This window comes from Pinus tabuliformis, chromosome 4_1 (assembly GCF_031772625.1).
Source record: "Pinus tabuliformis cultivar Carrire ecotype Pingquan chromosome 4_1, CPIR1, whole genome shotgun sequence".
NCBI lineage: Eukaryota > Viridiplantae > Streptophyta > Pinopsida > Pinales > Pinaceae > Pinus > Pinus tabuliformis.
The window spans coordinates 179,539,696-179,611,784 of NC_142303.1; the positions used below are offsets into that span (position 1 = coordinate 179,539,696).

Below are 72,089 nucleotides of genomic sequence, written 5' to 3' on the forward strand. Positions count from 1 at the left end.
TAATACCCATGCCTCAAGTCCAGCTTGGAAAACACTCGGGCTTTCGCAAGCTTGTCAAAGCAATCAGCAGCCAATGGCAAAGGATACCTGTTCCTTACCGTCTGCTTGTTCAGTGCACGGTAATCACAGCACATTCGTAGCTCATTCGAATCCTTCTTCCGCTGGAACAATACCGGAGCTCCATAAGGGGACCTTGAAGGTCTGATGAAACCTGCATCAGTTAACTCCTTTAACTGTCGTTTCAATTCCTCCAACTCAAGCCCTGACAACCGATAAGGTGCTTTAGCCGGGGGTTGCTTTCCTGGCTCAAGCTCAATGCTATGGTCCACTGCACGCCTTGGTGGAAGTTTCTTCAGAAGCTCATCAGGCATCAAATCCGCATATTTGGTCAGCACCTCAGAAATCTCGGCTGGAATAGGCGTCCCCACTCCATCACCTTCGACATCCTTGAACATCACCGCATATGTCTCCATATCTGATTCCTTCATAGCCTTCTCCAAACTCAGTGCCGAAACATGTTGCACCTTGACTTCCCTCCTTTGCCTATGAGTGGGCAAAGTCCAAGTTTGTGACTGTCCAACCAGCACCACCTCATCACAGAAGGGGACAACAATAGCCTTGTTGCCCTTCAAGAAATCCTGTCCGAGTATCATATCAAAGTCATTCATCTCCATCACCGTGAAGTCCAACTGACCCTTCCAGTATTTTATCTGCACAGGTACTTCGTGTACCAAACCTGCCACTTTAGCTCTAGAGTTCACTGCCTTGACTTCCACATTCGATGGGAAGATCATCAGTCCAACCTCTTTTTCCAATCGTGTCGTCATGAAGTTATGAGTGGCCCCCGTGTCCACCAGAGCTTGAATGGTCTTGCCATGAACCATCAAGTCCACGAAACCCAGACTGTTCATCCACGATTTCTCCATAACTTTTCCCTGCATACATGTCTGTTCTTTGCGTTCATCATCAAGCAACGGCTTCACTCCTTGTGAACCTGCTCTGATACCACCTGTCACGCCCCCAATTCTTTTTTCCTTAAATTGGCCGGGTGCGGCACCGCCTAAGTTAATAACTTTATCCATCGTTAATTAACTTTACGAACTACGCCTTCAACAATTCATAATAATCATGAATTAACATTATTAATGTGCGGAATCCATCAATAATACAAGAACAATAATAACCCAATAATATAAGAGAAGTAATCTTTTATTATATATGTGAAAGATTACAATGACCGGGAGCGAATGCTCCACCGGCGTTCATAAACACAAGGTTGGGCGCTACCCGTGCAAGAGCGCACGGCACGCTCACCGCAACCTTCAACCGAATACAATACAAAGTTTACAACCGGGTGGGCGCACCCGTGCACGACCCACACTACACACATAAACCCTTTGCCGACGGGCGGGCGCACCCGTGCACACCCGCTCCCGTTACAACCAAGTCTCATGCCAACAACTGGGGGGCGGGTGGCTACTCGCGCCCTCTGTTCACACCTCCAACCACAAGTGCGTTCCCCCTGCGGTAGACTTGCGCACTCCTTTATTAGCGAAGGAGAGATGCGAAGTTGTTGTCTCCAAATGAGCGCACAATACCATAGTTTATACGCTCCAAACAAGAGCGTCGACCTTCACCCGGTTGACCTCCCAATCGTGCAGCCAGCGCCCCAAACAATAATCAAACGCCCCTCTCTATGAGTCGGCCTGTCTTTGTTTGCCTCGCCCAGCCTACATTATAAATGGAGCGCCAACCTGTCCGCACAATATATAACTGCGCCTCATCGTTGGAGCTCGCATTTTTCTGCCTTAGTCTAATTTCGCGACGGGAGGAGCGCGCGCGGTCGTGCACGCAACCGCAGGGCGTTACAGTTCGTGTCTTTTGTGCACTGGCCTTGGCTCACGACAACGTAGACAAGCGACCCCAGAAAGTAGCAGCTATGACAGCGGAAAGAGCTGCGACTCTCTACAATGAGATGACTTGCTCACACAATGCGGCTTGTATCACTGATCACAGTTCGATCGACTTATGGCAATTTTGGCGGGGTTATGGCCCTTTCCCTCATACACCTAAAAAAAACAAACCCTAACTTTTCAGGCAGACTACAGTTGCATATTTTTGGGGATTTTAGCCAAGTTGTATGGGTTCATTTTGGAAAAGAATATTAGTACTTGGCTTGAAATCCATGTTAAAAGAGCCAAAGGGAAAACATGTTTTAGAAAGAATCACCCAACTATTGACTACCTTATGACTCTTAGGACCATTGTCGTGGAATGTGGCAACAATAAAACTGATCTTTTTTGTTGTTTTGTTTACTTTAAAAAAGATTTTGACATAGTTCTTTGGGAAAAGTTATGGCAAAGATTTGATGAGATAATGGTTCCTCTCGAGCTAAAGGTTGCTGTTAATAAGTTATATGAGAACATTATTGTCAAGTTTAAGACCACCGAAGGTTGGTCTCGAGAGATTAACTGCAACATTAGTGTTAAGAAAGGATGTTCCCTATCCCCTTGTTATGCTACCAACTCACAAAATAGAAAAAGAAATAGATCAACGACTTCAAAATAAGCCTCTTTGAGGGGAAAACCTCCTTTACATTAGACAAATGAACAATTCTTGTATGATACAAATAACAAGACCTCCTTTCTATATAGGAGTCTAAAGGGTCACAATATAATAATAGCCTACATAACAATAATATTGTAAGGCACAACAAGATAGTGGGCTTCTATGGGGCACAAAAATAACAATATGGGGACTACATGGGTACAACAATACAATAAGGGGATTGCACTAATAACAATAAGGGGCTACACTAGTAGTATATGGACCTAACACCCCTACCCTTTTTGGAATTTACATTGAGAAGCTTGAAGAGTGTTTAGAAGATGTTGGTTGTGATGAATCCAAGCTTGATGGTATATTCACTACCCTTCTCCTTTATGTCGACGATATCATTCTTCTTGCCAGACACCCTGATGACCTTACCAAGAAACTTACATCCCTCCATGATTATTTCTCCAAGGCAGGTATGATTGTTAATATTGACAAGACTAAAGTCATGATAAGTAAATCCAAAAAATTCAACTATGATAATTTCATTTGTGATAACAATTACTTAGAGAAGGTTTCTTCATACTAATGTTTAGGTATTTACATTCACCATTAGCTCAACTGGAAGGATTGAGAAAAGGATCATAAGAGGTTGGAAAGCTTACTATGAGCTTGAAAACAATTTTAAGTCCACTTATCTTTGGATTTGGAGTAAAAAACAATTCCTCTTCAAGACTCTTTTCATCCGTGTTATTTTATATAGATGTGAGGTAAGGGGTTGCAGTATATCTAGAGAGTCATGGAGAAAGATTGAAATGATCCAAAATCAATTTATAAAGTACAAACTCAACATTAAAGGTAATAATACTCCCAACCCTATTCTCTTGATTGAAGCTAGACTTTCCCCCATTGAAAGCATGACTATGTTTAGGTATCTGATATATAAGAAGAAGTTGTCTAGCACAGAAGCCAGGAGGCTCCCCAAAAATTGCTTCTAACTTTAGTCAAAACCCCCATCTTCGGCTCAAGCGACGCTGGCATAAGGATCCCAAGTCCTACCTTGACCATTGGAGGATAAAGGAGGAGATCATCTTGGAGAATAAGGATAATATAAAAAATACCATTACTTCCAAATTTAAGGATAAGTTGTGGAGTGATAAGGAGTTAGAGGAGAAAATGAAGCTAAGGTATTACAAGGAGGTGATCAACCCCACTCTCGTGAACCATAATTACCTTTCTGTCTTGACTAGTGCTATGAAGAAAATGAACATTGCAAAGATAAGAACTAATTCCCATGAGCTTCAAAGTGAAACCGAGTGTTGGTCTATTCTTAAAACATCTTGGGTCGAAAGAACGTGTCTCCTCTGTGATACTAAGAGAGTCGAAGATGAAAAACATTTTCTTTTGGATTGCCCGACCCTTACTAACATCTATTCCTCTTTTCAAAACATTTTCCACACTACTAACCTTTTTGACTTGTTTAGTCAGCAAAACTATACTGACCCTAGAACGCATCTCTCCCTTCTTTTTGATCACAAAAATAAAATATTAACTATTCTGAATTTATTGCTCATTTCCTAAGGTCTAGTAAACTATATTAATCTTAATGGACGTTAATCATCATCCATAAATTTAAAATATTTATTTTTATTTCAAATAAATTTTAAGTATAAAAATAAATTTTAAATTTTAAAAAATATATACACTTAAAATTGTTTTAAAAAAATCATACGATCATAAACGCGGCGACATTAACAATATTTTTCCTATTAATTAAGCTTCTTGTTTCTAACTCATTGAGGCTACAGAGCTTGGCATCCCTCCAAAACAAGATTGAAATTTCAAAATAAGGAAAGATTGGAATTTCAAAATAAACCCGCCGATCACAACTTTCACATCTCCCTAACTGGTTTTATGAGTTTGAAGGGAAATTTATTCATTCCTCCTAACTCGTTTTAAAAGTTTGAAGGAAAATTTTTATGGTATGGCAAATTCTTTAACTGTGTCTAATGGGCAAAACAACCGGTGATTCCATCATGTTGACTCAGACTCCCTTGACTCCCATTTATCATCCCCATTCATATTCCTAACACACGTTATGCATGTGTAATGAATGACGTAGCTCAGTTAGTAGGTCCAAAGCTGCGTTATGCGACCAATTCTATTGGATCATGCCCCCCGAGGAGTTTCTGGATTATACAACCAAACAAAAGTGATTTTCAACTTTTTAGGATGTTTTTTTTAATAGATAATTAAACATAACATACCCCACAATAGGGGAAGTAAACGTCGAATTAAATACAAATTATATATATAGTAAGAGATTTATATTTATATGTTTATATATTGTAAAATATTTATATTTATAGTTTTATATTATACTATATTGTGTTTGTAATATTTTTATTTGCATTTGACGTCTGTAAAATTAACACTATTAAATGTTTAATGAATGTTAGTTAAGATTTGGTCCGGTGTAACTATTATAAAATAACTATATTTTTTGTTTTTTATTTTCTTAGAGATGATGGATGGGCTTTTTTTCGAGTTATGTTTTTCAAGGACTCATATATCATGTTATTGTCTTAAGTAGTTGTTGATGTTGTGATCAACACTTTTCAACTTTTTTCCTACACATGAATTTTGGAGCTTATTGAAGATTTTACAATTCGTTGCCCTATGATTACTCTATGGTCAACTGATTTTTTCTAAAGGTTTCAAGTCTTGTTCCTAGTTTTGAACTGTAAAGTCACTTGCACACACATGCACAGTGCTTATTGAACTCATGAGCACACTTTATTTTATGCAAGCTTGAATAGGCAAAGCACCACTCATCCAGACAATGCTTTTGCAATGTTCAACTCATATTGATAGTCAATGAACATCTTTCATTTATGGTCCCCCTCACTTTGGTTGCGATTGTACTTCTATTTTGATCAGTTTTCTTAATTGTCGCTTGTGTGCACAATTGCTTTCATAAGTGTCGCTTTTATGTTTGCAACTATCTATTTTTCTTGCTTTCACTTTAATAAGTTTTTTTCTCATGTTATCTTCGCTCTAGCATGTGTCGCTTTCAAGGTCGTTCACATTTTGCAAGTGTCGTCTTCATGCTTTCCTCCTGTCGCAGATGTCGATGTAACACCCTCCTCCCACATCAACCCAAGCAACCGGCCAGTCAGAGTAAACATGTGACGAGAGGCCACTATGATATGATTCGACCTCCTAAGTCATGTTAAGGAAGTGGAACCGACGGAAACACACCATACAAACATTCAACATTAGCTAGACGACCCTCAGGAACCAATCCAATACTTTAGACAACTTGCCCTTGGGTTTCGCTTAACTTTTGGACAACTTAAGCCTCAGTCGCTATCATGATATAGGAATGACAGCGTTCAGAAACCCAAAATCGCTCTCACAAGCTTGCCTGCTAGCGAACATAGACCAAATTTGTTAGTGCTATGCCAGCGACCCTAATATTTGAGCCACTTTTTCAGGCCCAGAGCCCAGGTCACTCCCTATAACTGAACCATCTCTTCAGATTAGTAAAATAACACGGAAATGATAGTATGATCCAAATTTAAAAAGGAACACAACAAATTACAAATATAACCATAAATACAAAGATGCAACAGAAATAATACTTCATTTTATTAATATCAAATACTGAAATATGCTTACAAACAGAATGGAAATAAGACTAGCTCAAGTGATGGTAGCTTATCCCTGGGAAGAGATGTGGGGGCCACATGCCTCTGAACTGTGTTATAATGAGGCTCCAAGGCCTATTTATTATTGAGAAACAATGGAAAACCTTAAACATCCAGAAACCTAACCCTAGGAGATGAAGCACCAAAATTATGGGCCCTGTTTGGGTAAATTGGTACATCAACTTCCCGGGGTCGTATCTTTGGCATACAATCTCCGTTTGGCCATCATAATACCTTTTTTCGAAGATCTCGACGAGTAGGCCGAAAAGAAACAAATCACCTTTTTTGGGAATTTTCCAATATCTGCGTTTTCCATTCAAAAAAAAAAAAAAAATCGTCGTCTAAGGCCTATCATAGATATGTTCTGGAAGATCTGAACTATGGTTTGTACCTATCATTTCCTCGTCACCAGACTTCCAATAAAGAAATTGAAAGAGGTATTTCCTATAATAATTCGAAGGATCTATCCCCTCTCATAATTATGCTGATTATGACCAAAGAATGATATAGTATCTGATTTCTCTTAGTTAGCATATTTCGTCGAATGAGCGAAAATGAAAAGGTTATTACCCAGAGAACCTTTTGGGGATTTGATAAAATCATCGGGGTCTAATTGAAATCTGAGGTTTGGATTGATTCATCTATTGAGATCTCGACAAGATAATTCCTATAAATCGTCTATATTAGTTCTTTTCTAGGGAACTGATATCACACAAATAGGGTAAAAGATCGTTCAAAGGGCCTATAGTGATTTATCATAGGGATGAGCCGACTTGAAATTTTGGCACTTTTTGAAATTTTGGCACTATGGAGTCTTCTAATAGAAATGCTGGATTGTTTCGAATGATCTTCATTTCTCCAGCCGATCAGGCAACGAACCCTCAAGTATCTCTTTTCCCAAATTTATTTATTCGTGTCCAAAAGCATTTGCGTGTTCTTGTTCAAGCCGTATGAAGGGAAATTCTCATGTTCGGTTTTCAGAGGGGGAATTTCAGTTTACCTATCTCAATAAAGTATACGATCGGTTCAAAGAGCGTCTCGAGATTCAGGCGATTGCGGATGATATCACCAGTAAATATGTTCCTCCTCATGTCAATATATTTTATCGTCTAGGGGGGATCACACTTACTTGTTTTTTAGTACAAGTAGCTACTGGTTTTGCTATGACTTTTTACTATCGTCCGACCGTTACAGAAGCTTTTGCCTCTGTTCAATACCTAATGACCGAAGTTAACTTTGGTTGGTTAATCCGATCAATTCATCGATGGTCGGCAAGTATGATGGTTCTAATGATGATCCTGCACGTATTCCGTGTTTATCTCACAGGTGGATTCAAAAAACCCTGTGAATTAACTTGGGTCACAGGTGTAATTTTGGCTGTGTTGACCGTATCTTTCGGTGTAACTGGTTATTCTTTGCCCTGGGATCAAATTGGTTATTGGGCAGTGAAAATTGTGACTGGTGTGCTTGAGGCTATTCCTGTAATAGGATCTCCTCTGGTAGAAGGCCTCAAAATGGCTCCAAAAGTTGAGGACCCGAAAAATTGCCAAAAAGAGTAAACTGTGCTACAATTAACGAAACTAAAAAACTGAAAGAGACAATGTTGGGGTCCAAGTGGAATAGGAGTGTGGCCACCAATATCCACCTGGATCAGTCCTCCCCCCTTAGGAAGCAATGGTCCCCATTGCATTGAGTACCTCCATGAGATGGGGAAACTTCTGTTGAACTTGGGGAAACTTCTATTGGACTTGGTCCCTAGTGAGCCATTTGCCTTAGTGCACGAGTTGGCCAACTTTGACAACCCGATACAGTTGGATATTTTGTTGGCGAGTGTTATTGACCTGTGTGTCCATAATTCGATCAGTTGTGGCCAGTTCCATGATGTTTGGGTTTAACTTTGTTGGTGTGAATTGTTCTATAATGTCTGATGTGTCCAGTAATGGTGGGAAGTATGGTCGAAGGCAGTCCACATTGAACACTGGGTGCAGGCCAAGGAATGAGGGAATGCTGAGCTCAAAAGCATTGTCTCCCACTACCTTGGTAATGATGTAAGGACCATATCAAAGTGGTCTGAGCTTCTGATGGGCTCCGGTAAGGCGTTCCTTCTGCAAATGCAACCAGACTTTGTCGCCCACCTGAAACTTGTGTGGCACCCAATGTTGATCCTGTCGTTGCTTGTACTTGGCATTTGACTTCTCAAGGATGTTGTGAACTCAGTAAATCTGGTTTCTTTATCAACCTCAGACAGTACATGTGTGGATTCAGTCTATGTAGTCGCATGAGGCATGGAAACATCAATTGGACACAATCGTTGAAATCCTAGACCTACTTGAAAGGGATTGTGACCAGTCGAGCTATGGAGAGCTCTATTATAATTGTACTTCACATATGGAAGACTCTCATCCCAGGTTAGAGGATGCTTGGAGTTGTACATGTGGAGTATGTGCACTATCATCCTATTGATGACCTCTATCTAGGGGTGGAAGGCAGTCGTTTTGATGATCTTGGTGTCCAATAGTGTCCAGAGGCTTGACCAGAATGTGCTCAGGAACCTACTATCTCGATCCGATATAATGGTTTGCGGGATCCCAAAAGGTTGATGGGGCTCCCATCTCATGGGTTGTTGAAACTAACTTTTCATTCATTGTCCAGTCCTTTTCTATTGATGTGTATATAGCAGAGATCTTGGTAGTACTCAGTAATCCTCTGCTATTTGCATATCTTGATGAAGAAAATATTTGACATTCTTACTCCCTCTTAGGGGGACCACAAGCCTAAGCTTGTCTTTTCAAAGTGTATATCTAGCAGCCTGCTCATCATGAGGTCCATGCTCTTTGTCAGGGAAAATTTTAAGAACCCCCCCTAAATTTATATGTATAATAAATGGGCGAATCTCCATGGTATATAGGAAAAATGGAAGGCGATTTTATCAATAATATAATATGTATATATAATTTTTTGGCGAATCTCTCACCAGGCATGGCCAATATTTTACTCAATTATAAAATCTTGTAAGATCTTGGTGAATCTTTCACTAAATAATAAAAATTTGTAAGGTCCTAGTGAATCTTAGCATTGTGAACTCTTAGAGAATTTTTTGAAAAAGTATAAAACCATATATGACAAGAGCCACATGGTGGCAATATCACTGTTTTTTTCACATTTCCACGAAATGGAACTTGTTTATACAATTATAAAAAAGCCAACCAAGTCCCTTATAATATGCAGGTAAGCTTATAAGAGAGTTTGATACATCTACTATGCTTGTCTTCATTCAAGTGTCATAGCTGCTATACTTAACACTGTGAATCACAACTCTCTCAGAACTCAACTCTATAGTGTAATTAAAACCTTTGGAAATTGAATCTGACAACTCTATAAAAAGGATTAGTGAAATAGAAGCTTTTGTGAATGAGCCCACTAATTATCACTGCTAAACAATCAATCCATACTATGAAGTCTTCCATCTTGATCACAATTGTGCTCACGATCAAGGGAGTGCGACCACCTAGCCTGACATAATGGCCATCATAGCTTCCAATAATCAACAACCACCTTGCAAGGACATCCTAGCTCATGTCTCATGAATTTTATTCATCAATCTTAACTAATATAAATCTTATAAAGATAATATTAGAATCCTCTCTAGATTCACTATTAATACAAGGGTAAAGGAAATTTTCTAACTCAAGGCACTAGCCAATACCAACTTTGGTATTTATGACCCCTTTGTGGGGATGCACCTACCCTGCCCCGTTGGGTTTCTGCCTTGTAACATAGTTCAAGGATCACAAGGCTTTCCAATCTTACTACTCCATTAGACACACTTTATATGCTATACATAGTGAATGGAAAAGAAGCATTATAGAACACACAATTTCACAGAAGGAAGAAAAATCTTAGCCAGTTCAATATCAAAATCTTAACCGCTGATTAATAAAGAATAACAAGTAGTGTAATGAATTGTTCCGAGTTATTTATTTACAAGCTGTAAAGAATGTAGTGGAATGGAAAATATTACTTAGGCAACCCTTCAATATTTTCTACTAATATGTTTGTGCATGTACATATGAAATTAAGAGCATTGTTGAATACAAAGTTTCCTTTTCTCTTGCCTCCATTTTGACAAAACAGTGTGAAATCAGTGTCACTTTGAATCTCCTTTCCTGTGTGGATGTTTTGACAAATCAATGTGAAATCAAAGTCACTTTGAATTTCCTTTCCTGCGAGGGATCACATCCACAGTTGATTAGTAAAATATAATCTACTATATATTATGTTCAAGAAACTGACTGCAATCTACAGTGGAAACGAGACCTCAATTCTTATTTTGAATTTGAATATCTCAGGACAACATAAGAGATAAAAATGCATATGGCCTTAGTAGCTAGAAAGAAATCACTCCATCATTACAAGACCACCTAGATTTCGGCACTTAATCTAAATAATGGCACTAGTTGTAGTGCTTATTTGCATTAACACCATGGAAAAGCAACAACAATGTTTCAAAGTACACTTACTAGAAAAGTTGTAACGTTCTGAGAATATTTAATGATAGCATCTGAACCTCATAGCTATGGTGGGGAAACTAAGGAACCCAGATATTGGAAGATATCTCGTACCAAATCTGAGAAAAAAATAAAAAAGGGAAAAAATCAAAATCTATAAATGAAGCAATGAATTGTTTACAAATCAAATACAATTCCTTTAACTAACAGTTAAATTGTGGTGATATATTTAAATATTTAATAAGAGGTTAACTTCAAACCATGGAATATTACCTTTGTCATTACTGTCATCCCTCAGTGACTAAGATTACATATCAATACTTATGGAAAGATTGTAAGAAATTCTGTGAAATAGTAAAGCGTAACCTCTATTTTCAAGCAACAAAATCAAGACATTGTTACATCAAGAGCCATAATTGATACATAATCAATGAATCAAGTCCTTGTATGGCACAAGCTTGTTTCACAACCTCTATTTTCTCAATAACAAAATCAAGACATTGTATGTGGTTATTGCCAAAAGGAAACTGCATTCTAATTTGGAAGAGGATCTTATCAAAAGACATGGATTTTTTCAAAGCTACAAAGCCTAATGGGTTACTGAAAAATAAGTTGGAATATGGGATCATGATACTTAAATTGAAAAAATATGCTTTCCTTTTAAAAACATTATAGTTATACAATGTTTTTTGAAAGCATTAGAATTTGAAATTGGGCCTTTCTATCAAGACAAATTTTCATTAACAGAATGTACTTTCCTACCTGAAACATTGTAGATATCCAAGAAAAAATTGAAAAGGATAAGAGAACTTAGCATAATGTACTTTCTTTCCTTCCTTAACATTCTTAAAGAGTTGAGGTTCCCCAAGTCATCAGGTAACTTTCGAAGGAAATGACAATTAGTAATAGTCCAATTCACAACTGAAGATGTGTCACAAATACGAGGGGGCATCTCCTCCAAATCACAAAAGTGCTCCAGGTTAAAATCTAGCATTATTGGAAGCTTAATGCTCGACTGGTTGTTATTGAACCCAGACATTTTTCCATTCTTCACTAAAAGCTTAAAGATAGCTTCTCTAAGTTCTACATGACTTTACTATGCTCTTGAATTGGGGGCACATGCAGGCTCTCCAAGTGAATAGTCTTAAACTAAGTGAAGATAAGACCGATAGATCATTCAGTGTGGATCTCTTTAACCCATAATTGAATACTATGTCTCTCTTGAACCCATAATTGAATACTATTAGGACTTTCAAATTTTTCATGGAACTGAAAAATGTTGGAAGAAAGTATTTGCTTCCAAAACGAGTAAAACTAGAGCCTCTGCTTGAGGACAATTCATGTAACACCACTAACACTTCTCCATGGAATCCATATAGGTAAACTAAAAATACAAAATTCCATTAGAATATTGTGTTTATTGAATACACAAATGAAATCATTGCATTTCTTTAAAATATCTTTTGAAATCAAAATTACTGAAATTACATATCGATAACCTAGTGGGTGTAGGATAAAATTCACCCGTGCCATTCACAGAAACCATGAGAAAAAAACTAATACTATATATAAAACCAAGAAAAATTCAAATTCATCACTTCTAGGGACCTCGTAACCACCCTGCCACTACACAAGTATGTTCCTGTTTGCAGTTAGAAAAATTACCCAAATTACAATCTGTTTACTCCAGCATATGTTGGAAAGTTATAGAAGGATGACTAGTGCAATCAATCCATTCCTTTTAGCCCTGGATTTGTTTCAGTTTAAAACAGAAGTATACAAATATACTTGTCCAATGTCTATGCTTTAACCATTCACCTTAAGATGTTTTTACAATATAATTTCCTAAGTCTATTTAATATCTTCATTATCATAAAAACCAACCTATATCCATCTTAACTCCACATATACCACTCTTAGGGGGATGAAATCTATTTATCTCTCTGAGCACTTGGTAGACCCAGAATTAAGATGGATCTAAGATGATAGAATTTCCCCTTTAAATAGTCTATGCTCACATGAATACCATGGTATTACCATGGGTCAATACCATGGGTTATCATAAACCTGGAGCTTAAAAATTACTATTAGTAATTTATAAAAATTAATAAAATTAATAGTTGATTTTATTTTATTTTACCCAAGCTAAAATGTTTAACATACATTAAATTACAACATCCATTTTTACTCTTGATCCACCAAGCCCCGAGAGGGATCAAATATTTTTTCACTCTATGCTAGTTTGCGTATCACGATATTTGATACCTCTTGGGGGTTAGTAGATCCAGAGTAAAGATGGATCTATGTTGGTTTAATTCCCCCATTTAAATAGGCTACATTCCAGGTGAATACCATGGGTCAATACCATGTACCATTTTGGTGAATACCATGGGTCAATACCGTGTGCCATTTTTATTTTTATTAATACTAATATTAGGGTTAATAATGTTTTTTCGCATGGTATTAATAACAATCTATTCCATGGTATTTGTCCCAGAGTATTTTGCCCATAGGTTTCACCTAAATATAATGCATTTTTTGAGTGTTCATAACTATAAGGTGACGAGGGTTATGGACTAAATATAAAAAGAGGTTTTATTTATTTACCATACGTCTAGTTTATTTATATTTTTATTTATTTACCATACCTTTTGAGTAAGTATAAAAAGATGTTTTATTTATTTACCATACCTCCACTTTACTTATATTTTTATTTGTTTACACCCTTGCATGTATATAAGGTGACTTATGGAGTAAATATAAATAAAAAAAATTATTTATTTACCATACCTCTCATTTATTTATATTTTTATTAATTTACCATACCTCTTTTATAAATATGGTATTTGGCCCATAGGATTCACTTAAATAAAACCTATTCTTGAAAATGGGCGAATGGAAGGTTGTAACTCCTAGTTTCAAGGGCTAAATTTAACTTTTTTACCCTCTCCCTTAAAATAAGGTGGGCTATTTGAGGTGATTTGTAAAAATGTGCTATGATACAAAATATTTGCCCACTAAAAATTTAAAACCCCTTAATTTCGCCAAAGGGCGAACATTCGCCCCTAAAATTTTCTATGCTCTTTGTAGATAATAATTTGATGCAATCAAATATGTCATAATTTAGGCACTGCTCTTCCATAAATAGGGATGTTGTTTGCTGGGAAAGGTCAACAGGCTCTTTGAGACTAAATTTGTAATCCTAAGTCTCTTATTCATTTTCCTCAAATTCCTAAGGAACTTCAAAGGAACTTTATAGGAATCATAAATCAATAATTCAAGAGAGGATCCTTTCGTGGTCCTATCCTTTTGAGGTGAAATATAAGGGAGTCTACCAGGATCTTCTCATGTTGTCTATATTTGGATAGCAACTTCTTCATTTCATCAAACTTGTTTTTTTTTCTTTTCATGATGGCCTTTTAAAAAAACAACTCCCTCTGGAGAGGATCATCTTCTAAACCCACTATATCTGGAGACAAATGATCTTTCCCAAAGCATAGATATCGAGTTTGTCTGCAATTGTACAAAGTGCCAAGGTTGTCCATTATGACAGGGATTTTATAGCTCCCTCTGAGGTCTTACCTAAGTTGGACATTCAACTTTGCTCCTCTTCTTTAGTATGAGATATTAATATGTTGTATTAATAGTACCTCAATATTACAGGTACTCTCAATGTATGGAGATTCTAGGAGGCTTGATCTGAGATTGATTTGGAATGATTTGCTCCAATTCTGATTAAACCAAGGTGACTAGCCTTTATTAGTACTGTTCCAAACATATCTAGTCATATCAAAGAGGACCTTTATTACCAGACTTGAATTAAGTCGTCCTTCCACCAGACTTCTGCAACAATGGAGAAATTCTGAACATAATGGGACTACTGCTAGATAGAGCCCAATCTTCTTATTGTTGAAGAAGACTTCTGCAGGGATTAATCCTTTAACTGCTGAAAGTTTGCTTCAACTGAACCCTTTGCTATAGAAGATTTGATTTTATCAAAAAGCTTGTGGAATTGACTACCAAATAAATCTAGGAGACCGCCCTTATATCTGCTATACCTCAGTTTTGAACAAACCCTTCATTAATTAGCTGAGATAGAATGTACAATGAAATATACCAACAGACCTCCTGGATTAAATACTAAATATAAGTCAGTTCACAATTATATTTATGAACTGAATGAAATAACTAAGAGAGATGTTGTCTTTATTATCAACGGTGTCAATACTTTTGTCAATCGTAATATGTCTTATAGTCATTATGATTTCTTTGGAGATGATATTTCAACATATATCTCAAAAATGCTATAGGATATTGGCGTCATAGTATATATGTATTCAAGATGCCATATATCCAAAATAACATGAAAGGTTTAACAAGAATATGCAGTCCTATACCTATTAATATTTTTTAATTCATTAGAAACATCTTAAAAAATATAAATGCAGTCATACTATGATGTTGTGCCAATGTAAAGTTGCCTCACTGCTATATCAATTCTATAATCATCAGTCTCTTATTCATTGTCCTCAAATTCCCAAGGGAGCTTCAAAGGAGCTTTATAGGCATCATAAGTCAATAATGCAAGAGAGGATCCTTTCATGGTCCTATCCTTTTGAGGTGAAATATCAGTGAGTCTGCCAGGTTCTTCTCAAGTTGTCTATATCTAGATAGCAACTTCTTCATTTCATGAGACCTGTTTTTTTTTTCATGATGGCCTTTAAAAAAAAACAACTCCCTCTCGAGAGGATCATCTCCTGAACCCACTATATTTGGAGACAAATTATCTTTCCCAAAGCATAGATATTGAATTTGTCTTCAGTTGTACAAAGTGCCAAGATTGTCCATTATGACAGGGATTTTATAGCTCCCTTTGAGGTCTTACCTAAGTTCAACATTCATCTTTGCTCCTCTTCTTTAGTGTGAGATATTAATATTTTGTATTGTAGTACCTAAATATTACAGGTACTCTGACTGCATGGATATTCCAAGAGGCTTGATTTGAGATTGCTTTGGAATGATTTGCTCCAATTCTGATTAAACCAAGGGGACTAGCATTTATTAGTACTGTTCCAAACATCTCCAGTCATATCAAAGAGGAACTTTATTATCAAACTTAAATTAAGTCGTCCTTCCACCAGACTTCTGTAACAATGGAGAAATTCTGAACATAATGGGACTACTACTAGATAGAGCCTAATCTTATTATTTTGGAATAGAATTCTACAGGGATTAATCCTTTAATTGTTGAAAGTTTGCTTCAACTGAACCCTTTACTATAGAAGATTTGATTTTATCAAAAACGCTTGTGGAATTGACTTCCAGATCAATCTTGGAGACTGCCCTTATATCTGTTATACCTCATTTTTGAACAAACCCTTCCTTACCTAGCTGAGATAGAATGTACACTGAGATATACCAACAGACCTCCGGGAGTAAATACTAAATATAAGTCAGTTCACAATTATATTTGTGAACTGAACGAAATAACTAAGAGAGATGTTGTCTTTATTATCAACGTTGTCTTACAATCATTAGGATTTCATTGCAAATGAGATTTCAACATATATCTCAAAAATGCTACAGGATATTGACGTCATAGTATATATGTATTCAAGATTCCATATATCCAAAATACCATGAAAGGTTTAAATGAGCATATGCAGTCCTATACCTATTAATATTTTTTAATTCATTAGAAAAATATTGAAAAATATAAATGGAGTCATACTATGATGTTGTGCCAATGTAAAGTTGCCCCACTATTATACCAATTTTGTAAAGCCATCCATATTTGAGTTGCATACAATGACTAACGAGCATGTTGTGAATTGAGAACATACCATATATTGCCATACAAATGAGATTTTTTGATGATATTTGCATGTTGTAGATATGATACATCTACACAGTAGTCTTAATGCAAGACTTGGATTTACTGCAAATGATTTGAGGCTAGAATAATAGGCTATCAGATTTCACTCTTTTGAAAGAAGAACTAGAAAATTTCGTTTGTCCTAGACAATTTCAACAAGAGATAGCTTGATGCATCGAATAATCACCTGAATACTTTGCTTTTTAATGTTAATGGGTTTAGGAAAGGTCCACCCATACTTGTTTGTCATTTCTTAGCCATCCTGTATCTTCAAGCTTTGCAAAGTGCAACAAATCTATTGTAATTGTTGAAGTTCCCTACACAACTCCTGAGATTATAGAACATGGTGTTTTGGATTTCAAGATACTTGGAATGATCTTTATTTGTCATGAACCCCCTTTCCTTTGATACGAAAATCTCAGAGATGTGCATAGGTTGATCCTTTACCTTCAATAAGCATCTTCCAAACGGAAAACCTCGAACACTACTCTCTTTCAAACCCTCTTGATTGATGCCACAGGGCTGAGGAGACTTTACCTTTTATAGCCTTCTATACTTCTTTGTGAGACAGACAAAGCCCTAATACAAGGTTGAAGGCATGTCAATGAGCTCAAGAATTATATTATAGACATTTCTTTCCATACTAAATTAACTAAAGGGGAAAGGACAAAAAATGATCCACTGTTTCAATAACAGACAAAAAATCCTTGGAAAATGTACTTCATGTGATTCAAAGCTATCAAAACTTAGCTGAACACATAGATACCATAAGTGGACTTTGAAAGGCATTGAGTGATTTGAGTAGATTAATTGATTCATACATTAGAATTTTCCCAAACACTCTTTTTTAACCAACCTTTCATTTAAAGAGAGAAATGGGTACACCTACAAAAAGGAGCTTTCCTGGCACTGTTGGTGTGTTATGTTTTCACCAGCCCTGCCCTAGAATGACTGGGGGGGAATAGTCATAAAGTACCAATAAAATAAGTAACTACTAACCCATTAAGATTCACTCTAGTTCAGGTCCCTGACAATCTGTACTTTTTGTCAAGGCTGATAGCACAATTGTAGTCTAGTTTACATTAAGAAAAATGCATGGTATGGTCAGAGTGCCCATAAAACTTGCCTTGTCATCAATAATGATGCATACAAGAGTTCATTCCATGTGTCTGGAACTCTAGGTAAGCACCAACGGCTGCAATCTTGATACTTTTCTCGAGTCAGTTGCTCGTTTTTAGAAAGGTATTTCTTGCAGTAAATAGAAGGATGAGAATTCTTGTGGTAATCCAAGATTCTGGTGGTGTTTAGGCAGGTTACAGATGTATTTATCTCCTTCATCACAGACTCCAGTACATCCATCATTGGCGGGTATTGTTTGATATAAATCTCATTGAAAATTGGCTGAGATTATTTGTGGCACCTCCCACCTGAATTCCATTTCCCTCCACTGCATTGTAGAGCAAAAAATTTACATTCATAGGTTTTTGACAGAGGTAACCATGACTTATATTACAAAAAGCTACAAAGATTACTAGATTTAATGGCCACCCTAAAGTGTTCAGTGTGCCATTTGGGTTGTTACCTGAAATGAGAGGCTGAGTATCCCCGAAAGAAAACTTGTGTTCTTCTTGAATTAATGTTGCTATCTAACCAATGACCCCACGTCCTGATAGCCTTCCTGAATGCTTCAAGCCCATCCAGCAGTGGATAGACATTGTTCCCTTCTTGATAATAGTCCTTCCTGTTATAGGTTCAATACAACCATGATATAAAAATGAATCTCAAATGGCCTAGAGAAAGTAATAATCAAATTAAACAAAACTATGCCACTAAGACCCTAGCTCTCTCTGGCTCTCACTACATATGTGTTATGGAAAAAATAAGAAGAGGACAAATACCCTCAAGAAGTTTTTCCATGGCTCCACCAATGCCCTGTATTGAAAACAATGACATCTGCTTTCTTGTACTTGGGAGAAAAGTTATCCATCACATCCAACCTTAGGGTCTCTTTCATGCTACCATTACCAGAAGGCATTTTCCCTTCTTGAACTAAGAAAGGTGCCCTCACAAATTCCACACTGCAATTGTAGTCCTGCAACAAACACAATAACTTCCCAATGTAAAAAATGAATAACACCCAACAAAACAAAAATAAGACCTGCAATTTTGAAGTATTCAGCAGACAGAATTCCATTGCCCTCCACTGCATTGTAGATATTTAAGAAAAAAATCACATTCATAGGTTTTTGATAAAGGTCGCCATGAATTATATTACAAAATACTACAAAGATTACTAGATTTAATGGCCACCCTAAAGTGTCAGTGTGCCATTTGGGTTGTTACCTGAAATGAGAGGCTGAGTATCCCTGAAAGAAAACTTGTGTTCTTCTTGAATCAATATTGCCATCTAAACAATGACCCCACGTCCTGATAGCCTTCCTAAATGCTTCAAGCCCATACAACAGTGGATAGACATTGTTTCCTTCTTGATAATAGTCCTTCCTGTTATAGGTTTAATACAACCATGATATGAACATGAATCTCAAATGACCTAGAGAAAGTAATAATCAAATTAAAAAAAACTATGCCACTGAGACCCTGGCTCTCACTGGCTCTCACTACATATGTGTTATGGAAAGAAGAAGAAGAGGACAAATACCCTCGAGAAGTTTTGCCATGGATCCACCAATGCCTTGTATTGAAAACAATGATATCTTCTTTGTTGTACTTGGGAGAAAAGTTATCCATCACATCCAACCTGAGGGTCTCTTTCATACTACCATTCCTAGAAGACATTTTCCCTTCTTGAACTAAGAAAGGTTCCCTCACAAATTCCACACTACAATTGTAGTCCTGCAACAAACACAATAACTTCCCAATGTAAAACACGAATAACACCCAACAAAACAAAAATAAGACTTGCAATTTTGAAGTATTTAGCAGACAAATTTCCATTGCCCTCCACTGCATTGTAGATATTTAAGAAAAAAAATTACATTCATAGCTTTTTGACAGAGGTCACCATGACTTATATTACAAAAATCTACATAGATTACTAGATTTAATGGCCACCCTAAAGTGTTCAGTGTGCCATTTGGGTTGTTACTTGAAATGAGAGGTTGAGTATCCCCGAAAGAAAACCTTTGTTCTTCTTGAATCAATGTTGCTACCTAACCAACAACCCCACATCCTGATAGCCTTCTTGAATGCTTCAAGCCCATCCAGCAGTGGATAGACATTGTTCCCTTCTTGATAATAGTCCTTCATGGTATAGGTTCAATACAACCATGATATAAAAAGGAATCTCAAATGGCCTAGAGATATTAATAATCAAATTAAACAAAACTATGCCATTGAGACCCTAGCTCTCACTGGCTCTCACTACATATGTTTTATGGCAAAAAGAATAAGAGGAAAAATACCCTTGAGAAGTTTTGCCATGGCTCCACCAATGCCCTGTATTGAAAACAATGGCATCTTCTTTCTTGTACTTGGGAGCAAATTTATCCATCACATCCAACTTGAGGGTCCCTTTCATGCTACCATTCCTAGAAGGAATTTTCCCTTTTTTAACTAACCATTCAACAAATCGTTCAACAATTGGAAGAAATCACTGGCCAGGGTTATTATAGAATCCCTTACAGCTGTGCAATATCCAAGAGGGATATATTTTTCCCACATTGTAAGCTTAATCGGGGACAAACACCAATTTCCCCTCGGTTTTAGGCAAATGCTTTAATAAAACTCAAATGGTTAATCTTGCAAGAAAAGATCATCAATATTTTTAATAGTTACAAACTGAAAGATATGTTATAAATGAAACTTGCAATTTCAGGACCTTTGAATCCAATTAATGATTCAAAGCAATAATAATTCAGTGTCATGTATGCTTCTTCAGTAAATATGATAAGTGATAAATGAAGATTCAATGACTGCTGCCATGAAAAGGGAAGAAGAAGAGACCATGTCTATGTCAGCAGAAGCAACATCAAAAGAAATAGAGTTTTATGCAAGATTGGAAGAGTTACCAGACATGCTTCTCAAAGTGCCACAATGCACCAAATTAAGTCAATAGAACCCAAGATTACAACATGCACTAACAATTGTAAAGGGTGTACATAATGCATCTCCCAGTAAAGGGAAAAATAAATGATACGTTAAGACTTAACTATAAATCTAAATCAAATAAGTAGCCGTAAAACATAGCTAGAAAAGGGATGGAGCAGACTAGATACAAAATCCCTTCCCCCCCCCCCACAAAACAGAAAAGAAAAGAAAAAGGGGAGCTCATTACTCTCTTCATTTGTACCTAAACACAATATTTGGGTCAAAGTTGACACATCTACCAAACATTTATTATTATAACATGTCATAAATTCTAAACAACTAAGTATAGATCTTACTAGTCTCGTATGAAGCTCGTTGAGAGAGAGTCATCATTTTTGCCAAGGACCTAACGCTCATCAACATGTTTTAAAAGCATAGAAAATGTGAAATCCTTCCTAAGCATTGAAAAACTTATTTAAATAAGGTTTAGTTGCATATTTTATAAAGCCTTCATATTTAATCAAACTAAATGACCAATCCATGAGGAACTTAAATATCCATCTTGGAATATTATTTTTTGTTAAGAAATGGCTCTGCGAGAACCTTACATTTTTTACATTTTTTTAATGGCCAACAATTTTTGTCAAAGTGCTATTTCTTGAAAATAATCTCTGCAAATTAACAAGCACTCATATTCGAGAACCGCAATTCTGGGAAACCAAATATAGATAGCAAAATATAGTTAATGTATCTGTCTGACATAAGAGAATGCCTTACCTAACTAAACTGAGAATTAAGTCAGAATTAAAAATTGTTATAATAAAATAAAACTAACTATGTAAACTAGTAAGAATAACATGCACAATAGTTGAGGATATATTTTTGGCTAGAAATAGAACAAAAAACACTCCTACATAATTTAATGCACCATATTGTTGAATCTAGATGAGAAGAAGTGCACTTTCATTGTCTAGTTTGAGTTGTTGTAACAAAAGCACCCAGATATGTTCACAGGTGTGCCTAGTATTGCCACATGTGCATTGTAGAAGACTATCCAAGATACATTCTAACACTCCCTCTTACTGATGAAAGTGATTTTAGAAATCCAAGTCTCTCTCTGAACATCTTGAACTTCTTCTTTGCTAGGGACTTCGTTAATATATCTACAACTTGTTGATATCTATAAATATACTCTAGAGCAACTATCCCTTTTTGAAACCTATCCTTGAGAAAATGCTACTTAGTGTCAATTTGCTTGGAGCGGTCATGGATTTGGATTCTCAATGATTTTTATACAACTTTGGTTACCACAGTAGACCACAATAGTCTCTAGTTGACTAGAATTTTCAAACCTCCAATGCTAGATGAGCGTGAAGTATTGATTCTAGATGGAGAGGCCAAGATCGAAGAATATTGCACTCTGCAACTAAAGATGAGACAAACTTGTCTAAATACAATAAACAACCACAATCATCAATGCGAGGAATAGATTGATTTATTTTTAGATTTTCCAAAAGGGGCAATAAAGCTCGACAAAGTGGAAATCATTGCAATTTATAGAGGAGAAATTCCCTTACTTTTTATACAAAGATGAAAAATATGTTTGGGAGACCCAAAACCATGAATGGGACTACTCTGTTTTGTAAATTGAGTTCACCTTATGGAAATTTTCCACTGGTATGCATTAATTGTTCAACTGGAGATGAAATAAAATTGGTTGCAAAATCATAAATATAACTATCACTCCAGTGGAAGAACAAGAATTGTGAACTAAAGCCACACACACACACACACACAGATATATATATATATATATATATATATATATATATATATATCAAAATTTGAAAATTTATGCATTTTTTGGTCAACTTGTTTTTGTTTCCATTTTTTTATCGGTTCTAATCTGATTCTGGTTTTTCACCTCGATAAGTTCAATCACTGGACCCATTCAGATAGCATTGAGATGAGATGGAAATCAAAGTCCGCTACTATTTTCTTCATACCCAGTCATCAATATATAACCTACAAGGAATTATACCTCATAAAACATCATCCTATCAGACCTGGTAAGTGATGAATCACTGATTCACCCCATAAAATAATAGTAATATTGTTGATTCATTAATCTTTGAAACATATCTTCTAATTGTGCTAAACATGAGCTTTAAAGCCCAAGTTTTGCGAACTTTGATCCCCATAAGAACCTATAAGTGAATTGATCATCCACTTTAAGGAGTTACACTCCTTTTGGGTATAGTCAAGGCCTATGTCATTTTTCGTAAATATTAATTATGATATTTCTTCCTATGACAAAAAACTAACTCTATATGTGTTGAATGGTATTAGAAATGTGTCTGCAAGTGTATTCAATTCCTTGTTAAGAAAATCCCATTTTGATTATTTGTATCTCGTATTCATTTAAATTTCAATTAGTCCACCTTTGTTTTTTGGATTGGATAAACAAGTGTTGTTCCAATGTTTCCTTTCCCAATATTTTCCTCTACAAATAACAACTACAATATCCTTGAGGTTTCCAATGACTCCCTCCCGAATGCCCCAAATCAATTTCCTATGGGCATAGTTTCTTTTACTACATTGATGTGCCATTTATATCCAAGTGGCATATATTTCCCAATTTTGTTATTATCCCAAGAGAATCAAGCTACTCTACAAAATTCATGAGGGATCCCCCAACGTGTACCAGATCTGTGTAATGGTGCATTGAATATGGACACTAGTACAAATTCATTTAAACCTAGGTTTGATATGCACCACCTAGATGATGCAATGGATTAATTGAACAGGGATACTAGCATCATTTAAACCCAAATTTGATATGAACCATCTAGATTAATCATGGGGAAAATTGACAGTGGACACTATTACATGGCCATTTAAACTTGGGTTGAATATGAGGCATCCGGATGATGCATTGAGTTTCACATTCATTTCAATTAGTCCATCTTTGTTTCTTGGATTGGAAAAACAAATGTTGTTCCAATTTCTCAAGCTCGGTGCTCTTGTGAATTACAATGTCTCTTCCCCCAAATTCCCTAAATCAATTTCAATCAATTTCTTGTGGTAAAATTTATTTGATTGAATTAATACGTCATATCAATATTCAAATGTTGTGTTTTTGTCCAAATTTATTATTACATCAAGAGAATCTAGGTGCTCACTCCCTCAACACATTGGTTTTGTGTGAGATCTATATAATGGTGCATCACATTGGTTTTGTGTGATATCTATATAATGGTGCATTGGGTGCACTGAATATGGAAACTAGCAAAGACCCATTTAAATCAGAGTTTGAAATGCACCATCTAGATGGTGATGTATTGGATGAATTGAATGTGAACACAAACAAAGACCTATGACCCACTGAAACTAAGGTTTCATATGCACCAAATAGACCATGTCTTGGGTGAATTTAATATACATGCTTGCACAAGGCCACCTAAAGCCTAGTTTTATATGGGCTAATTCAACTATCCATTAAGTGAATTGAATATGGACACTAACACAAACCAATTTTAATGAGGCTTTGATATTCACCATATAATTTATGCATTGGATGTACTGGATATGGACAAAAAAAGACACATTTAAAATAGGTTTTCCATAGCCTCTTCAAGGTTGTGAAAGCTTTAACAAATAATTCATTTGTATTCATGAAAATTAGAAGAAATGAGGCATGTACACACCTATGTCGTTTTGGAGTAAACAAACGAGGTGGGGATGTGTTTGTTTCTGAACATCATGTATCCCACTGGAAATACCACTCCCACCATCATAATCACAATGCCATCAAATATCGCACAGGCCCTGCTTCTAACTCCAAAAACCTTTGTAGTTATGCTTCCATTAAAACCCAAACTCAATAGATTCAAAATTCTACGAAGAATTAATTATGGTGCTATGTTATAGAGGAAAAAAATGTAAATCAGTAAGTTTGTAGAGCTTACAAAAATAGAAAATCACTTACAAGATGGGCTTCCACGGATCGTCTCATTAATGATCTATCTAATTGTAGGAATGGTGAAATGAGTCATTTTCCTCTAGGTTTCCCATGCGGCAAGGAGCGGATAAACATTGTCGATGGATGCAGGGCATGTAGGGTTGCAGAGAACTTGTAGGTCAATGTGATGCCACCCGCATATACTAACAAATAAAAATACATTTTTAATAATAACAATAAAATAAATACAATAACATTTTTAATAATAACAATAAAATAAATACAAATATATTTTTAATAATAACAATTACATTAATAGTTAACAATAGTGGGTATATGAGGGAAAAAACAATAATATAGGATAATAATGTTTATAAAATTATTATATATACACTATCTAAAATAAAATTTTAAAATTTAAATGTCAATAACAATATTTAAAACAAAAAATTATGCAAAGTATTAAATTAAGGATTCAATAAAAATAAACAAGATATTAAATTAGATATAAGCCACTTAATATGTAAAGCTTAAGTTTCAACAAATATAATTAGTGGTTCTATGCAACAATATTTATATGTGAGTAGTCTTTAAGTGCACTTTTTTGGAAATTTTTTGGTTTATTTTCCGATCTAATTTGTCTAAAATCCGAAAGGGATTTATTGAAATCACAAGTTTGACAGGTGAACTATTTAGAGTCAAAGTTCCCCAGAGGTTTTTGAGGGTGTTGAATCCATATATGCAGTCAAAAAACCAAATTAAACAATACAAATCAACATTTGGCCACAAATTTTTTGTCGGATTCCAATGAGAAATGTGTCGAAAACTCAAAAAAATCGCACTTAAAGAATACTCCATTTATATGTGTTGAAGAGTATAACCTTCTTCAATCTCTAGTTGTTTATGTCACCACAACTTCTTATGTATTGATACAAATTAAACGACTCAACATTAAAATCATGTCAAGAATTCTTCTTGTTTCAACGTAGACACAAAAAGGTATGATAACATGCCCCCTTCTAAAGGTTTGACAATAATTAATTTTCTGAACTAAGCTTCCACCTATCACAATGAGGCCTATTGCCTAGATTTAGTATTATGAGAGGTTATTGTTAAACACACATGGACAGCAAGAGAGATATGAAAGATAAAACATGCAAGTACAATTTTTATTAACAACTGATATACATTTATAGTACATTGTTGTGGCTGTTGGGTTTCACATCCCAAGGTCTTTTGGACTACTTAGTCTATTCAGCTTCCACACTAACCCATTTAGGATTAGGTGTCCAACATTCCCCCCCTTAATCCGAAGGGTTATGTATGAGTCCAAGAAGAGAGCTGAAATACAAAATGTGCAAAAATGCATAGCAGCACTAGGCTGAATGTGCTCTTTGAAATGTTGGTATAAAGGGCAGTGGTTTAAGGATGACCACCAACACTGGAACGCTTAGTGCAGTTCCCGGAACTCTTCCAAAACTGGCAAGAAACTGAAGTTTTCTGCTAGAGGAAGTGATCCTATTGTTTTAAATAGGGAAACCTTCAACCATAAAAGGGAGGTCTCACCCCGCATAAAAGGTAAAACTTCAACCTGAAAAGGGAAGTCTCAACCTGTGATGGTTTAAGGATAACCAACAACTCTGGAATGCTTAATGCAATTCCTGGAACTCTTTCAAAACTGGAAAGAAGCTGGAGTCTTCTACTAGAGGAAGTGTTCTCAATTGTGTTCCTGGAATTCTTCCAAAACTGGCAAGAAGCTGAAGTCTTCTGCTAGAGGAAGTGTCCCAGATTGCCAACTGAAGGCATGTTCATGGGCATCTTTGTCTCTGGCTACAACTCTGAAACTGGTGTGGCAAGTTGTGGCTCAAGCTCGCTTGATGTGACTTTAAAGCTTGTAGATGACCATCATTTCCCCCCCTGTCAGATACAAGGTGAGATGATGGAGGAAACTCAACTGCAAGACTGTTCAATATTCTGGAACAAGTTCTGACATGTGTTTGGAATATCTTCTTGGCTGTTGATGCCCATTGCCAAGAAGCGATCCATCCAAGATGAATCTTTGTTCTTGCAGGACGTTTGTTTTTGAAGCATCTGTGTGAAGAATGGTTGGTTTTATGACAGTGCTTACATGGTTGAAGATCAAAACAATGATCTTTCAAATGGCCAACTCGGTCATAGTGTTGGCATTTCACGGTCTGTTGTTGTTGTTGTTGCTGTGGAAGAGGGGCAGAATCTGGAACAGCTGGAGGTGAACTGTCATGAGGAGCAAGTGAACTGTCATGAATGAATCCAGCACTCTGAAACTGAATGGGCTTGGCATAGTCTGGAATACAAAAGGACAAGTCCTTGTCATATCCAAGACCAGTTCTGTGCTTGTTGTGGACAAGTTGTTCCCAAGGTCTGATGATGGGCTTGGGAAGTGCAGACTGAGTTTCTGCATCTGCATGTAAATCTGTTGTTGTATTAGGCACAGAATTTGCAACATTAGTGTCTTGCTGTTTATGGGAGTTTGTTTCAATTTTCTGAACAGAAACAGGTTCAGAATGATGACTCCACTGCTGTAATTCTTCTTGTTGTAGCTTTGTTTCCAGCTGCAAAAACTCAATATTTTCCTGTGCATATTGTAAAGATTTTTGAATATCTCTGAGAGTGTTTTTGTTGACTTTAACTGTACTTCCATCAGTAGATAAGATTAGAGTGCTTAATAACTCTAATAATCCATGATTTTTCTCCATTATTCAGACAATCAAATCAACAATGTATTTGTAAAAACAATCAAATGACCAAAAATGCACTCCCCCGCCTTTTTGTTGTTGTTGTTTTAGCCTCCAATGCACGTTCCTTTAGATATCTCGGTAGAAGTTTCAACTGTTTAAGATGAAGATTTCCACTTTGCAATACCCAGAAATTGTACCCAAGAGTGACAACAAGTTCTGAGCGGACTTCGATATCACAGTGACAGTGAGCATATACGTTGCTGAGCGGACTTTTGAGTCATGAACTTTCCTCCATTATTGGGCCACTTGCAGCAGTGTGGCAACCTAACCTAATCAATAAAAGAAATGAAGTGGGTACAATCAAAAAAAGAAAAAAATAGATGTAAGACTTTTACGGCTCCTTTGCTTAGCTTAATCTCCCTCTGGCGGGCCAGCCCAATGTTCCCCAGTGTGTTCTATCATAAAACTGCAACAAAGCCCAATCTCATTCACCTGCGCGTCTCGTTTCTCCGTTACTTTCGGCTTCGTCTAAATTAGGCAGCCGAATTGTGTTATTAGAATATCAGGATCTTGTCTGTCTAAATTAATGGGAGTTGCTTCAGATTGGGATCTTGAAGCTTTGTTAGATCCATATTGGCTTCATGTCTTTTACTTTGTTGGAAGTTCTATATTGGGCCTTTTTCTTCTACAATTGTCCCAAACTAGAAGCCAACAATATCTGAACCAGTTGGATGCTTTCTATACTTCTGTATCAACAGCAACAGTCACAAGCTTGGGATCTGAATCTGAACCACAACCGAGGCAGATGTGGATGATGGCTGCTATGAGGCCCGAAGTACAAGATATAATAGATTCTTTGTACTATTCGTAGAGATTACAAATTTGACAACTTCGAATTTACAAAACAATGGCAAACACTGACGCGTTTTGTAACAAAATTTTATGTTAAACACACATCGATTCACTGTAGTCTGTCAGACCCAATTCTAAAGCCGATGCCCGGAAGCAACGTTACAAGGTGGCGGTCGATACAGTGGAGGCCTGTCACAAGCAGGAGGAAAACCAGGTGGAGATTCGAAAGTCTAAACGGGAGGAAAGTCTCCTTGTGCTGCTGGATATGATGAAGATTCCACTCTTTTCGATGCAGATATTTCACTGAGCATCTATCGCAGAGTCGCCTCACTTGTGGCTGATGAATGTCGGCGCTTGGGTAATGGAAATTGGGCACTCACAAACCTTCTTGCCAGGCACCTATGGAATCAGTGAAGAGCCAAAGATGCCTCCTCACAGAAAGTCGCCGAGGCAAATGCTCAGACAAGTCGCCTCTGCCAGTCTCTGCGCCAACTTAATCGCTCTTTCTGCCTGTTACCATGTCTGCAGCCTTTGGGTTGTCCTTAACGACACCACGACAAAAGAGCATCTCAACAACTTCCTTTACAATAGGCAGAAGACCTGCATGGTGTACATCGATTCCTCTACGTAACAAATCTTGTACTCGTACAACCTGAGGAAGCTGTCGATCAGATCCCTTCAAACGGGAAAATGCCTTGTCGCAGATAACACGTATCTCACTCTTTTCCAATCGACTCGTAAGATTCAGGTTTCAAAACCTAAAGGCAGCTCAAAAGAACAATGAAACAGACTCTCCCTGCTGTGATAAGCCAACCCATATGCGGATTTCTTTTACTGCAATTTCAAAAGCTGGAAAAACAATGGAAGGTTGCCTGTTCGTTTCACATCAGGTTCAGGAAGCTTCCGTTGCACATGCCGTCTCCAGCGCCCGTAATGATTCAACGTATTCAGAATTGGAGGAATGTAACGTTTCAACGTTGGAATGTAACGTCTGACGAATCTCAGCTACAGCCAGAATTGAGGTAAGGATCCGATGTCTTCAATTCATAACCGCCACAACGTGGACCGCAACATTTAATCAAACACAGTCATGCTCCCATCGCAATGTTCAATTTAGGCAGCGTTTACCACGATTCTCAGCAGAGTTTCAGGAATTGTATCCTCCGCGCAACCTTCAAATATACTCATGATTTTTATGCAGAGAAAGCGAAGCCCAAGGGCCATTCATTTTCAATTTCCCTTGTGTGGCTGTGGAATTCTGACATGGTCTGTCATAACAGGTCTTTATTCACGACATCGAGTTGAACGCCAACTAACGCATCATACATTCAACGCACACTTCTAAATTGTTCAATGCAGAGCCAATATACCAGCCTAAATGCACAAGATATTAAATGTCCAGGAAGGTCAAACCGGCGTTCAAAGGGAGAGAGCAAGGACGATCGAAAAATCAAATGTGAATGTTTGAGACAGAATCGACATAGCATTCAGTGCACATTGCAAGGAATCAAAGACATGTTTTCTGTCAAGGCAGAGAGGAGTTACAAGGAGCGTTGGGAGGCGAAGGAATCAACAGAGGCGTTATAACACAGTAGCGCAACAGCGTTGAAACGCTTCTGACACAGATCAGAAATTTCAGAACTAATTATTTATGACATAATGCATGCCGGCCCAAATAAAGGAATACAACCCTTCAAGTTTCAGTCTTTAATGCACAGGAAACATGCACTGTATACGGTTCCACTCTCAACACAATACGCCACTTAATGATTTTTATATACCATAAAAACTTCAAAACATATACGAGTTCAACGACTTCCAACTAATTTGCAGAGATGGACCATAAAAAACTCACCAAGTCATTTAACTAAACACGGTGATGTTTTAAGCATTTACTTTGAGCATCGTTCACCACAGTTCTTAGCTTTCTGTAACCTTGAACAATCGAAGAATTGAAACTTGCAACAAGATCCATGTATTCGTGCTTATTTTCTTTAAACAACACCATGCATCCACTGCGTACCTCCAGACAATAAAACCCAGAACTCTCCAACCATTATACTGCAACTACATTCAGGGTAATGTGCATTCCTCTAGTTCCAACCGACGAGATGGAATGCAACATTGATGGCAGAATTGACCTGCACAGAAATGCCATAAAACAAGTGGCTCATATAATATGAGCAGGGTAGGATATCGCCCGCTCTGATACCATGTTAAACACACATGGACAGCAAGAGAGATATGAAAGATAAAACATGCAAGTACAATTTTTATTAACAACTGATATACATTTATAGTACATTGTTGTGGTTGTTGGGTTTCACATCCCAAGGTCTCTTGGACTACTTAGTCTATTCAGCTTCCACACTAACCCATTTAGGATTAGGTGTCCAACAGTTATGACCAATTGAGGAATTTCTTTTGGGGCCTTTATCTTTGCTAATATTTGTACAACATTACCACATTTTGCACACTAGGAATAACTCTCAAAAACTTTGCCAATGGACATAAAAAGGGCCTTAGACTAGGAATATGGGCACCATTACTATTATTTATATGATAAGAATTTCTATGAAGAAAGGAGAAAAATGTGTTTACTTCTAAAATGAAGCTTCTCATGCTCAAGGGCCATGAATTTGGCATTGAACAACCACATAGATCTTCTCTAACTAATTTTAGTGATCTATGGGATATCAATTCCATTAGGAATTTTTTCACACCATGTATAGGAGTCAAGGAATGTACCATAGGTAGGGGAGGTAAACAAGGGAATTAGGCCTTACAAGAAGCTTTTTAGTCGCAATGGCTATGAGCTAGAATTTAAAATCACATAGATATTATTTAATGGATCTTTGATAAGAAGTATTTCTCACCACATATGTGAGTTAGTGTCTGTGTTATGGTTAGGATAGGAAAAAAGGGGTCTCAGTTCCTAAATTAATCTTTCTCATGCTCAATTGCAATGAACATGACCTCTAGCTAGGAATATGGGCATTTAGTATGTTTTGCATAATAAGAATGGGTCTCATGGCCTTTACTATGGCCAACGAGGGAAATTAAAAGAAGGGACTTAAGTCTTAAATAATGATTGGCCATAATTAAAAGGGCTCCAAACCACACATTAATTATATTCTTTAAGGGATATTATTTAGCATGTAGAAGGGATGTTTCGACCATTCAAAGGTTTTGCAAACCACGATTGGGTCTTAGAGCCTCATCATTGGATCTTAATGAATTTAGGAGGCCTTCAAATCACATATGATGCTTACAAGTGTAGGCTTGGTCAAAATAGGAACATAAGTGGCTTAGGCCTTATTTAAATCTTTGATGATTAAACTTTGAGAAGTAGTTCTCAAAGAAGCACACATGACCTCTATAGGGCATCTTAGGCCTCTACGGGAGATATTTAGTGTCATTAGTATGTTTCACATAGTAATAATGGGTCTCAGGCTTGTACCATGCATCAATCACGCATTTGGCGCCACGTGGGGTATTTTACTTTTCAACAAATCCACGACACCTTTGTTGCATTGGGATCTAGTGATCTTGTTTAAAAACCCTAGAAAACACCTTTGAGACCATCTACTAGCACTAGTTGGACTTTAACTTGAGATTTCCCAAAAACTCAATGGAAGGAATTATGAGGGTTGCTTGGCCAATCCATTCTCAGCCTAAGCCTATTTGGTGATGAAGGGAAACTAGCTATAAGATATCAAATACCTTCCCTCACACACACGCATGGAGGCTCTACATTTGTAAAGGTTTTCATATGTGCTGTTTACATGGTTTGAATATGTGTTGTTAATGTCAATCATTATTAATTTTGTCACTTATTATCTAGTCATATATTTTAGTCCGAGACTAAATTAGTCATTTTAGTTAGTCACTTTTAGTTTGGTCACTTATTACCTAGTCATATATTTCATCCCTAAACTAAATTAGTTGTTTACATTAGTCATTTTTAGTTCGGTCACTTAAAATTGCTCAAATTGAGTAGTAATTCACTTGCAATAATTGTGGTGACTAACTTTTTTAGTCACCTAGTCACTAATTTCATCATTTTCTACTAGTGAGAGCATTTGTCCAACCATGGCTATGGGACTAATAACTCAACCCAAGCTAAGGAAACATGAGAACCAACCAAAAACACAACAATGAAATGAACCCACAATCACCATGGCTATCCACGAAATGGCAAGGCTAGGCAATCCACTGTCAATCCCAATCATCCTCCATGCCAATGACAGATCACAACCAAAAAACCAAATGTATATGCCATGCATGCCAAAACTAGTGAAAGGAAACATACATGTGACTCAGTACCTGCAAGAAAATCTAATGTAGTTGCGAGTGTCTAGGGACTTCTTTTCCCAATGTTGTGCCTACGACTCCAGGATTTGTACCACATTTCAGGCCCAGAGCCCAGGTCACTGCCCAGAACTCAATGTCACCTTTAGAAATGAATTTACACAATAGAACAATGATACATTTGCAAAAACATCAACAAGGACTAGACTTAACCCCTACTAGCCATGACATGCATTTCGTCAAACATGTCACAAACATAAAAGCTACAGGTCTTGATAGCGTAACTGATCATAGGGGTCTCATACTTATCTGAGAATCGCTAAGAATCATTGATGCCTCAATACATTAGCTGTAATTTCATCTATTAGGCCATAGATACATTGTTCATTCATTTACAAGTAAAAATATGATGAGAGCCATACATAGCCACTATCATAATACATGTTCATAACCAACCTAATAATAACGGAAATACCAAGGAAATAATAACCATATGATCCACATATAAACCAATATAATACTCATGAATTAACAAGGAGAAATAACCTCATATTAATGATGCAAAGGCCAACCAGGTTCGAGACTTCAACGAACCACTTGGCCATAGGCATGGTTGAGCCAAATCTCTCTTTAGCCAATCAGCCCCGTGCCATATTCCAAGCATGAATGTGGGATCTCATAAAAAACATCAATCAAAGCCATCCAGAGCTTCCAGAGGCCAAACCAACTTAACCCATTAGAAAGTGCTTTCACCTCACGATCACACATCAAAAATCATCACTAGATTGGTCTTTACTTAAGACTTCCATGGCTCCAAAGCGCTTGTTCCAACCAAGCCTCCAGGACTAGTAACTAAACCCACAGCTCGCTGGGCTCGAGAGTGCTTGTCCAACCAAGGATCTAGGACTAGTAACTCAACCCACTAAGGGCTCCAGAGAATTTGTCCAACCAAGGCTCCAGGACTAGTAACTGAACCCAAGTTGTTATAGGGCTCTAGAGCGTTTGTCCAACTAAGGCTTTAGGAACTAGTAACTCAACCCAAGCTAAAGGAAAAATGAGAACCAACTAGAAAAATAAATAAATGAACCCACAACACCATGGCTATCCAGGAAATGTCAAGGCTAGGCAAATCCATCGTCAATCCAAAAAATCCTCCATGCCAATAATAGATCATGACCAATAAACCACATGCATATGCCATGCATGCCAAAACTAGTGACAAAAACATACATGCAACTCGGTACCTACAAGAAAATCCCGCTGTAGTTGTTGATCGCGATGTCCTCTTGCGCTTTCCTACTCTTCCTTTGCCTTCTTGCTCTAGAACTACAAATATGCTACACTCCTCCAAGAGTGCTCCAAGAAAACTTCGTTCAAGTGTATGAGAGAGAGAATAAAGAGAGAGCTCCAAAAATGAACTAACAAAATTCTGTGAACTGATCCTTAGAAACCTTTTTATTAATGAGGCCTTTATTTTTTTCATTTTCAATTATTTTCCTTCACTCTCCTCCTCACATGCAACCTATGACCTTTCACCTCCCTTCACTCCTAATTTCCATTATTTTCATAAATAAATGTGCCAAAATGCCAATTTTCCTTTCCAAATCCTTTGCGAATTTCCTTAGCCATTAATCAATCACCATCGATCCTCATCACTATGATTTTGCCCAACTTTCAGCTTAGAATAAGTGTCTCATCAGCTGTGGTTAGCAATTTTCCTTTATTAACTTTTACATGAATTTTTTACCAGGTATGTTACAGGGAGGAAAAATCATATTCTCTACAACTGGAAGCACTTAAAAATGTCCCAAGATAGAACTTAGGCTTGCATTTTGATCAATTAAGAAGACATTTGACATTTAGAAGGTACCTTGTAGTGTATTGACACAATAATATTTTTTAAATCCAAAATTAGGAAACTAGAAGTAAATGAATGTGTCAAATTAAAAGAAAAATAATTTTCAACTGGGACCGCTAAAAAATACTCAAGAATGAGGGTTGGGTGTGGATTTTATGGAACGATACAAATTTAATTAAAAACTAAGTACCAATTTTGAGAACACTCTTGCAGATAACTTAGAATGATTTTTAAAATTATGAAGGAGGTTTTTGTCAAATATAATCTCCCGGTATATGCTCTTATATTTTGAAAAATGCCTCTATAAAGCTCTTGGTGGACATTTTTCAAAACCCATTTTTATAGTTTTACTCTTTGTTTTTTCATAATAAACATAGGATTTTATCCATTCTTTTCAATTATGACAACACTGCTTATAGTTTTTCCTCTGATGGTATTATGAATACTATTTGGTGCCTTTAGAATGATCAAGGTTCTCAGATCTCTTCTTTCAATGGTTTAGAAAAATTGGAAAACCAATTTTTTGAAGATCAATATAAAGCCCCTCAAGTATCCTCAATAGTTGAAGTCATTCAAATGGCCCAGTCCTTCCCGAGAACAATTGATGAGGAGTGTAGTGATTTAATGGAGGAAGTATCATTAGAGGAGATTAAATTGGTGCTACATAGTTTATAGAGAGACAAAAGTCTTGGGCAGGATGGTTGCGGTGTATAATTCCTTTTAGAGTATTTTGATATTTTTGGTCTAGGTCTGATTGTTTTTATTGAGGAATCTAGAAAGGAGGGCTAGATTTATCCTACTTTCAACTCTATGTTTATGGTTCTCATCTCGAAATCCAGTCACCTTCTCTCATTCTCTGACTTCCAACCTATTTCCATTTGTAATTCTATATACAAATGTATTGCAAAGATAATCACTTTCAGACTTAAGCCTATTCTCTCTAGATACATTTCCCCTGAACAATTTCCTTTCCTTGTAGGAAAACAAATTCATGAGGCCATTCTTGCACAACATCAAAAACTGAAATTTGAAAGGGGTTTTATTAAATTCAATTTATCAAGAGGCTATGATAGAGTAAATTGGATTTACATCATACTCTTGCTTACTCATCTAGGATTTTGCGTTGATTTCATTAATTTAGATATGTCATGTATTTAGTATGTTTCTTTCACTATGTTGAGCAATGGTTCGGCTCCCCCCTTCTTCAATGCTCAACGAGGCCTGCAAAAAGGCTACCCCTTATCTCCTCTTCCTTTTTTACTAGTGGTGGAGGGTTTGAATGAGCTTCTCAATTATGCAAAGAGGTGAGAGGCTTTCCATGGTGTGCTTATTGCCCAGAACTTGCTTATAATAAGTTGTTATTTGTGGATGATATCCTTATTTTTTTTGATGGTGATGTCTGGGATACATCGGTGTTAGTGGATCTATTGTCTATTTAGACATTCCATAGGCATATCTATAAATGTTTAAAAATACTCAATTTCACATAACAATCTTTTTGAGATGTAGATATGTCACATGTCCTGGTTTCTTCCGTACTTCTATAGGCCTATGGAGCAAGGCTTAAAATTCTTGGGTTTTTTGTTGAAACTCAATGGTTATTGTTAATAGTACTGGATCTGGTTAGTTGCTAAAGTGGATAGTCGTTTGAATCGATGGAGTCATGGATGACTATCCCGTGCAGGTCACCTGATGCTTATTAAATCAGTGTTAGAGGCCATTTCCGATTACTGGGCCTCGTTAGCTTCAATCCCAAAGTGCATTTTGGAAAAAAATAGGAGATTTTGATCTTTTCTTCTCTGGTTTGGGAAAAATGAAAAAGGGATCTTGCCTTGGGCCAAATGGGACCTCATCGCCAATCCAAAAGCTCAAGGTATTTGGGTTCTAATTAAAATATTTCAATTCTCAAAAGCTTGGGATGCAAAGTGTGGTTGGAGGTGATCTCTATAGATAGTCTGTGGACTTTGGTGGTCAAGAAGAAATATATTGTTCCTTTTTGTCTTCAAGTAGAAATATAATGTCCCTTTCTATCCTGATGATTGGCTTAAGGGTTGGACAAACCAAGATCAAATATTTCCATTATTTGGCTTGTTATCTTAATTTTTTTGATATTATTGGTAATGGGCTTGCTTAGAGAGTTAGACGGGGAGATAAGGTTTTTCTTGGCCTTGACCCTTGGCATGACAGCAGTCATCGTCACATGCTTCCGACCCCCTCCCGCCCCCTCCTCCCCCCTTTGATTTTTTGGTTCAGGTATCATACTTTTTACAAGCTAGCTCATATATCCAATCGAAACCTCTTCTCATTTCGGTGCCAAGGTTGGATTTCAGTTGAATATTTGGGTATCGAGGAAGAATTCAAGGTTTGTTGGCAAGATTATGCACAATCTCTTATCAATAGTCCCATTCATCTGATGGAAAAGCCAAACTAATAATCCAATGCATTTCCCTTGCTGATATATAAATGCCTAAATTAGGCTTCGTTTCCCTCATTGCTGACACATTGAATCTTCTGGAGAAATGGTGATGGAGGGCTATATGGAAGGCCAAATGTCCTTTGAAATCACAAAAATATTTTTGTGGTGTCTCATGATGAAAACGGTTCGTACTTGGGATGTCCTCCAATGGAGATTTATGTTCGGGTGCTCTCTATCAAAATAATGAGGAAATTGCCCTCCGTATTTTCATGGAATGTCCTTTCTCTGAGAAAGTCTAGCAATTGTTTGAATCTTCTCTTGGACACACAATTCTTTGGATTGGTATTGACTTAGAGGGGGCATGGCATTCGTGGCACTCTCATCACATCTATCATACTTTCAAATGCCTCCCTCTAAATATTTGTTATGGGGTCTAGCTAGCTAGGTACAAGGTGATTTTCATGGATAAGGTTTCGGTCCCCTATCACAAAACTAATGAGGTGTTTGCTATCTTACTTCCCCAAGGAAAGTCCATTTCCCCTGGGTGATTACCCTAAAAAGTTGATTTTCATATCTATTGTGTTATTTGGATGGAGCTTCTATAGACAATGGCCATTAGTGTGGTGGTAGTTTTATTTTATTTCTCTCCTCTTCCCACTTCTTTAAATTTAAAATGGGATTGGGTCTAAGATCAAATGACAGAGCGAACAAAAATCAAATGACAGAGCTAGTGAAACTTCTTGTCTATAAAAACCTTTTCTTATTCACAAAGGAGAAAGGGTGTTTAGATATACACATCATTAGGGACCTAAAGCTATCCATCAACACGCTCACTGACATTATTTCCTCTAGAAACATTTACCTTACTCCTACTCTTATTATTGAAGAGATTATTTGTATTGTTGATTTTTTTCTTCTTTCTCTTGTTCACACGTTTACAAGGAAAGGAATGTTAATGCACAATGCTTAAGGATGGCCTTCATATGGGAAAAGATCCTTGGGTTGTAGTGGAGCAGATCAATCGTCAGTGTGTGGAGTCTTCCCGTCACATTTAAGGACATTTAAGGGGATTACTTTTTTGTTTTAAGCCGATGATAACTTTCATATCTCTCGACTTGATATTTTTCACCATCATTTCTTGACAATGCATGCATATACATGCTTTTTAATCTTTAGCGGATTTTAGTTGCACGCAGGTCCCGGTTTTGACATTAACTATTTTGTTATGGAAGGTTGATCTCATTAATTGTTATCTATGATATATATAGGATAGTTATATTCTCTCCTCATGAGTATATACATTGCCACCGATTTTTGTACAAATCATTATTATGCTCTCCACTTTCAGTAAGCCGGTTGGTTGGTGATATTTTTATGTAGCTTAGTAAAATATTTATACCCTATGAAAGTACACTATTTTGCAGCTGTTTACTATTTTGGAGCTGTTTGGTTTTCTTCATAAATACACTCCTCAAGTATATATACAAAACGTACTTTTCATCAGTTAACTATAAATGAAATTACTTGTTTTTCTCCTTCATAGAAAAGAAAAAAATTGAAGTTTAACAACTTTAAATAAAATTGTATATAAATAACTCTTCAGAGCTTTGTAAGTTAATTACTCTTCTAAATAACAACAACAGAAAAGTCAATAAAACCTTAAAATTTCAAAAACTTAATTCTTATAACAACGAAAAAAATGAAGAGTACCTTACAAGTTAAAAAACCTAATTATTAGAAATCAATAAATATAATAAATAAAACTATGTTTACATCGTTAAATATAACTTAGTTCTCTCCGTGTTTGCCCAACAGACTTATCCCACAGACAGCATCTTGGCAACTTGCATTTAAATCTGTTCCATTCCTCGCTTCATTAAACATGCTATATACTAAATTAATGTTAAAGCATTCCCTGCAATCTCTCTCTTGCTTTAGATGCGATCATTGGCGTTAGATGCAGTAGCCGAAGAAGATGCAGTTGCAGACGCATGTGGCGATCCAGAACTGGTGATTTTGTTGGTTTGGGAAAGATAGGAACTCACAAAATCAGGCTTTGTGGGATCCGGTAAGTACGTCAATGAATCAGTTGAAAGCATCAAAGTGACCGTAGACATCGCTGGACGAAGATGGGATTCGGTTTGTGTACACAGAAGTCCAATCTGAATGCATCTCGAAGCTTGCGTCTCATCGCACGTTTCAATTATGGATGGATCAATTAATTGCACAATATTTCCTCCATCGTATGATCTCCATGCCTGCATTAACACAACGGGTTCGTCATTATGATAAGATATATACACACTTCGGACATATTCAAAAGATGGGCTGTGAAATCCTAGCTAGCATAAATGTTTTATAAATGAACTACCTAACGGTTCTAAGGACGTTGTTTAATGGTTGGGTAACGAGGTTGGTTTAATGGTTAGGTGACGAGGTTGGATCTTAATATGTTTTGTAGTCCAATCTTAAATAGGATTATGTATATATAATAGGATTATGTATATATAACAGCCCTCATGTTATATAAGAAACACGATTTCTTACCTATACTAAAAGAATCCTGGACAGGACTATATAGGAAGGAAGAACGTGATATAATTAAATTAAAGTAAATATGCTGAGTTCGGCATAGGACGGAAACAGTATCTCACCCATCCTAAAAGAATCTGCATTTCAGGGGACAGACTGTAATCCGTGTTCTTTCTTCCCGAGATAATTTCCAAGAGAAGAACGCCAAAGCTATAAACATCAGTTTTCACAGATAGTTGTCCCCGCATAGCATACTCCGGTGGCATATACCCGCTGCATATCCATTGTACAATGTCAAAGATTACATATTGCGGTAAAAAAAAAGTAGAACTGTATAAGCATAAGTTATGCACAAAGTTCACTGAAAAAAAGTTATGCACAAAGAAATTGTGGTTGTAAATCTTAGAAAGTAAAAACTTCACTGAAAATGCAATTGAAGACAAAGATGCATAAAGTATAAATACAATACTGTCCAAGAAATTGAAAAAGAAAACAAAGATGCATAAAGTACAATTACAATACTGTCCAAGAAAACAAAGATGCCATAAAGTACGTTTACAATACTGTACGTGAATCCTCTTGAAATGAAATCAGCACAGTAAAGCAGTGTATGAGAGCGATGATGGCATTGAAATCTTACTATGTTCCAGCAACTCGTGTACTGACGTGAGTTTCGTCTTCAGGGAAAAGTCTTGCCAATCCGAAATCTGCTATCTTTGGATTCAGTTTCTCGTCCAATAACACATTGCCGGCTTTAATATCTCGATGAATAATCCGCAGCTGAGAATCCTGGTGAAGATAGAGAAGCCCACGAGCTACTCCCATTATGATGTTGTAACGCTTTTGCCAATCAAGCTGGCTGCGTTTGTGTGGATCTGTATACATTAATGAATTAATTATCATGGTCTGGAATAAATAAGTTGAAACATGAATGTTTACTATAGATATAAGATGGAAAATACTCACCAAATAAGATTTTATCAAGGCTTTTATTGGGTAAGTACTCATAAACGAGCAACCTGTCTAATCCCTCTGCACAACAACCCAGAAGATTCACAAGATTTCGATGTTGAACTTTTGCCACAAGATTGACTTCATTCATAAATTCCTTCTTTCCTTGCAAAGATTTCAACGACAACTTTTTGACAGCTATGTCTTTCCCATACGGAGTAGTTCCCTGAAATTCAAACAATAGATCAATATGAGGATTTTGTTAAGTATTTATCCTCAATTGTTGCCTTCCAACATATTTGTCTTTAAACTAACAGTTTGCATCCAACGATGACATAAGCCTCCTAAGTGATGTAATTTAAGTTTCTAAGTTTCTAACGCCAGCACAAACTTTCTTCGCCTATGTTACCTTATATACAGCCCCAAATCCTCCCTCTCCCAGCTTGTTACTCTCATGAAAATTTTCCGTAGCAGCTAACAGTGTCTCCAATTTAAATAGTATTTGTGGTTCATGAGGAATCAGTGTGTCTTCCTCGAGCCCATTGCGCTCTATATGACGGAAAGGATATAAATTAGAGAAGACTACAGGAACAATAAATGAATTTTACATATACCTGTTATAATCCACGAACCATGGCTTGTAAAAATTAAACAAAAGTATGTGAAGTTGATTATTTTGATGCTACTGAACAATAAAAAGGTACAATTAGAGAAAAGCATGGAAAGATGATTTTTATAGAAAATAAAAGTATAAAAATAACAAATAAAAATTCAGCAAATTTTAAAAAGCTCATAATTTCCGACAGAAATACCTTTATATCGCCTTCCAAATATGGCAAATTTCAGGAATAGACATACGATTGAGACCAGAACGAAGCCACCCACAACACCTAAAATTATGGGTGTTTTGTTTGTGGACTTGGAGGGCGCAGTCCAATTAAAGAAAGGATATAATTCATAACGAATATTGCAGCTTTGGCTCCAATACTGAATTCCAGGAAGAGATGTGGATATGTTACTGATTGCCCCTGATAGACATTTTGTGCAGTTCTCAGTAGAAAGATCTCTTGTGCACTGGACCAAGCCGTAGATCGTTTGAGACAACGAGTCTACGACTGTACCCATAGCAGATCTTTTCGTTACAGGTGCTGCTTCACCCGACAATTTCCCTAAAAGACTCTGTGCAGAAAAGTCAATCGGGATAAAGATACCCGTGTCCCCGCGGAAGCTCTCATTGTAAACGGACCCTATATCTGTGTCCAGTTGTCCAGTAAAATTATAGCTTCCATAACGCAGGAAGCAGTGAAAAGGCCAGATACTACCGCCACTGTGATTTGAACAGTTTTGTTGAATGTTATACTTTGCCAAATTCCAACAAGTGTAGCATTCGTCGACTGTTATGTCCTCCCTGCATTGGAAGAGGCCGTATACCTGGTCAGGATTTTGGCCATAGGAAGAGATGTTAAACCCAGTTTGGTTCGCGCCTGCAACAAGAATATCAAAGAGACTATTCAAATTACTCTTAAATGTACTGCTGTTTGTATTGCCAGAGTTGCACACATATGTCGGCGACTCAGTGTCCGCTGCGTTGCAGGTCTGTCCATGAAGAGCAATGATCCAGGCCACAACAACCATGGTCAAGTAGAATAAGGTAACAGTTTGGCCGATCGGGCGCGAGTATGCGAAATTCCTGCCATGGAAGTTCATATTCGTAAGGACTCTGCTCGACATAGAGCAATGGAGAACCAGCAGTGCACAGACAGACCAACAATGCTACAATTTTATACTGTTCTGACGGAGTGACTAATCATAATAAATTTGTGTAAATTGACCATGATGTGTATATTGACCATGATGACAGAGAGAGCAGGGACGCAAACACAGAACAGAAAACACATACAAACCACTCAGAGCTTACTTTCATTTGATGTCTAAACAGATATTTATATACAGGAATAAACTTGATCATTTTGCCAATCATTTCTAGAAACTACGCCTAAAATATCTGCTGAATTATCTAGAACATAACAACTACACTAATGAAAGTCGTTGAAATTAATGTCCAACACCAGACTGGGTCCACACGGTTTAAAAATGAGCGACATAAAATTCTACCTTTTGACATATTCTTTCCCAAACTTTTAAGACTTTAAATAACGTAACCAAATGAAACTGTGGAGCAATTAATAAATTAAAGTGAAACTTCATCTCTAAAAAATTAAAGAGAATCACCGCCATTCCAGTGTCTTTCATAGTTTATGTCATTGAATCGCTACAATTCCAGTCTCTTTCATAGTTTTCTTAAGGAATGCTCTACTGACTAAATAATAGTGTTCCCATATTCACCACAGACTGGGAAACCACAATAAGGATGTCTCGACCAAAAATTGATTCCTCTGGAAACTTCGTCGAAACGGAAGGCGTTGAACATCCATCTTAGCTTTGAGTATACAAAACTAAAAATTAAACCTTTTTTATTATAAAAAATATTTACATCTTAAAAAAATTAATCCCTGTTTAAAATAAATCCATACTCAATATAATCACAAATTTATTAAAATATCAAATTTATTTATATATTTAAATACCATTTTAAATAATGATAAAAATATAATAAAACTTAAAATTATATTATAAATTAAAAATAAATAAATTAAAATTTAAAAAAATTGAACTAAAAAGATATTTGATCCGCATACTAATTTTTCCTCCGTTCCACGTCCCTGACCGAATCCTATTTTCGACTCTTATGTATGTTCGTTTTTGTTTTTCCGCGTGTCCACATTATATTTACATTTAACCCCAATTCGTCCTTGACCGAATCCTATTTTCGACTCTTATGTATGTTCGTTTTTGTTTCTCCGCGTGTCCACATTATATTACATTTAGCCACAATTCACTTTATAAAGGGTTATATTATTTTATGCTATTGTTTTTTTATTTTTAAATTTAAAATATAATTTAAAAGTGGGAAAAAAATGTGTTTTCTCGTTATAAAATTATTATGATTAGTTATATTTTAGGTAGGTTGTATGCGTTTATTTTGGAAAAAGAAGATTAGTATTTTTCTTGAAATTTATGGTAAAAGAGTTAAAAGACAAGCAGGTTTTAGAAGGAATCACTCAACTATTGCCTCTTTGTCACTCTTAGGACCATTGCTGAGGAATGTCCAGCAATAAAATTGATTTATTTTGTTGTTTTGTTTACTTTAGAAAAAATTTTGACACAGTTTCTAGGGAAAAGTTATGGAAAACACTTGATGAGATAATGGTTCCTCTTGTTGGAAAGGGAGAAGAGAGGAAATACAAATTAACACACACAAACAATAACACGAACTGCGGCTCTTCTATTGATCACTCAAACTTGATGATTATAGCGACTCTTTTATTGATCACTCAAACTTAATGATTATAGTAAACCCAATGAGGGGTATTTAAATGTTTACATCTAGCAACTTGCCCAAAATAACTTCATATGCACGCACACACTCTATGTTCGACTTTTTCCAAAATATGACTTAACTCAAACTCACTCAACTTGACTTAGTTCACTGACTCTCCCAATTTAGCCAACTCTTGCATGCTGGAGTAATCACAATTATCAACACTCCCCCTTAATTATGACCATATGACTCAACACAACTCAAACATGACTCAACTGTGCTTGCTAGGCTTACAATAGAAATTGACTCAATCATAACTGAAGAATGTCTACTAGTCTATGTCTCAGTTAGGCTTACAATGACTCAAAATTTTTACAATTTTGCATTTTCTTTTCCGTTTTTTCAAAATTCTTTATCCTCGAAATCGTTTCATTCTTTGTTCCACATTTTTGTTGTAGGTTTTCTTCACTTGTTGTTGTTGCACTTTTTCTTTGACTTGTTTTGAATTTGTTCTGAAAAACAATCTGATCTTGTCTTCTACACCTTCCTCTTCAAATATTCATTCAACCATGGACTGCTGCCACACTCTTCATCTTCAAACTATCTTCTTTGCTCTGCTTCTTGTGTTTCATATTCTTGACTTTCTTTATGCCATATTTCTTGATAGAAGAATCTTATCTCTTCTTGACTCCATTGCTGAAAAATGGTTTCAATGCATTCATCTTTGTCTTCAAAAACATCCATGTCCTTTCCTGCCTCATGTTCTTCATATTCTCTTTTAGCTAGATGCACAATCAAAATCAATGTTAAAAATATCTTTATTATGCCCTTCAGTGAGAGCTTCCTCCTCTATCTCTTACTTCTCTGCCTTCTTTTGTTTTTCATTGCATCATAATTTTCATTTTTTTCCATTTTACCAACCTCTACTGCTACAAGCAGTTGTCTTCCACTTAGCTTCCAGACACAATTGGGCTTCTCTCACCAAATAACAACATATCAATATGTTCTTTTTGTTGTGTCATGTGCAACCACTCATCATTAATTAATGGTTCTTCATCAAATTTAACATCAACAATTCTAATTGTTGGATCCACCAAATCACTTGTTGCTCTATTGATAGCTTTATCTATGCCAAACTCAGTTGTTACTTGTTCACATACTACTTCATGAGTAGTTCCAACTGCTTTATAACTTTCTGCTACAGTGGTAGCTTCAACCTTCAATTCTTCATCAAACATGGTGCTTACCATATTGCCACAATTAATCCATGTTTCAAAATATTTTGGTAGACTGATGAACTTTACAAAACCCTAAAAGCTTATTTATATATATATATATATATATATATTCTAATAACAATAAAATAATACCATGCACTTTTTTTAATTCTGGGGAACTTACAATAAAATCCTTTGAAAAATCTTTTTTTTTTACTCTTTTCAAAAACATTTTCAACATAACCCTATGTAATAAACTCTTTTTAACAAGGTCTTTATAATAAAACCCATTTAAAGTATTATCATTTAAATAAATAATAATAAAGACCTTTTAGAGCGCTCCCAAAGCTATTATAGGACTCCTTTCCATATTCCATAACACTTTGATTTAGAAACAAATGCCTCCTCGAATTATGTTACCGTCTCACTCTTATGGAAAACGTGCTCACATAATTATCGTTGACTATATCTTTTAAAAAGAAATATTTTCTTCGTGACTTTTTTAATCCTGATTTTTCTTTGGCTCACCTTTGTTCCTGTCTGTCGTGCATTGACCTTGGCTCACGACAACGTAGACAAGCGACCCAAGAAACCAACCGCTATGGTAGCGGAAAGAGGTGTGACTCTCTGCAATGGGATGACTCGCTCACACAATGAGGCTCGTATCACTGATCACAGTCCGATCGATTTATAGCAGTTGTGGCGGGGTTATGGCCATTTCCCTCACACACCTAAAAACAAATCTTAACTTTTCATGCAGATTGCAGCTACATACTCTTAGAGATTTTAGCCTCATTTTGGAAAAGAAGATTAGCAACCCGCTTGAAATCGATGGTAAAATAGCCAAAGTGAAAGCATGTTTTAGAAAGAATCACTCAACTATTGACCACCTTGTCACTCTTAGGACCATGTTGAGCAATGTCACAACTGTAAAATTGATCTCTTATGTTGTTTTGTTTACTTTAGAAAAGATTTTGACATAGTTCCTTGGGAAAAGTTATGGCAAAGACTTGATGAGATAATGGTTCCTCTCGAGCTAAAGGCTGTTGTTAATAAGTTATATGAGAACATTATTGTCAAGTTTAAGACCATCGAAGGTTGGTCTCAAGAGATTAATTGCAACATTAGTGTTAAGAAAGGATGTCCCCTATCCCCTTGTTATGCAACCAACTCACAAAATAGAAAAAGAAATAGATTAATCACTTCAAAATAAGCCTCTTTGAGGGGGAAACCTCTCTTACATTATACAAATGAACAATTCTTGTATGATACAAATGACAAGATTTCCTTTCTATATATAGGAGTCTAAGGGGTCACAATATAATGAGAGCCTGCATAATAATAATATTGTAAGGGTAGAACAATAACAATAGTGGGCTTCTATGGTGCCCAATAATAACAATATGGGGACTACATGGGCACCACAATACAATAAGGGGATTGCACTAATAACAATAAGGAGCTACACCAGTAGTATAGGGACCTAACACTCGTACCCTTTTTGGAATTTACATTGAGAAGCTTGAAGAGTGTTTAGAAGATGTCGGTTTTGATGGACCCAAGCTTGATGGTATAGTCACTACACTTCTCCTTTATACTGATGATATTACTCTTCTTGCTAGATGCCCTAATGATATTAACAAGAAACTTACAACCCTCCATGATTATTTTTCCAAGGCAAGTATGATTGTTAATATTGACAAGACGATCCCGGATGCAGGTGACAACGGAGGACAGTGAGGTGGCTGCCAACTGGGTTGGCGTGTGGCGAGTTCACATGGCCTCTTGCATAGCGGCACAGTGGTCCAAAAATGGCATTAACCATCGCCATAAATGCACCTCAAGTGAGCGCTGCCACCATTTTGTTAACCGCCATCAACCTCGGCCCAAGGTAACCATGAACTCTTGGGAAAATACCACCTCTGCTCCTGCCAATCCTCCCCTGCAACCTCGACCCCTTCAATGCCTCTGCCTTCACGCAATGGCGGCACCCAGCTCCCACACAACCACTGGGAGACGATGTAATCTTTATTGTTGCATCGATTTTGGCTCGGGCATCCACTTCACCCACAACCTGAATTTTCAATTTATCATCCCTTCGGCCCTGGTTGCTCATCCCTTTGCTGAATTGCTTGCTAGCTCCACTGCAACGTTGCATCCCATTATGCCCAATTCTGAACGAAACTTGCCTACAAGTGCTGATAGCATGGTGCAACATAGGATGCGTAGTCGTAGGGTTGGGAGCTGTGGGAGCCTGAGTTGCTCCAAGCACTCTTCAGCTTCAGAGACCACTTCCCCTCTAGTTGAGCAGAACACTGGTCGTTACCTATTTACACACAGTGGAGGAGGTCGCTTCCATTCGGTGACCTCTGCTACGCCTCCCAGTAGCTTCCCCTCCACTTCTGGCCCATCTCCCAAAAGCACTCCACCAGCTCCTTAGTTGCATTCCTAGAATGCCCAATTCACCTTCCGCTTCGCCCTGAACCAGCGCCTAATCACTACCACCATCACCATTAGCTTTCATGAGGAAAAGCAAAATTCTGAGGCACAAGACTCTGAGGTTGGAGGACGACTCACGGCAACTAAGGAACAAGGAGCAATGGGAGGTGGCTGCACCAAAGCAATGGGGCTCTCGAACATTGCTGATGGTAGACGCACCACAGTGGGAAGCAGCCAAGCCAAAGCCAAAACGGATCTGGCTCAAATGAGTCTTGAGGACACAGAGGAGCTGAACCAGGAGTAGTAGACCAGACGTGCAAGGAAGCAAGTGCAAGCGCCTCCGCAAATGAACTGGGTCATACACGAATACTGCTGCCTCATCGAGGAAGAACAACCAAAGTTGCAGGCTAGCGACATGGAGACTTCGCCGTTGGCAAGTGGTGACATGGACGAGTACAGATGCTTCATCGTGGAGGAGCACCCTCCGTCGCCGCCACGTCCCTAGCCCGCCACCTCGATGCCATGTGTTCGCGGCCTGGTTTGCCACCTTTCTGCCACTCAACGTGCCACGTGCCTGCCTAGTAGAATGCCACTCAGCATGCCAGTTGTCTCAGGTTCATTAGGACTCTGGTTTTTAGTTTCTGCTTTCACTGGGTTTTTGTTTTTTGGGGAAAACTTAAAATTTTAGGCTCTTCAGTTGGGTTTACTTTTTCTAGTATCCTCAAATACAATGATACAAACTAGATAATTTTCTAGTTTCCCCTGCGTGGGCAACAAGATAATTTTTGAGACACTTTGGTTAAGAACTGGTTTCCCTTCTGGGCAGTTCATTTCTAGTTTTTTTGCTGGTTGATGCCTTTCCTCTAGCATAGATAAGTACAGGCTTCGGCCTCAGTGTATAATACTCTTTTTACCTTAATAGAATTAGCATAACTTAGAAAAAAAATATTGATAAGACAAAAGCCGTGATAATTAAATCCAAAAAAGGTCAACTATGATAATTTCGTTTATGATAACAGTTACTTAGAGAAGGTTTCTTCATACTAATATTTATGTATTGACATTCACCATTAGCTCAACTGGAAGAATTGAGAAAAGGATCATAAGAGGTTTGAAAGCTTACTATGAGCTCGAAAACAATTATGAGTCAACTGATATTTGGATTTGGAGTAAAAAACAGTGCCTCTTCAAGACTCTTTCCATTCTTGTTATTTTATATGGATGCGAGGTGTGGGGTGCAATAAATCTAGAGAGTCATGGAGAAAGATTGAAATGATCCAAAATCAATTTATAACCTACAAACTCAAGATTAAAGGTAATACTCCCTACCCTATTCTCTTGATTGAAGCTGGACTTCCCCCCATTGAAAGTATGGATATGTTTAGTTATCTGATATATAAGGAGAAGTTGTCTAGCATGAAAGCTAGGAGGCTCCCCAAAATTGCTTCTAACTCTAGTCATAACCCCCATCTTCGGCTAAAGCAACACTGACATAAGGATCCCAAGTCCTGGCTCGACCATTGGGGGATAAAGGAGGAGATCATCTTGGAGAATAAGGATAATATTAAAAATACTATTACTTCAAAATTTAAGGATAAGTTGCCCACAGGGCTTTGGATTAACGGTGAATGGGTGCGCTGTTAAGGCACTCCTTGCGATAGGTCACCGGTTCAAATCCCCCGTGGGTACTTAGGTTAGTCTTAACTAGAAAAAAAAATAAAAAAATTTAAGGATAAGTTGTGGAGTGATAAGGAGTTGGAGAAGAAAAGGAAGTTAAGGTATTATAAGGAGGTGATCAACCCCACCCACCCTTGTGAACCATAATTACCTTTTTGCCTTGACTAGTACTAAGAAGAAAATGAACATTGCAAAGATAAGAACTAATTCCCATGAGCTTCAATTGAAACTGGGCATTTGTCTATTCCTAAAACACCTTTGGTCGAAAGAACATGTCTCCTCTGTGATACTAAGTGAGTTGAAGGTGAAAAATATTTTATTTTGGATTGCCCCGACCCTTACTCACATATATTCCTCTTTTCAAAAAAAATTCCACACTACCAACCTTCTTGACTTGTTCAGTCAGCGAAACTATAGTGACTTTAGAACACTTCTCTCCCTTCTTTTTTATCACAGAAATAAAATATTAACTATTCTCAATTAATTGTTCATTTCTTAAGATCTGGTAGACCATATTAATCTTGCTGGTCATTAATCATCATCTCATAAATTTAAAATATTTATTTTTATTTCAATTAAAATTTTAAATATATAAATAAATTTTAAATTTTAAAAAAGATATAGACTTAAATTATTTAAAAAATAATAATAGACATGGTGACATTAACAAAAAAATTTTAAATTTTAAAAAAGATATAGACTTAAATTATTTAAAAAATAATAATAGACATGGTGACATTAACAAAAAATTTCCCATTAAGTTTAGTATTTCTAACCAGCTGAGGCAACAGAGCTTGGGATCCTTCCAGAATAAAGATGGAATTTCAAAATAAACCTGCCCATGACGACTTTCACACCTCTCCGTAACCCGTTTTAAGAGTTTGAAGGGAAATTTTGCCATTCCTCCTAAGCCGTTTTAAAAGTTTGAAGGAAAATTTTGATGATATGGCAAATTCTTTAACTGTATCTAATGACAAAACAACCGGTGACCAACAATGTGCCCATCAAATTCCATCCTGTTGACTCAGACTCCCTTGACTCCCATCGATAATTCCCATTCATATTATGCATGTGTAATGAATGACGTAGCTCAGTTAGTAGGTCCAAAACTGCGTTATGCGACCAATTCTATTGGATCATGCCCCCCGAGGAGTTTCTGGATTATACAACCAAACAAAAGTGATTTTCAACTTTTTAGGATGTTTCTTTTTTAATAGATAATTAAACATAACATACCCCACAATAGGGGAAGTAAGCATCGAATTAAATACAAATTATATATATGGTAAGAGATTTATATTTATATGTTTATATATTGTAAAATATTTATATTTATAGTTTTATATTATACTATATTGTGTTTGTAATATTTTTATTTGCATTTGACGTCTGTAAAATTAATACTATTAAATGTTTAATGAATGTTAGTTAAGATTTGGTGCGGTGTAACTATTATAAAATAACTATATTTTTTGTTTTTTATTTTCTTAGAGATGATGGATGGTTTTTTTTTTCGAGTTATGTTTTTCAGGAACTCATATATCATGTTATTGTCTTAAGTAGTTGTTGATGTTGTGATCAACACTTTTCAACGTTTTTCCTACACATGAATTTTGGAGCTTACTGAAGATTTAATAATTCGTTGCCCTATGATTACTCTATGGTTGACTGATTTTTTCTAAAGGTTTCAAGTCTTGTTCCTAGTTTTGAACTGTAAAGTCACTTGCACACACATGCACAGTGCTTATTGAACTCACGGGCACACTTTATTTTATGCAAGCTTGAATAGGCAAAGCACCACCCATCAAGACAATGCTTTTGCAATGTTCAACTCATATTGATAGTCAATGAACATCTTTCATTTATGGTCCCCCTCACTTTGGTTGCGATTGTACTTCTATTTTGATCAGTTTTCTTAATTGTCGCTTGTGTGCACAATTGCTTTCATAAGTGTCGCTTTTATGTTTGCAACTATCTATTTTTCTGGCTTTCACTTTAATAAGTTTTTTTCTCATGTTATCTTCGCTCTAGCATCTGTCGCTTTCAAGGTCGTTCACATTTTGCAAGTGTCGTCTTCATGCTTTCCTCCTGTCGCAGATGTCGATGTAACACCCTCCTCCCACATCAACCCAAACAACCGGCCAGTCAGAGTAAACATGTGACGAGAGGCCACTATGATATGATTCGACCTCCTAAGTCACGTTAAGGAAGTGGAACCGACGGAAACACACCATACAAACATTCAACATTAGCTGGAGGACCCTCAGGAACCAATCCAATACTTTAGACAACTTTCCCTTGGGTTTTGCTTAACTTTTGGACAACTTAAGCCTCAGTCGCTATCATGATATAGGAATGACAACATTCAAAAACCCAAAATCGCTCTCACAAGCTTGCCTGCTAGCGAACATAGACCAAATTTCATAGTGCTATGCCAGCAACCCTAATATTTGAGCCACTTTTTTCAGGCCCAGAGCCCAGGTCACTCCCTAGAACTGAACCATCTCTTCAGATTAGTAAAATAACACGGAAATGATAGTATGATCCAAATTTAAAAAAGAACGCAACAAATTACAAATATAACCATAAATACAAAGATGCAATAGAAATAATACTTCATTTTATTAATATCAAATACTGAAATATGCTTACAAACAGAATGGAAATAAGACTAGCTCGGGTGATGGTAGCTTATCCCTGGGAAGAGATGTGGGGGCCACATGCCTCTGAATTATGTTATAATGAGGCTCCAAGGCCTATTTATTATTGAGAAACAATGGAAAACCTTAAACATCCAGAAACCTAACCCTAGGAGATGAAGCACCAAAATTGTGGGCCCCGTTTGGGTAAATTGGTACATCAACTTCCCGGGGTCATATCTTTGGCATATGATCCCCGTTTGGCCATCATAATACCTCGTTTCGAAGATCTCGATGAGTAGGCCGAAAAGAAACAAATCACCTTTTTTGGGAATTTTCCAATATATGCGTTTTCCATTAAAAATAAATAAATATAATAATAATAATAATAATAATAAATAAATTAACAAATAAATAAAAATTAAATAAATAAATAAATAAATAAAAATGGCTCCAAAAGTTGAGGACTCGAAAAATTGCCAAAAAGAGTAAACTGTGCTACAATTAAAGAAACTAAAAAACTGAAAGAGACAATGTTGGGGTCCAAGTGGAATAGGAGTGTGGCCACCAATATCCACCTGGATCAATCCTCCCCCCTTAGGAAGCAATGGTCCCCATTGCATTGAGTACCTCCATGAGATGTGGAAACTTCTGTTGAATTTGGGGAAACTTCTGTTGAACTTGGTCCCTAGTGAGCCATTTGCCTTAGTGCACGAGTTGGCCAACTTTGACAACCCGATATTGTTGGATATTTTGTTGGCGAGTGTTATTGACCTGTGTGTCCATAATTCGATCAGTTGTGGCCAGTTCCATGATGTTTGGGTTTAACTTTGTTGGTGTGAGTTGTTCTATAATGTCTGATGTGTCCAGTAATGGTGGGAAGTATGGTCGAAGGCAGTCCACATTGAACACTGGGTGCAGGCCAAGGAATGAGGGAATGATGAGCTCAAAAGCATTGTCTCCCACAACCTTGGTAATGGTGTAAGGACCATATCAGAGTGGTCTGAGCTTCTGATGGGCTCCGGTAAGGCGTTCTTTCTACAAATGCAACCAGACTTTGTCGCCCACTTGAAACTTGTATGGCACCCGATGTTGATCATGTCGTTGCTTGTACTTGGCATTTGACTTCTCCAGGATGTCATGAACTTGTCGACAAATGTGTTAGATGCGTTCAATAAATTTGGTTTCTTTATCAACCTCAGACAGTACATGTGTGGATTCGGTCTATGTAGTCGCATGAGGCATGGAAACATCAATCGGACACAATGGTTGAAATCCTAGACCTACTTGAAAGGGACTGTGACCAGTCGAGCTATGGAGAGCTCTATTATAATTTACTTCACATATGGAAGACTCTCATCCCAGGTTAGAGGATGCTTGGAGTTGTACATGCGGAGTATGTGCACTATCATCCTATTGACGACCTCTGTCTAGGGGTGGAAGGCAGTCGTTTTGATGATCTTGGTGTCCAATAGTGTCCAGAGGCTTGACCAGAATGTGCTCAGGAACCTACTATCTCGATCCGATATAATGGTTTGCGAGATCCCAAAATGTTGATGGGGCTCCCATCTCATGGGTTGCTGAAACTAACTTTGCATTAATTGTCCAGTCCTTTTCTATTGATGTGTATATAACAAAGATCTTGGCAGTACTCAGTAATCCTCTGCTATTTGCATATCTTGATGAAGAAAATATTTGGCATTCTTACTCCCTCTTAGGGGGACCACAAGCCTAAGCTTGTCCTTTCAAAGTGTATATCTAGCAGCCTGCTCATCATAAGGTCCATGCTCTTTGTAGATAATAATTTGATGCAATCAAATATGTCATAATTTAGGCATTGCTCTTCCATAAATAGGGATGTTGTTTGCTGGGAAAGGTCAACAGGCTCTTTGAGACTAAATTTGTAATCCTAAGTCTCTTATTCATTTTCCTCAAATTCCTAAGGGAACTTCAAAGGAGCTTTATAGGCATCATAAGTCAATAATGCAAGAGAGGATCCTTTCATGGTCCTATCCTTTTGAGGTGAAATATCAGGGAGTCTGTCAGGATCTTCTCATGTTGTCTATATTTGGATAGCAACTTCTTCATTTCATCAAACTTGTTTTTTTTTTCATGATGGCCTTTTAAAAAAAACAACTCCCTCTGGAGAGGATCATCTTCTAAACCCACTATATCTGGAGACAAATGATCTTTCCCAAAGCATAGATATCGAGTTTGTCTGCAATTGTACAAAGTGCCAAGGTTTTCCATTATGACAGGGATTTTATAGCTCCCTCTGAGGTCTTACCTAAGTTGGACATTCAACTTTGCTCCTCTTATATAGTATGAGATATTAATATGTTGTATTAATAGTACCTCAATATTACCGGTACTCTCACTGTATGGAGATTCTAGGAGGCTTGATCTGAGATTGATTTGGAATGATTTGCTCCAATTCTGATTAAACCAAGGTAACTAGCCTTTATTAGTACTATTCCAAACATATCTAGTCACATCAAAGAGGACCTTTATTACTAGAATTGAATTAAGTTGTCCTTCCACCAGACTTCTGCAACAATGGAGAAATTCTGAACATAATGGGACTACCGCTAGATAGAGCCCAATCTTCTTATTGTTGAAGAAGACTTCTGCAGGGATTAATCCTTTAACTGCTGAAATTTTGCTTCAACTGAACCCTTTGTTATAGAAGATTTGATTTTATCAAAAAGCTTGTGGAATTGACTACCAGATCAATCTAGGAGACTACCCTTATATCTGCTATACCTCAGTTTTGAACAAACCCTCCATTAATTAGCTGAGATAGAATGTACAATGAAATATACCAACAAACCTCCTGGAGTAAATACTAAATATAAGTTAGTTCACAATTATATTATGAACTGAATGAAATAACTAAGAGAGATGTTGTCTTTATTATCAATGGTGTCAATACTTTTGTCAATCATAATATGTCTTATAGTCATTATGATTTCATTGGAGATGATATTTCAACATATATCTCAAAAATGCTACAAGATATTGGCGTCATAGTATATATGTATTCAAGATGCCATATATCCAAAATAACACGAAAGGTTTAACAAGCATATGCAGTCCTATACCTATTAATATTTTTTAATTCATTAGAAACATCTTAAAAAATATAAATGGAGTCATATTATGATGATGTGCCAATGTAAAGTTGCCTCACTGCTATATCAATTCTGTAATCATCAGTCTCTTATTCATTGTCCTAAAATTCCCAAGAGAGCTTCAAAGGAGCTTTATAGGCATCATAAGTCAATAATGCAAGAGAGGATCCTTTCATGGTCCTATCCTTTTGAGGTGAAATATCAATGAGTCTGCCAGGTTCTTCTCAAGTTGTCTATATCTAGATAGCAACTTCTTCATTTCATGAGACCTGTTTTTTTTTCATGATGGCCTTTTAAAAAAAACAACTCCCTCTCGAGAAGATCATCTCCTGAACCCACTATATTTGGAGACAAATGATCTTTCCCAAAGCATAGATATTGAATTTGTCTTCAGTTGTACAAAGTGCCAAGGTTTTCCATTATGACAAGGATTTTATAGCTCCCTTTGAGGTCTTACCTAAGTTCGACATTCATCTTTGCTCCTCTTCTTTAGTGTGAGATATTAATATGTTGTATTGTAGTACCTCAATATTACAGGTACTCTGACTGCATGGATATTCCAGGAGGCTTGATTTGAGATTGCTTTGGAATGATTTGCTCCAATTCTGATTAAACCAAGGGGACTAGCATTTATTAGTACTGTTCCAAACATCTCTAGTCATATCAAAGAGGAACTTTATTATCAAACTTAAATTAAGTCGTCCTTCCACCAGACTTCTGTAACAATGGAGAAATTCTAAACATAATGGGACTACTACTAGATAGAGCCTAATCTTATTATTTTGGAATAGAATTCTACAGGGATTAATCCTTTAATTGTTGAAAGTTTGCTTCAACTGAACCCTTTACTATAGAAGATTTGATTTTATCAAAAAGCTTGTGGAATTGACTGCCAGATCAATCTTGGAGACTGCCCTTATATCTGTTATACCTCATTTTTGAACAAATCCTTCCTTACCTAGCTAAGATAGAATGTACACTGAGATATACCAACAGAACTCCGGGAGTAAATACTAAATATAAGTCAGTTCAAATTATATTTGTGAACTAAACGAAATAGCTAAGAGAGATGTTGTCTTTATTATCAACGTTGTCTTACAATCATTAGGATTTCATTGCAAATGAGATTTCAACATATATCTCAAAAATGCTACAGGATATTGACGTCATAGTATATATGTATTCAAGATTCCATATATCCAAAATACCATGAAAGGTTTAAATGAGCATATGTAGTCCTATACCTATTAATATTTTTTAATTCATTAGAAAAATGTTGAAAAATATAAATGGATTCATACTATGATGTTGTGCCAATGTAAAGTTGCCTCACTGTTATACCAATTTTGTAAAGCCATCCATATTTGAGTTGCATATGATGACTAACGAGGATTTTGTGAATTGAGAACATACCATAGATTGCCATAAAAATGAGATTTTTTGATGATATTTGCAGGTTGTAGATATGATACATCTACACAGTAGTCTTAATGCAGGACTTGGATTTACTGCAAATGATTTGAGGCTAGAATAATATGTTATCAGATTTCACTCTTTTGAAAGAAGAACCAGAAAATTTCGTTTGACCTAGACAATTTCAACAAGAGATAGCTTGATGCATCAAATAATCACCTGAATACTTTTCTTTTTAATGTTAATGGGTTTAGGAAAGGTCCACCCATACTTGTTTGTCATTTCTTAGCCATCCTGTATCTTCAAGCTTTGCAAAGTGCAACAAATCTATTGTAATTGTTGAAGTTCCCTACACAACTCCTGAGATTATAGAACATGGTGTTTTAGATTCAAGATACTTGGAATGATCTTTATTTGTCATGAACCCCATTTCCTTTGATACCAAAATCTCAGAGATGTGCATAGGTTGATCCTTTACCTTCAATAAGCATCTTCCAAACAGAAAACCCCAAAAACTACTCTCTTTCAAACCCTCTTGATTGATGCCACAGGGCTGAGGAGACTTTACTGTTGGCATTTTGGCACAGGTGTGGCGCTACGGTACAGGTGTTGTCCTTGATGGCAACTCTCTTTGATGACAGATCTCAGTCCAGACTACAAGAATGAAGAGAAATTTCATATACGCAGGTTCATTAAGCCCAAGTTGCGTATACACGCTGGTACGCTATATACTAAGTCGCGGATACGCAGGCTCGCTATATACGAAGTCGCGTATACACGCAGTTTCATGAACAGAAAAGAGTGTACATGTCGAGAAGCTTTCTTTTGGTCCGTGGTAGTTAGTCCTCGGTACTTGAGCCTATGCTTTTGGACCAAGGTATCTCGACAGACGTGTTGATCCCTAGTTTTGAAGTTGATGGTATTGTGTTACTATGGTTTTGGACCGTGGTATTGTGAAGGGCCTAAGGCTATATAAGGAGAAGAAGATCAATAGGCAATGGCATCGAAAAAGTCTTGAATATCTGATAAAGAAAGAGATCTAGTATGCAGGTTCTGGGTTGCTTGATCTGAGCTAAGGAGAGATCACACCGGTTGATGGAAGACTAGATCTAAGGATAGATCGGGATCAAATGGTTTGAAATGAACTATCTTTATATGGTTGATTATGCGTATTTTTAGATCTGCATACTGACGCAATGTTATGTTCTGAGTATGACTGATATCTGGTACAACTACAAAGTTTTAAGGAAATATTTTTAGATCTGTACGCAGGTTGGCTTTGTTAAAGGCGCGTGTATACGCGGGTTGGTTTCATTGAAGTAGCGTATATCTTTTGAAGCTTAATTTTTGGGGTTGCAGTTGGGTCTGACTGTTATTGCAGAGTTCTGGTGACTGAGTGTTGACAGGGTTTTAATGGTTCAGCGATTCAAAGATTGATGATGCTAGTATTGGTTGTTTTGTGCTTCAATGATCTGTTATGAAAATTGAATGAATCGTGGTCTTCAGATTGTAATGTTGTGCTTCAGGAGTATCCAGTCTGAAAATTGATACCTGAAGGAAAGAAGATTGTAGGCCAGCACCTACGTACTAGTATCTTAGCTAGTACAAGAGCAAAGGGGGTTGGAGCTCCCTTCCAGGAGAGTCTGGAAAACGAGAGAAGGTTGTAGCCTTCTGCAGGTTGTAGCCTGCGTACTGGTATAAGGCTGCACCAGTACAAAAGATTGTAAACTGAAGTTTCTGATTAAAGAAAGATAGAGACGACTTGCAGCAGGTGGTTTTCACCCACATTGGGTTTCCACCTTATATCTTGGTGTTCATGTGTGTGGCTTTTGTGTGATGATCTGTTCTGTTATACTGCACCTGTTTACTGTTAATATGGTTAATAATGTTCTGATGCATTTATTGAAGATAAGCTAACTGAATCATAAGATTTCTGGATATACGCTAGTTGCTTTAGACAAAGCAGCGTGTACACGCAGGTTCACTTAACTGAAGTAGCGTATATGTTTCTGAGTATGAAATTGAAAAAGTTTTATTGATCTGATAATACTGATTCACCCCCCCTCTCAGTATTATTTTCAACAATTGGTATCAGAGCAGGTCCTTCGGAGAAGCTTGATCGCTTGAAGGAAGATCATTCATCATGAGCAACTACGAGAGGGAGGCATCAATCAGGCCACCAATTTTTGATGGGACAAACTTCAATTATTGGAAGGTAAGAGTTACTGCCTATCTTCAATCTCTTGGTACAGAAGTTTGGGATATCATAGATACAGGCTACGCTTTTCCTTCAGCTACTCCTACAGATGCGGCTGAAAAGAAGAAATATGAAACAAATGCTAAAGCAGTCAATACTTTGCTGGGATGCTTATCTCAAACAGAATTTGTAAAGGTTATGCAATATAAATCCGCAAAAGAAATATGGGACACGATTGTCTTGAGCTACGAAGGAGATGAACAGGTAAAGCGTGCTAAACTTCAAACTCTCAGGATTTAGTATGAGAATCTCAGGATGTATAATGATGAAAGTGTGGCTAACTATTTTCTTCGGGTAGATGAGATTGTTAATTGCATGAAAAATTTGGGTGAAGAAATAAAAGAGGCTATTGTGGTTGAAAAGGTTCTAAGATTATTGTCCCCCAAGTTTGAATCTAAAGTATCTGCAATAGAAGAAAAGGAAAATCTACAAATTCTTACTATGTCTCAGCTACATGGAATTCTAACTGCTTATGAAATGAGAAAGGGAGGTCCATCAGACAGAAGAGAAGCTACTTTCAAGGCATCAGGCAAAGGAGATTATTATGAAGCAAGTCACGTACCAGAAGAAGAAGAAGAAGAATCAAACTTTGTCAGAAATCTTCGAAGGGGTTCTGGAAGGTTCAGAGGTAAGTTACCTTTTAAATGCTTTGCTTGTGGAAGAGTAGGTCATTATGTTGCAAAATGTCCTTATAAGGATAAAGGAAAGGAGCCTGCTAGATGGAACAAGAAACATGGTGCAAATAAGAAAAGCTACTACACTCATGAAGATAGTGATGGTCTATCAAATAGTGATGAAGATGAACAAGGTAATGAATATAAACTGTTAATGGCATTTGAAGATGATGATTATATGGATGCTATAGATGTGGATAATCTTATTGAATAAATTACTAGACTCAAGAGATGTATAGAAGAAAAGAATATGATCATTGATACTCTACAATTTCAAATTGATGAAAAGGAAAAACATTTTGAAAAATTAGAAGGTGAAATTGTTGCTCTTAGAAAAGAGATTGAGAAAACAAAAGCTATTAATCTTAAGTTTGTCAAAGGATCTGAAATTCTGGATAAGATTATCAATGTACACGTTCTCCTCTAAACAAGACAGGTCTGGGCTATAATGAAGAAACTTCTCAAGCATCCACTTCAAAAAGTTATCTTGATGCAGCAAAAAGGAATGAGCAAAAGCACAATGGAGACTATCAGGTAAAGCAGGGATGAATTGCAAACAAAGACTATCAGGGGCAATCCGTCTTAAGAGTGAACAAAAGCTACAACCAGCCACAGGTAAAATCTTCTCAATTTGGTTCAAGAATGAATGACAATAGAGATTACAATCACTTGGCCGGTAGATTTGATAACCGCAGAAGTTTCTTCAATGGACAATGTTTCTCTTGTCATAACTTTGGTCACAAAGCAGCTCAATGTGTTGCATATAAAACAATCATGACTAGAGAAGCTCAAAAACAAAGAAGTATGACCGGGATTACTAAAAGGACCTATAACAACTTTTCGGCTCTTGAAAATGAAGTTGAATGTTCTATTTGCAATAACTTTGGTCATGAAGATTCTGAATGCAGGAGCAGGTTTTAGCAGAAAAAGGAACAAGCCTCAAGCACCAAAACATGGAGAATAAAGGAACCACAAACAGAAAGATGTGGGATAGCATTTTATGCAGAGGGACAGGAAAATCTATGGTACATTGACAGTGGATGTTCGAAGCATATGACAGGTGATAAAGAAAAACTTGAGTCATATTCTGCTCTAGAAAAGGGAAAGAGAGTTTCTTTTGGAAATGATACTCCTACAACTATAAAAGGAAAAGGCATTGCTCAGTTAAAAGAAAAGGTCAAGGCTGGAAATGTTTTGTATGTTGATGGATTGAAGCATAATCTTCTAAGTGTCAGCCAGATGTGTGATCAAAGAACCGAGGTGATATTCAGATCAAATGGATGTCTTGTTCGTGATCTTGATACAGGTAAAACAGTGATCAAAGGCAAAAGAACTCCAAATAATCTGTACATATTTGAAGAAGGACAACAACAATGCTATCTGAGCAAGGATGATGAGCACTGGTTATGGCATCGAAGGTTGGGGCATCTAAGCTTTTCACAAATAAGGAAAGCATGCAAATATCAGGCAGTTCGCGATCTTCCAGATATCAAAATTCCTGACAACACCATATGCAAATCATGTCAGTTTGGAAAACAAACCAGAACTAACTTTCCAGAGAAGGAAGGATCAGCTAGCATGCCTCTTGAGCTAGTACATACAGACACATGCGGTCCATTCAGGAAAAGAACACCTCGAGGAGAAGAATACTTGATATTATTCATTGACGATTTCTCCAGGTTTGTCTAGTTAGGACTTATGAAGCACAAAGATGAAGCATTCGAAAAATTCAAATCCTTCAAAGCTTTGGTTGAAAATGAATCAGGTCACAAAATTAAGTGCCTCAGATCCGACAGAGGTGGGGAGTTTACCTCAAATGAATTTTTCGATTTCTGTGAAGAACATGGAATAAGAAGAGAATTCTCTACAGCTAGAACTCCTCAGCAAAATGGAGTTGTGGAAAGAATGAACAGAACAGTCCAACAAATGGCTCGTGCTATGCTTGATGAGTCAGGAACTCCCGCAACTTTCTGGGGTGAAGCTGCACATGCTGCGGTTGTTATTCTCAACAAAACAAATGTCTGGGTGAACAGCACTCAAACTCCTCATGAGCTCTGGAGTGGTAAGACTCCTTCGGTAAAGCACTTCAAAATCTTTGGGAGTAAATGCTATATTAAGAATACTGATGAGCAGCTTGGCAAACTTGAACCTAGAGCAGATGAAGGCATTCTTCTTGGTTACTCTCCACATAGCAAAGCATACAAGTGCTACAATAAAAGACTTGGCAGAATTGTTGACAACATTGATGTTGTGGTTGATGAGAAGGGATACATTCCTAGGCAAGTTCATCATGAAGACATCGAAGAAGATGAAAGCTACCCTCAAAGACAGAATGATGAAGAAGAAGAACCTCAAGAAGAAGAAGAACCTCAAGAAGAACCAGAGGAGCAGACAAGAATAGAAGAGAAGACTCCATCTAGATATGTTCAGAAGAATCATCCAGAATCTCAGATTGTGGGGCAGAAAGAAGCAGGAGTACAAACAAGAAGAACAATTGCAGAAGCTTCAAGCTATTTGGCATTACTCTCTTCCACTGAACCACAAAATGTGAAAGAGGCATGCAAAGATGAATGTTGGGTCAAAGCAATGGATGAAGAGCTTGAGCAAATCGAAAAGAACAACACTTGGGAATTGGTTCCTAGACCAAAAGATAAGAATGTCATAGGGACAAAATGGGTCTTCAAAAATAAATTGAATGAAAATGGAGAAGTAATTAGAAACAAGGCCAGACTTGTTTGTAAAGGGTATGCGCAGCAAGAAGGAATAGATTTTGAAGAGACCTTTGCTCCTGTTGCAAGACTTGAGGCCATCCGAATGTTCCTTGCTCTCTCAAGCTTTCAAAACTTCAAAGTATTTCAAATGGACGTGAAATCAGCCTTTCTGAATGGAGACTTAGAAGAAGAAGTATATATTGAGCAGCCAGATGGTTTCATTCTTGGGAATGATCCAAACCTTGTATGCAGATTGAAAAAGGCTCTCTATGGTCTCAAACAAGCTCCAAGGGCTTGGTACTATCGTTTGGACAAATATCTTCACCAACAAGGTTTTTCAAAAGGATCAGCAGATAGCAATCTCTATATAAAAGTTGAAAATAACAAATTGCTAATACTTGTTGTGTATGTAGATGATATTATCTTTGGCAGCAATGAAGAGGCTATGAGTCAAAACTTTTCCTTGGCTATGCAGAAAGAATTCGAAATGTCATTACTTGGAGAATTGACATACTTTCTTGGATTGCAAATCCAACAAAATGAAGGAGGTATTTTCTTGTCTCAAACCAAGTACCTCAAGCAGATCTTGAAGAAGTATGGCATGGAAGATTCAAAGCCAGTATGTACCCCCATGGTTACAGGATGCAGCCTCAGTGCAAATGATGAATCAGCAGCAATTCATCAACCAACTTATAGATCCATGATTGGGAGTTTGCTTTATTTGACAGGTACCCGACCAAATATTATGCATGCAGTAGGAATTGTTGGAAGATTTCAAGCCAACCCAAAGGAAACACATCTTCAGGCAGTCAAAAGGATCTTCAAGTATCTTCAAGGGACTCAAAACTATGGCTTATGGTCTCCTAGAGATACAGATCTCACTCTTCATGCTTACACATATGCAGATTGGGCCGGTAGTGTGGATGACAGGAAAAGCACAAGTGGTGGTGCATTCTTCATGGGTTCCAGATTAGTATCTTGGTTCAGCAAGAAACAGAGTTCGATTGCTTTATCTACAGCTGAAGCAGAATATGTGGCTGCGGCATCTTGTTGCACACAACTTCTTTGGATGATGCAGACCTTGCAGGATTTTCAAATCACTTGCACTCCACCTGTCTCTATCTTATGTGATAATACAAGTGCAATCGGCATTTCAAAGAATCCAGTCATGCATTCAAAGACCAAGCACATACAAATCAAGTATCACTTCCTCCGGGAACAAGTGCTTGAACAAAAGGTCAAGTTGGAGTATGTTTCTTCTAAAGAACAAGTTGCTGATATTCTCACAAAACCATTGCCCAGGGAGACTTTTGAATATCTCAGACAAAAGCTGGGAGTAGTTGATGCTTCATCCTGCTGTTGAAGCTTGTCTGTTCTAAAGAAAAGTTGGTGTACGCGTGTTGTATAAGGTATATCCGCGTGCATACGCGAATTTATGCAGGTGAAGTCGCGTATATGGAGTTCTGAACAGCAAGGGCAGACTCTGGTTGGAGAAGGTCTGAGATGGGTATGACAGAGACCAGCAGGCACAGTTTCAGGGGGAGCAGCTTAAAGTCTAATAAACGATTGTTGGCATTTAGATGCTTTTGGTTCTAGTTCACAACTGTTGTTGGTTTCAGGAGAAGGAGCACAGAAGGAAATCTTGGTTGCTGATCTAAAAGATGATTATCAGATGCTGCTGGTGACTTTCATAAGTCTTGGTCTAGATTTTTCGTCTCTATGTCATGTATCTCTTTTGTGATATCTCTTTATGGTGTCAAGGTCATGTAATGGCCTATGTTGGTTTCCCCACTATGCCTGGGATGAATGATGTAATGTAATTGGTTGTTATATGTAAATTTCTGATGTATCCCCTCTTGGTTGGGAGTATGGATGTATGTATTGAGTCTTTTGGTGATAGGAAGGTCCTTTATGATGTATAAGTCTCGGTTCTTTTTGAAGAACATCTTTTGCAGATCTTGCCTACAGTCAGGGGGAGCATGTTCAGCACAGCAGAGCAGAGATATCAGCATGTACTCAAGGGGAGCACAGCCCTTTTCCCTTGATGACAAAGGGGGAGAATGATTCTAAGGATTTTGGGGTTGCCATCAAGTCCAAAGGGGGAGATTGTTGGCATTTTGGCACAGGTGTGGCGCTACGGTACAGGTGTTGTCCTTGATGGCAACTCTCTTTGATGACAGATCTCAGTCCAGACTACAAAAATGAAGAGAAATTTCATATACGCAGGTTCATTAAGCCCAAGTTGCATATACACGCTGGTACGCTATATACTAAGTCGCGGATACGCAGGCTCGCTATATACGAAGTCGCGTATACATGCAGTTTCATGAACAGAAAAGAGCGTACATGTCGAGAAGCTTTCTTTTGGTCCGTGGTAGTTAGTCCTCGGTACTTGAGCCTATGCTTTTGGACCAAGGTATCTCGATAGACGTGTTGATCCCTAGTTTTGAAGTTGATGGTATTGTGTTACTATGGTTTTGGACCGTGGTATTGTGAAGGGCCTAAGGCTATATAAGGAGAAGAAGATCAATAGGCAATGGCATCGAAAAAGTCTTGAATATCTGATAAAGAAAGAGATCTAGTATGCAGGTTCTGGGTTGCTTGATCTGAGCTAAGGAGAGATCACACCGGTTGATGGAAGACTAGATCTAAGGATAGATCGGGATCAAATGGTTTGAAATGAACTATATTTATATGGTTGATTATGCGTATTTTTAGATCTGCATACTGACGCAATGTTATGTTCTGAGTATGACTGATATCTGGTACAGCTGCAAAGTTTTAAGGAAATATTTTTAGATCTGTACGCAGGTTGGCTTCGTTAAAGGCGCGTGTATACGCGGGTTGGTTTCATTGAAGTAGCGTATATCTTTTGAAGCTTAATTTTTGGGGTTGCAGTTGGGTCTGACTATTATTGCAAAGTTCTGTAGTCTGCTCTGTGTTCTGGTGACTGGGTCTTGACAGGGTTTCAGTGGTTCAGTGATTCAAAGATTGATGATGCTAGTATTGGTTGTTTTGTGCTTCAATGATCTGTTATGAAAATTGAATGAATCGTGGTCTTCAGATTGTAATGTTGTGCTTCAGGAGTATCCTGTCTGAAAATTGATACCTGAAGGAAAGAAGAGTGTAGGCAAGCACCTACGTACTAGTATCTTAGCTAGTACAAGAGCAAAGGGGGTTGGAGCTCCCTTCCAGGAGAGTCTGGAAAACGAGAGAAGGTTGTAGCCTTCTGCAGGTTGTAGCCTGCGTACTGGTATAAGGCTGCACCAGTACAAAAGATTGTAAACTAAAGTTTCTGATTAAAGAAAGATAGAGACGACTTGCAGCAGGTGGTTTTCACCCACATTGGGTTTCCACCTTATATCTTGGTGCTCATGTGTGTGGCTTTTGTGTGATGATCTGTTCTGTTATACTGCACCTGTTTACTGTTAATATGGTTAATAATGTTCTGATGCATTTACCGAAGATAAGCTAACTGAATCATAAGATTTCTGGATATACGCTAGTTGCTTTAGACACAGCAGCGTGTACACGCAGGTTCACTTAACTGAAGTAGCGTATATGTTTCTGAGTATGAAATTGAAAAAGTTTTATTGATCTGATAATACTGATTCACTCCCCCCTCTCAGTATTATTTTCAACAATTGGTATCAGAGCAGGTCCTTCGGAGAAGCTTGATCGCTTGAAGGAAGATCATTCATCATGAGCAACTACGAGAGGGAAGCATCAATCAGGCCACCAATTTTTGATGGGACAAACTTCAATTATTGGAAGGTAAGAGTTACTGCCTATCTTCAATCTCTTGGTACAGAAGTTTGGGATATCATAGATACAGGCTACGCTTTTCCTTCAGCTACTCCTACAGATGCGGCTGAAAAGAAGAAATATGAAACAAATGCTAAAGCAGTCAATACTTTGCTGGGATGCTTATCTCAAACAGAATTTGTAAAGGTTATGCAATATAAATCCGCAAAAGAAATATGGGACAAGATTGTCTTGAGCTACGAAGGAGATGAACAGGTAAAGCGTGCTAAACTTCAAACTCTCAGGATTCAGTATGAGAATCTCAGGATGTATAATGATGAAAGTGTGGCTAACTATTTTCTTCGGGTAGATGAGATTGTTAATTGCATGAAAAATTTGGGTGAAGAAATAAAAGAGGCTATTGTGGTTGAAAAGGTTCTAAGATCATTGTCCCCCAAGTTTGAATCTAAAGTATCTGCAATAGAAGAAAAGGAAAATCTACGAATTCTTACTATGTCTCAGCTACATGGAATTATAACTGCTTATGAAATGAGAAAGGGAGGTCCATCAGACAGAAGAGAAGCTGCTTTCAAGGCATCAGGCAAAGGAGATTATTATGAAGCAAGTCACGTACCAGAAGAAGAAGAAGAAGAATCAAACTTTGTCAGAAATCTTCAAAGGGGTTCTGGAAGGTTCAGAGGTAAGTTACCTTTTAAATTCTTTGCTTGTGGAAGAGTAGGTCATTATGCTGCAAAATGTCCTTATAAGGATAAAGGAAAGGAGCCTGCTACATGGAACAAGAAACAGGGTGCAAATAAGAAAAGCTACTACACTCATGAAGATAGTGATGGTCTATCAAATAGTGATGAAGATGAACAAGGTAATGAATATAAACTATTAATGGCATTTGAAGATGATGATTATATGGATGCTATAGATGTGGATAATCTTTTTGAATAAATTACTAGACTCAAGAGATATATAGAAGAAAAGAATATGATCATTGATACTCTACAATTTCAAATTGATGAAAAGGAAAAACATTTTGAAAAATTAGAAGGTGAAATTGTTGCTCTTAGAAAAGAGATTGAGAAAACAAAAGCTATTAATCTTAAGTTTGTCAAAGGATCTGAAACTCTGGATAAGATTATCAATGTACAGCGTTCTCCTCTAAACAAGACAGGTCTGGGCTATAATGAAGAAACTTCTCAAGCATCCACTTGAAAAAGTTATCTTGATGCAGCAAAAAGAAATGAGCAAAAGCACAATGGAGACTATCAGGTAAAGTAGGGACGAATTGCAAACAAAGACTATCAGGGGCAATCCGTCTTAAGAGTGAACAAAAGCTACAACCAGCCACAGGTAAAATCTTCTCAATTTGGTTCAAGAATGAATGACAATAGAGATTACAATCACTTGGCCGGTAGATTTGATAACCGCAGAAGTTTCTTCAATGGACAATGTTTCTCTTGTCATAACTTTGGTCACAAAGCAGCTCAATGTGTTGCATATAAAACAATCATGACTAGAGAAGCTCAAAAACAAAGAAATATGACCGGGATTACTAAAAGGACCTATAACAACTTTTCGGCTCTTGAAAATGAAGTTGAATGTTCTATTTGCAATAACTTTGGTCATGAAGATTCTGAATGCAGGAGCAGGTTTCAGCAGAAAAAGGAACAAGCCTCAAGCACCAAAACATGGAGAATAAAGGAACCACAAACAGAAAGATGTGGGATAGCATTTTATGCAGAGGGACAGGAAAATCTATGGTACATTGACAGTGGATGTTCGAAGCATATGACAGGTGATAAAGAAAAACTTGAGTCATATTCTGCTCTAGAAAAGGGAAAGAGAGTTTCTTTTGGAAATGATACTCCTGCAACTATAAAAGGAAAAGGCATTGCTCAGTTAAAAGAAAAGGTCAAGGCTGGAAATGTTTTGTATGTTGATGGATTGAAGCATAATCTTCTAAGTGTCAGCCAGATGTGTGATCAAAGAACCGAGGTGATATTCAGATCAAATGGATGTCTTGTTCCTGATCTTGATACAGGTAAAACAGTGATCAAAGGCAAAATAACTCCAAATAATCTGTACATATTTGAAGAAGGACAACAACAATGCTATCTGAGCAAGGATGATGAGCACTGGTTATGGCATCGAAGGTTGGGGCATCTAAGCTTTTCACAAATAAGGAAAGCATGCAAATATCAGGCAGTTCGCGATCTTCCAGATATCAAAATTCCTGACAACACCATATGCAAATCATGTCAGTTTGGAAAACAAACCAGAACTAACTTTCCAGAGAAGGAAGGATCAGCTAGCATGCCTCTTGAGCTAGTACATACAGACACATGCGGTCCATTCAAGAAAAGGACACCTCGAGGAGAAGAATACTTGATATTATTCATTGACGATTTCTCCAGGTTTGTCTGGTTAGGACTTATGAAGCACAAAGATGAAGCATTCGAAAAATTCAAATCCTTCAAAGCTTTGGTTGAAAATGAATCGGGTCACAAAATTAAGTGCCTCAGATCCGACAGAGGTGGGGAGTTTACCTCAAATGAATTTTTCGATTTCTGTGAAGAACATGGAATAAGAAGAGAATTCTCTACAGCTAGAACTCCTCAGCAAAATGGAGTTGTGGAAAGAATGAACAGAACAGTCCAACAAATGGCTCGTGCTATGCTTGATGAGTCAGGAACTCCCGCAACTTTCTGGGGTGAAGCTGCACATGCTGCGGTTTTTATTCTCAACAAAACAAATGTCTGGGTGAACAGCACTCAAACTCCTCATGAGCTCTGGAGTGGTAAGACTCCTTCGGTAAAGCACTTCAAAATCTTTGGGAGCAAATGCTATATTAAGAATACTGATGAGCAGCTTGGCAAACTTGAACCTAGAGCAGATGAAGGCATTCTTCTTGGTTACTCTCCACATAGCAAAGCATACAAGTGCTACAATAAAAGACTTGGCAGAATTGTTGACAGCATTGATGTTGTGGTTGATGAGAAGGGATACATTCCTAGGCAAGTTCATCATGAAGACATCGAAGAAGATGAAGGCTACCCTCAAAGATAGAATGATGAAGAAGAAGAACCTCAAGAAGAACCAGAGGAGCAGACAAGAATAGAAGAGAATACTCCATCCAGATATGTTCAGAAGAATCATCCAGAATCTCAGATTGTGGGGCAGAAAGAAGCAGGAGTACAAACAAGAAGAACAATTGCAGAATCTTCAAGCTATTTGGCATTACTCTCTTCCACTGAACCACAAAATGTGAAAGAGGCATGCAAAGATGAATGTTGGGTCAAAGCAATGGATGAAGAGCTTGAGCAGATCGAAAAGAACAACACTTGGGAATTGGTTCCTAGACCAAAAGATAAGAATGTCATAGGGACAAAATGGGTCTTCAAAAATAAATTGAATGAAAATGGAGAAGTAATTAGAAACAAGGCCAGACTTGTTTGTAAAGGGTATGCGCAGCAAGAAGGAATAGATTTTGAAGAGACCTTTGCTCCTATTGCAAGACTTGAGGCCATCCGAATGTTCCTTGCTCTCTCAAGCTTTCAAAACTTCAAAGTATTTCAAATGGACGTGAAATCAGCCTTTCTGAATGGAGACTTAGAAGAAGAAGTATATATTGAGCAGCCAGATGGTTTCATTCTTGGGAATGATCCAAACCTTGTATGCAGATTGAAAAAGGCTCTCTATGGTCTCAAACAAGCTCCAAGGGCTTGGTACTATCGTTTGGACAAATATCTTCACCAACAAGGTTTTTCAAAAGGATCAGCAGATAGCAATCTCTATATAAAAGTTGAAATAACAAATTGCTAATACTTGTTGTGTATGTAGATGATATTATCTTTGGCAGCAATGAAGAGGCTATGAGTCAAAACTTTGCCTTGGCTATGCAGAAAGAATTCGAAATGTCATTACTTGGAGAATTGACATACTTTCTTGGATTGCAAATCCAACAAAATGAAGGAGGTATTTTCTTGTCTCAAACCAAGTACCTCAAGCAGATCTTGAAGAAGTATGGCATGGAAGATTCAAAGCCAGTATGTACCCCCATGGTTACAGGATGCAGCCTCAGTGCAAATGATGAATCAGCAGCAGTTCATCAACCAACTTATAGATCCATGATTGGGAGTTTGCTTTATTTGACAGGTACCCGACCAGATATTATGCATGCAGTAGGAATTGTTGGAATATTTCAAGCCAACCGAAAGGAAACACATCTTCAGGCAGTCAAAAGAATCTTCAAGTATCTTCAAGGGACTCAACACTATGGCTTATGGTATCCTAGAGATACAGATCTCACTCTTCATGCTTACACAGATGCAGATTGGGCCGGAAGTGTGGATGACAGGAAAAGCACAAGTGGTGGTGCATTCTTCATGGGTTCCAGATTAGTATCTTGGTTCAGCAAGAAACAGAGTTCGATTGCTTTATCTACAGCTGAAGCAGAATATGTGGCTGCGGCATCTTGTTGCACACAACTTCTTTGGATGATGCAGACCTTGCAGGATTTTCAAATCACTTGCACTCCACCTGTCTCTATCTTATGTGATAATACAAGTGCAATCACCATTTCAAAGAATCCAGTCATGCATTCAAAGACCAAGCACATACCAATCAAGTATCACTTCCTCCGGGAACAAGTGCTTGAACAAAAGGTCAAGTTGGAGTATGTTTCTTCTAAAGAATAAGTTGCTGATATTCTCACAAAACCACTGCCCAGGGAGACTTTTGAATATCTCAGACAAAAGCTGGGAGTAGTTGATGCTTCATCCTGCTGTTGAAGCTTGTCTGTTCTAAAGAAAAGTTGGTGTACGCGTGTTGTATAAGGGATATCCGTGTGCATACGCGAATTTATGCAGGTGAAGTCGCGTATATGGAGTTCTGAACAGCAAGGGCAGACTCTGGTTGGAGAAGGTCTGAGATGGGTATGACAAAGACCAGCAGGCACAGTTTCAGGGGGAGCAGCAGGCACAGTTTCAGGGGGAGCAGCTTAAAGTCTAATAAACCATTGTTTGCATTTAGATGCTTTTGGTTCTAGTTCACAACTGTTGTTGGTTTCAGGAGAAGGAGCACAGAAGGAAATCTTGGTTGCTGATCTAAAAGATGATTATCAGATGCTGTTGGTGACTTTCATAAGTCTTGGTCTAGATTTTTTGTCTCTATGTCATGTATCTCTTTTGTGATATCTCTTTATGGTGTCAAGGTCATGTAACGGCCTATGTTGGTTTCCCCACTATGCCTGGGATGAATGATGTAATGTAATTGGTTGTTATATGTAAATTTCTGATGTATCCCCTCTTGGTTGGGAGTATGGATGTATGTATTGAGTCTTTTGGTGATAGGAAGGTCCTTTATGATGTATAAGTCTTGGTTCTTTTTGAAGAACATCTTTTGCAGATCTTGCCTACAGTCAGGGGGAGCACAACCCTTTTCCCTTGATGACAAAGGGGGAGAATGATTCTAAGGATTTTGGAGTTGCCATCAAGTCCAAAGGGGGAGATTGTTGGCATTTTGGCACAGGTGTGGCGCTACGGTACAGGTGTTTTCCTTGATGGCAACTCTCTTTGATGACAGATCTCAGTCCAGACTACAAGAATGAAGAGAAATTTCATATACGCAGGTTCATTAAGCCCAAGTTGCGTATACACACTGGTACGCTATATACTAAGTCGCAGATACACAGGCACGCTATATACAAAGTCGCGTATACACGCAGTTTCATGCACAGACAAGAGCGTACATGTCGAGAAGCTTTCTTTTAGTCCGTGGTAGTTAGTCCTCGGTACTTGAGCCTATGCTTTTGGACCAAGGTATCTCGACAGACGTGTTGATCCCTAGTTTTGAAGTTGATGGTATTGTGTTACTATGGTTTTGGACCATGGTATTGTGAAGGGCCTAAGACTATATAAGGAGAAGAAGATCAATAGGCAATGGCATCGAAAAAGTCTTGAATATCTGATAAAGAAAGAGATCTAGTATGCAGGTTCTCGGTTGCTTGATCTGAGCTAAGGAGAGATCACACCGGTTGATGGAAGACTAGATCTAAGGATAGATCGGGATCAAATGGTTTGAAATGAACTATCTTTATATGGTTGATTATGCGTATTTTTAGATCTGCATACTGACGCAATGTTATGTTATGAGTATGACTGATATCTGGTACAGCTGCAAAGTTTTAAGGAAATATTTTTAGATCTGTACGCAGGTTGGCTTCATTAAAGGCGCGTGTATACGCGGGTTGGTTTCATTGAAGTAGCGTATATCTTTTGAAGCTTAATTTTTGGGGTTGCAGTTGGGTCTGACTGTTATTGCAGAGTTCTGTAGTCTGCTCTGTGTTCTGGTGACTGGGTGTTGACAGGGTTTCAGTGGTTCAGTGATTCAAAGATTGATGATGCTAGTATTGGTTGTTTTGTGCTTCAATGATCTGTTATGAAAATTGAATGAATCGTGGTCTTCAGATTGTAATGTTGTGCTTCAAGAGTATCCTATCTGA

At 37.3% G+C, this 72,089-nt stretch overlaps 1 protein-coding gene across 2 annotated transcripts; it reads right to left on the bottom strand.

Moving 5' to 3' along the window:
* Window positions 1–38,555: 38,555 nt before the first annotated feature.
* LOC149174790 (cysteine-rich receptor-like protein kinase 19) lies at window positions 38,556–42,224 on the bottom strand. Of its 2 annotated transcripts, none has more exons than XM_089422692.1 (6): window positions 41,104–42,222; window positions 40,701–40,840; window positions 40,307–40,517; window positions 39,981–40,215; window positions 39,463–39,613; window positions 38,556–39,066 (listed from the first exon to the last, which is right to left on the bottom strand). In XM_089422692.1, the coding sequence occupies exons 1-6, from the start codon at window positions 42,020–42,022 to the stop codon at window positions 38,743–38,745; spliced, it is 1,980 nt and encodes a 659-aa protein (XP_089278818.1). In that variant the 5' UTR covers window positions 42,023–42,222; the 3' UTR covers window positions 38,556–38,742. The 2 variants fall into 2 exon arrangements, 1 of the variants encoding a protein (XP_089278818.1); XR_016258514.1 differs by having other exon boundaries at window positions 38,945–39,066; window positions 39,356–39,613; window positions 41,104–42,224.
* Between the last annotated feature and the right edge of the window lie 29,865 nt (window positions 42,225–72,089).

Excerpts from the sequence above, each read along its gene's own strand:
- LOC149174790 (XM_089422692.1), bottom strand. The coding sequence starts at position 42,022 with ATGTCGAGCAGAGTCCTTACGAATATGAACTTCCATGGCAGGAATTTC. Across the intron at positions 40,841-41,103 it reads ATTTGGAAGGCGATATAAAG|AGCGCAATGGGCTCGAGGAA; the intron begins GTATTTCTGTCG and ends TCCGTCATATAG. Across the intron at positions 40,518-40,700 it reads GATTTGGGGCTGTATATAAG|GGAACTACTCCGTATGGGAA; the intron begins GTAACATAGGCG and ends TTTGAATTTCAG.